At 37.2% G+C, this 64,136-nt stretch overlaps 2 protein-coding genes and 1 non-coding gene across 6 annotated transcripts; all 3 read left to right on the top strand.

Moving 5' to 3' along the window:
- Positions 1 to 16,589: 16,589 nt before the first annotated feature.
- Positions 16,590 to 42,211, top strand: LOC5572093 (glucose-6-phosphate 1-dehydrogenase). Of its 3 annotated transcripts, none has more exons than XM_021849018.1 (4): positions 16,590 to 16,701; positions 35,184 to 35,362; positions 40,422 to 40,568; positions 40,630 to 42,211. In XM_021849018.1, the coding sequence occupies exons 2-4, from the start codon at positions 35,297 to 35,299 to the stop codon at positions 41,905 to 41,907; spliced, it is 1,491 nt and encodes a 496-aa protein (XP_021704710.1). In that variant the 5' UTR covers positions 16,590 to 16,701; positions 35,184 to 35,296; the 3' UTR covers positions 41,908 to 42,211. The 3 variants fall into 3 exon arrangements, with proteins under 3 accessions (XP_021704710.1, XP_021704708.1, XP_021704709.1); XM_021849016.1 differs by lacking the exon at positions 16,590 to 16,701 and adding an exon at positions 17,154 to 17,463; XM_021849017.1 differs by lacking the exon at positions 16,590 to 16,701 and adding an exon at positions 34,963 to 35,113.
- Positions 42,212 to 42,298: 87 nt separating this feature from the next.
- Positions 42,299 to 56,270, top strand: LOC5572094 (kin of IRRE-like protein 1). Of its 2 annotated transcripts, none has more exons than XM_021849019.1 (4): positions 42,299 to 42,423; positions 45,500 to 45,571; positions 55,694 to 56,053; positions 56,145 to 56,270. In XM_021849019.1, the coding sequence occupies exons 2-4, from the start codon at positions 45,532 to 45,534 to the stop codon at positions 56,183 to 56,185; spliced, it is 441 nt and encodes a 146-aa protein (XP_021704711.1). In that variant the 5' UTR covers positions 42,299 to 42,423; positions 45,500 to 45,531; the 3' UTR covers positions 56,186 to 56,270. The 2 variants fall into 2 exon arrangements, with proteins under 2 accessions (XP_021704711.1, XP_001660173.2); XM_001660123.2 differs by having other exon boundaries at positions 42,299 to 42,545.
- A 3,980-nt stretch (positions 56,271 to 60,250) lies between these two features.
- Positions 60,251 to 60,332, top strand: Trnas-cga. Its single transcript has one exon. It is a non-coding gene; the product is annotated as a tRNA-Ser (tRNA).
- Positions 60,333 to 64,136: the final 3,804 nt, after the last annotated feature.

Here is a 64,136-nt window from a genome sequence, read left to right as displayed (position 1 = left end):
GGTGTCGACGCTATCATAATAGTCGTCGACATAATGCTTCTGAACGATAGCGGCCGCTGCCTCTGGATAAGTTGCTGAATACTCCGATGCATTGCGGTTTTTCACGTATTGCGCTGAACACGGTGAGCTGGCGGATCCAAATGTGGCTACGTCCATTACATACACGCTCGGTTCAACGTCTCCGGGGTTCTGTCTGAATAAGAACCGTTGTGCGTGCTTATCCGCCTCTCTAATGCGTAGTTGGTGATACATCTCGCGTATGTCCCCTCCAAAGGCGACACGGCGCTCACGAAATAGACTAAGCACGGATGTCAACGGTGTGAGCATGTCAGGGCCTTTGAGCAATTGGCTGTTGAGTGACACACCTCTTACCGTAGCTGCAGCGTCCCAAACCAGATGAAGTTTAGAGGGCTTCTTCGGGTTCTGAACGTAATTTAGCGGAAGATACCATGTTTTATGCGGAACGGTTTCCGCTAGCTCTTTTTCCGTTGCCAAATGAGCATAGCCTTTAAATTGATAATCTTTGATTTGGTGTCTAATCTTCTCGTACAGTTCGGGATACCTTTCCAGTCTCTGTTCTAACTGCTTCAACCTTCGACGGGCCATCGGAAGGCTGTCTGGAAAAATCCAATCATCCGTTTTCCACAACAAACCGGTTTCGAAGTGGCTGCCGACACGGATGGTAGTTCGTTCTAAGATTTCTCTCGCCCTTTTTTCATCCTTCGTTTCTTGAACTACTTTTACAACGGACTCTTCTAAGGCGTAATGCTCTTTCAGCAAATTGTACAGGTCGTTATTGCTAATGGCGTCGTGATGACCAACAATGACAGTGTCATTGGTTTTTCGTGAGGTAGGACCGTAAACTGACCAACCTAGTTTCGACCGTACAGCTATCGGTTCTCCAATTTTCCGGACCTTGGCTTCAATTGGTGCGATGGTGTGCAGATTATTCAAACCAATAAGCAGGCCAGGATGTTGGTCCGAATACGAAGTTAAAGGCAGATCTCGTAGATGGCTATACTCAGCAGCAAGTGTACCGGCGTTGAGCGATTGTTTCGGGAGAAGCAGCTTTTCCACCGTTTGCGCTGCCTGTAGCGGCAACCTCTCTTCATTACCCAGAGCGGAGATCCATAAATTCATCATTTTGGAATTAGGTTCTTCTCTGGTAATATCAGCAGTCCATTTGATAGTTAGTGGCCATTTAACCCCTTCGACGCTTAATCGATCCGTGAGCGAGCGTTCGACCAAGGTGATCGACGAACCCTCATCAAGGAATGCTAGCGTCGTGACTTGCTTCTCTCCGTAGTGCAATGTTACGGGAATCATGCGGAACATAATAGAACTAGATGTGCGGATATGCGTGTTGATTACAACCAAATTATCAACTGGATGGAGCAACGAATGATGCCTATCCCGATCTCGACAATCTTCAACATTGCATCGAATTTTAAACTTACATGGAGCATTACCATGGTCGTTCAGGCAAATTTTGCAGAGTTTGCCTTTCTCTACAATTTTCATGCGGTCTACGAAATTCATTGCTTTAAAATCCTGGCAAAAACGAAGACGATGGTCTGTTCTCTTACAGGCTCTGCATGGTTTTAATTTCTGCTCTTCGCCGGCCGCGAAAGCTTCATTTGCACCGTGCATGTAAACTGCACCTTTATCCATACCTCTTCCTTTTCCAGCGGGCGCAGGTTTAGTTTTGAATTCTTGTTGGTTTTCGAGATTTACATTTGCTGCACATGCCTCCGCAACGATTTTGGAGAGAAATTTAGAAAAGGTTCTCAAAGTGACTGTTTTCTTCTTGCTGCGAAATCGAACCCACTCTCGCTTATCACTGGCCGGAAGTTTGTCTACCAGATCCTGTATGAGGATCGGATTGATTAAATGTTCTTTCAATCCGGCAGCCTCCAAGTGGTCACACATTTGTTCCACAACGTTTCCAAAAGGTACATAAGACTCTAGTTTGTCTGCCTTTGGGGGATCTAGGCGCTTTACCCTTTCTAGATGGCAGTATAATAACTGCTCCGGACGACCGTAAAGTTGACGTAATTTGTTTATGACTTTCGGCACGGACTTGGGTAATAATAATTGTCCCCGAACACTCTCTAGAGCATTACCTTTTAAACTTTCTTGCAAACGAACCAGGTTTTCTACATCGTTGAACCCACAGGCTGTATTAGAAGCTTCGTAGCTGCCAATAAAAAGCGGCCATTCCTCGGGCTTTCCAGTGAAAATAGGGAGTTTCTTGGAAAGTCCATTACGCGCGGCTAACTGCTCATTTGATGGTCCTGCCAGTTGCCGCCCCAGCCCGTGTGATACTGGCTTCTTCTTTTTATTTTGGTATCCGAGTGACTTTGGGACCTCTATCTCGCACTCCGATGCCTCTTCCCGTTCTTCTGATGATATCTCCGAGTTGCTGCAGTCTTCCTCAGATTCTTCGTCACTGGTTTTGTTAACCGAATCGTTATCGTCCTCTGAACTGTTCTCGAACTCTGTTTTCTGTGCGTATTTATCAACAGACTTCCGTTGCTTTTCCGGAATCGTTCGTTGTGAAACATTTGGATTACGCAACGGCGTATCCAATATTTTCTTGTGGTGCCATGAAGAACCTTCGCCTTCGCGTGGGATGGTTTCTTCCACAATTCCCTTCTCAAACTTGGTGTCAGGGTCGACGGAGTTGCGTGACTTCATCGCCATATTTTTCACGCCCATGATCGCATTTTGGTATGACTCTCGCATCCGTTGCATACGATCGGCGTGAGCTTTCTCATCACGGAGCGCTTTCTCCAGCATCTCCTTTTCAACCTGCATTTCCTTCTCTCTTAGCTCGTTCTCAATTTTCAGTTGCTTCTCTTTCAGGACTCGATCCATTTCGATCCGCTTTTCCCTTAAGATTCGCTCAATCTCCATCTCTTGTTCCTTGGCCTTTTGCTCTCTCTCTAACGCTTGGAGTCTTTTCTCCAATGACGAGCCTGACTGGTTATCGGATTTTACGCTAGACTTATCCGATTCTTCGGTAGCCAGCGTCTTTGCTCCTTTCGACTTGCCTTTTTTCTTACGGTCATCTGGTTTTCTGAGCTGGGCAGAACCATTTCTCCAGGCCGTCAAGAGATTCTTCCGATACTTCCACGCATCGAAAGTGGAACCAAAGATCACATGCGTCACATCCAACCATGCCCTCATTGGTTTCCGACGTCTCCGAGCAAACACCACAGGGAATTAATGTGAAGTTTCCTGCCTTCACCATCGTGTTTGAGGTTAGCTCCGATTATCTGTTTTTTAGATTGTTCGGATTTACCTTAGAAATACACCACTTTCTTTGAGCAGCCTATTGAAGCAGCTAAAACTGTAATTAAATATTTTGTTCGTATTAGTGTTTCACAATAAGTTTAATGAGTTTCACTTACAATAGATAGTTTGACTCTAGGACCTCGTGCTACGAAGTGGTCAGCAGGGCTTGCTAGATACCTGTTCAGTCTGTATATAATTCGTATTTAGGATTTTACAAATGTTGTTTAGATGTATAATTTATGTTTACTTACGTAGTTTTAATCTTCTAGGTGAATTCACTGGATTTTAACCAAAACCTAGTCCCTATGATAAGTAGATAGATAACATGTTATTTCCAATTTAGATATATAATTCAATAGCCAGTTTACCACAATTTCACTTTAGGACTTAAGAAAACTTTAAATTTCAATTTTAGATAATAATTTTCAATTAGTTAGCGTGCTTTGGGAATTTCCGAATACTTTAGCGATCGTATGCATGAAATACTCTATCCTTGTTTTTGTTTTTATCTCTCCTATTCCTTATCCACTGTCACCTTAATCAACGATCTGTAATACAGACTAGACCGTTAAATGATTGCCCTGTGGTTTTCTGTACACACTCGTATTTGCCTAGTGTAGAGTAAATTTTGAGGTCCCAAGAAAGTTTCCGTATCACAATGAACCAATTTGACGAATACTTAACGATTGGGAACTTTTTGTGTTGTGACATGGTATATAATCCGGGGTGGCGAATACTGATACCGTTTTGCTTCGAAGTGCCGGACGCTTCGAAAGCCGGACACTATGATAATTTTTACATTTTTTCATAACATAAAATTAAATTTTCTTGTAACTTTTATGCACTAAACTTTTGTGATTACGTGTAGTGAACTGTTCAAAATCCTGAAATTTATAAATGATGAGTTGATTTTTAGACAAAATATGCAAAAATTTCGTCAATAAAAGTGTCCGGAATTTGAAGCAAAAGTGTCCGGATTTCGAGTCAACCTTATATGAGTGTCCGGATTTCGAAGCAAGACACATCTCTTGTTTTCGCATATTTAAACGTTTTTTGAATAAATAATCGCTATTTTTATTACACTATACCAAATAATAAACATTTAACAACGTAAAAACACACAGTACATTTTGGAAATAATTATCATTAATTTTTGAAATTATGTTTGAAGTTTATGCGGTGCTTAAGTGTCCGGATTTCGAGTCATAACGGTATGCCTTCCCTAGTATCAAATTAGGTTTTCATTTACTTATCATACTCTAGGTGCTTGTACAGCCAATATTGAAAAGCATCCTGGAAATACCGGAGCTTCTTCCTGTATTTTCTTGTCAGCAATAATATTTGAAGCATAACAGTAATATAAAATAAATATTTAAATGGCAATGCTCAGTGTGCTGCCGTCAGATACGAATGCCACCCAGATATGTGGTGAAGTGTCTTTATTAAAGCATATTAAGAATAATAAAGCATTTCGATAGTCAATTTCAATAGTTAAATGAAAACATACATTTTTAAAATTGATAAAACCAAAGAGAACTCTAATAAAAAAAAACTGGTCATCCTAACTCTACTTCTTTCACACATCACAGGGCAAAGTGTGAGCACCGCATGTAACTATAGGGGAAACTGCTTCAATATGCACCGATTAGACGAATGTATGAAAATTGACCCATTATCACTCCATCGAGGGGATGACATTGGGTCGAAGAAACTGGAATTGCTCTGCATTAGGAACAAAGCAGAATAATCGTCCTATATTCAAGTTTGATATTACTTACCTATATCATGGGCATTATAAAAAAAGTAGTGTTAGTTCTTCTAGAAGATCGATGTCCTATGACAAATAAACAACTCGAAAAGACGGTATTTTTTTAATTAACTTATAGTCCCAAAGATCTAATTTGTTGTTGGAAAAGAACGCAATCAAAACTTTACATCAACATTTCAAACATTTTCTGAGCTATTTCAAATTATGTTTCGACCCATTCTTATCCCTCTGAACCATTGTCACCCCTATCGACAATACGCTACAAAATTTGAATGACACAGAAAAACGTTAAATGAATGATGATTTTCCATAGTTTTACTAGTCTTTTCTGCTTAACATTGACATTGAGTATCGTACAGAATGACCAATTTCACAAAACTGCTAATAAATATAAGTCTAACTGACATTAATGTTATGGAATTGTTTGATTATGTCCTTAGGTCTGAAATTTATGCGCAACTATTTTTACCGTTAATCCGTATCTGCACAACAAATGGCAAACAATTCAAATTGCTACCACTTCGGCAATTCTTGATGGATTGACTTCGTATTATTTTGAATTGAATCATCTAGAATCCAGATTCTGGATGTGTAGTTTTGAATCATCATTGGAATTTTTGGAAATGTTCGCTGGCTCGAAGTTATTTTGGTGGGTTTTTGGTACAAAAAGGATAAAAATAATCCCAACTTCATTCTCGCTCAACTTTTACTTAACTTATTAGTATAAATCTGACTTCAACTCAACTTGTTCTTATAGTTTCAACTACGGACCTCATGTAAGAACTAAAATAGTCTCTGTGACCTGTTTTGGCCTTGGGTATTTTTTGTAGAACAATCTCCAATATATTTCTTACCAAGCTTACGATAAAATAGTGTTCTATGAAGTTTTTAGCTTTTCCGGTGGCCCAAAGACAATATTGGTCTATATGGAAATTACTTTGAATAAATTTTTAGAAAATGTTCCAAACAGGTTAGTAGGTACTGTAATGTATGTACAAGCTTTTCATTCCATAGTTAAAACTCATTCAAACAAAACCTTCTGGAACTAACATTATTTGGGGTTTTTGAACAAGTTGGCCGGACTATTATTTCATATGTACAATCAGTGACAAAAGTAAGTAACAATTCGGAATACCATACAAATTGCCCATGTTTTGTAGCTTAGCTTCGTGTAGTCCGAATCAGCTGAAATTTGAATGACGAACAACAAAAATATTAATGAGTTTTGACTATGGAATGATAAGTTTATAAATTTTAGTGCTAACCTGTTTGGAACACTTTTCACAATTTGTCCATAGCAATTGTCATGCCTAATCTTACTTCGTCTTTAGGCTACCTTTAATGCAGCACCCAAAAAGCTGAAAATTTTACAGAACGCTAATCGTAAAAATGATAAGAAAGATTGGATTTACAAACTTTTTTGAATTTGGAACATCCCTAATGTTTAGCATGCTTGTCCTATTTTTGCGGGGACTTCTAATTTTAACTAGCGAAACATGCATTTTATATCCTGCAAATGAATAATAAAACAATCTGTCCACAGTCCTAGTAGTCTGTCTTCTGCGCCTTCGTCTTCCTGTATTTATAGTGCAGTAATGTCGTGAGTATAAACGAGTAATACAGTTAACTCTCCTCGATATTCCATATCTCGATATCGAGTTAGAGAACCATAGTTAAAGTTGGTTCCCTTGGCTAACTCGATGGTCAATTAAATTGCCGTTGCACTGGTTTTGTGTTCTGTAACTCGATGGTTCCTTCAATATCGAGTTAGGGAGAGTTGACTGTATGCACCTATATAATGAGGTAGTATAGCTAATACCACTTTAGCTAGGTAGACGCCACAAAGCAAACATTGTTTTCTTTAAAAATATATTAGATCAATCAATTATATTTTTTTCGTTGAAATAGTTTCAGGAGAATGCTTATGATAATCCAACACAGAGATGGAAATTGGTTTTAGGGTGCTCTTGACCGCAATACAACCTGTTGTAAATCAAATATGATAATGCCTTCATGGAAGTTTTATTGCGGTGGAATAAAATGTTATAAACATTAAATAAAAATGTTACTTGCGTAATGCTCGAATGTCCGAAAAAATACAGTCGAGTTACACAAAATTGTTAAGTTTAACGAGAACTCAATGTAGAGAAAATTTGCTAACTACTCACTGTTAATTACCACATGAGAGATTGATACCTAGAAAAAAAAAATATGCGTACAATTCATCCGAAGGAATTTTTCATTTATGTCGTTGATTCATTTTGGAGCATTCCCTCCTACCCCATTCACAACGTGGCAGTCAGCCAGCCAGCCAACAGTGGAGTGTACACAAGAGCCTTGTGGGAAAATGCAATTTTCTGCAATGGATGCGGAAAATCGCAGCAAGGAAGCACAAAAGTTGACGAGCTTGATGCAGCAGAGGGGGTTTTGTGTGAAAACAGCAGCACATATAGGAAAAACTTATTCGCATAATAATGCATATATCTTTTTCCTATAATGCAGATTCCGGGTCCTGGTCCCCCAACCCGGTTGCCCTCCTCCACGAGGATATTCACTTTTGCGCCACCAAACATTGCATGCGGGGATCTAACGATGAATGCATCCCGCGAAAAGCGTGCATCAGTGCCGGGTGTAGTTCCTGATCCCCCCTTATGGCAGGGCTGGTAGTAGATCTCTTTTTTAGAGATTTGGTCACTGTTTCAATGGAAGTCTCTAGAAAGCCTCTATTGTTAATGGATGGTAACTGAAGTCTCTATTTTAAAAAACGTCTCTTGCAGTGAATCCAGGTGTGAATTCTAGAGGCTTTATCTAAGGTTCTTCAAGAATTCCATCTTAGATTCCTTGATGAAACGACTCTGGAATTATTACAGTGATATCTTCATAGATTTTTTCTAGAATACTGTCAGAGGATCTCTTCAAAAATTTCTTTAGTGATTTCTTCACCGATATTCCTAGGAATTTTTATTTCTCCATGTTCATAGGAATTTCTTCATGAATTTATTCGCGGTATCTCTCAGGATTTGTTGCAAATATTCCATTAGGAATCATTCCAGAGAAGAAGCTCATCTGTTAATTTACAATGTGATACCAAACATTTCTCGAGCAATTTCTCACGTAAATGTTCATGGTTCCTTCACAAGTTCATTTGATGTTTCACATCAGCAAATACTACAACAATTAAACCAGTAACTGCTCCGATTTTTCCAACGCAAATTTCTTCAACGGTTTCGAGGAATTCCTTAAGAAAATATCGCAGAATTATGTCCACAGATTCGATTGATTCAACTTTTTATCTATAAAACCCTCCAAGACTCCCCGAGTAGAAGACAATTGTTGCTGAATACCAAATTAAGGTTTTCTATACCCGATACTTTGATACATAAGTGATAAAATACCTCAAATAATGTCTCATACATATTCAACCAACAACAAACTGATAATTGGATCAGGTATTGCAATGTCTCCATAATACAAGATGAATATTTATATAGAAGTGACATTTTTCAATACAGTCAACTTTCGTTCGATTCACTAAACCTGTAGCCCACTTAGTGAAAGCTGAGTTTCGAGCTGTCAAATAACATAGACAAAAGAAAAACAGAGCTACAAACATGGATAAATTGCATCTTATGTCAGAAAATGACGTTTGGCTTCGTTTTAAGTGGGCTATAGCCCAACTAACAGGAGTCCAATTAAAACGTAGCCCACTTAAAGATAGTGCAACGAAGGAAATTCGATTGAAGTAAAATAATACCTCTTTCCAATACCTCAATTACGGGGATGAACCAGCCTCGGGCTGAATTTCCCCTTAATAAAGAGTCAATCAATCAATCAATAGCTCAATGCGGTATTTTGGATAGTTTCAAACAATATTTCGATTCTCACTGAGAAGACGTGTAACTTTTTCGCAAATCTTCACATCAATTTGTCCATCTAATCCAATTGCAAATTATATGTAATGTTTAGCTTTTCGGTTGTTGTTAAACTTCCACTCGGCTGGTTGGCCGTAAACCACGATTCATAATTAAAAAAACAAGTATTTATCGAGCAACGGACTCATGTTCCGTAACCGGTCGTTTGAGAACGTCGCGACCCATTGGAAGCCCACACAATAGAAACCTCAGCCAGCGCAGTTGCTAGCTAGTGTAGTGTGCTATCCCTATACCTAAAAACAATGCACTCTCGGGCTAGGCATTGGATATATATATAGAAAGCTTTGTGTTTGGATGGGCATCTAATTCTTCCGAAAGAGGTGCACTTTGCGAAAAAGGACCACGTGATTATTGAGCTGAAATCGAATTCAGGTTAACTTCTGCGTTCATGAGTCCTCTCATGGCGTAGTGGTAACGCGCCCCAACTAGAGATCGGGGAGTCGTGAGTTCGATTCTCACTGAGAAGACGTGTAACTTTTTCGCAAATCTTCACATCAATTTGTCCATCTAATCCAATTGCAAATTATATGTAATGTTTAGCTTTTCGGTAGTTGTTAATATTTTCAAGTCCATAACAATACCAAATTGGGATGTGGACATTATCTGAACTACTGAACAAGATTCGTTCTTGCTCAGGTACCTTAAGAGTCCATAAATTATATCTGGGATTCATAGTGGAATCAGGAATTTATATAGAAGTTCTATTAAAGATTACTTCAAATAGAATTCATTTTAGGAGTATGTCTAGAATTGTTTGAAAATGTCTTAAAAATTCTCAGGAGATATACCCTGATGAATTGCTGGATAAATTTTTTTGAAATTTCCTTGGGAAATTTTTCAACGAATTGCCAGAGAAATTCACGAAGAAATAATTTTAATAAGAATCTCTGGAGCAATTCCTGAAGACACATTCTTGGTTGAAATTATAGAGAAATCCTGAATGAAGGTTTTGGACGAAATCCCAAGTAATTCATGGAGTGATTTCTGGAGAAATTACTGTCCTAAATTTATTTGAAATATTTAAAGATATCCTTGAGAAATCGAAGGAAGAAATCACAAGGAGAATTGAGACGTTATTAAGAAATTCTTGAATCTTTGAATCTTGAATCTTCTTTGGAGAAATTTCTGAATAAATTCCTGAAGATGGAGTCGCTACCAGCCCTGCGTAAGTATAGCTGTTGGCTGGAGTTGCAGTTGGTCGTCCAATTTGAATTGAGTTTTCCGCCGGAGGGTGGCAGGGCTCGAGTTGTCGAGGGCGTGTATGTACATACGATATGACAAACATTGTTCGGCGGTTGCTGTCAGCCGCTTTCATAAAATCGCGAAGCTGTAGTTTGCTTTCTTTCGGTGAGAAAATATTCTTTCAAAAGTTAGCAAAACTAGGAATGGATGGCGGCATTGAAAGTTGAGTGCCGAAAGCCGTGTAGTTGCAGCAGAACAGTCATATGAGGCACTTAAATGAATATATGGTAGTGGGGAGTTTATAACTGACAATTACTTGATTTGACATCTCCATACTTTTCTTTAGTAATTTGCTGCATCGACATAGGTTTTAAGAGTCAAAATAGGATTTTATTATTTAAAAAAAAAAAATCATGCAATTGGTATAAGTAAATCGTACACATGAATAAAAAAAAATCAAAGAAAGATCAGTACATAACAATCCTTATCTAATTAGCCCTAAAATTCCAAATCCAAAACCCGATCAAGAACTCCCCATCTATTCCTAGATGAAAGCTATGAAATTCTTGATTGGAATGAATGAAAAGCATTGTAAGTTAAATGTTTCAATTTATTCGTTTTGTTCGAACATTTAGTTTAAATTCGATTAAAAAGTTTAAAATAGATTTTACTTTTCGTCATGCAGTATGTTATCAATCTGCACTTTATGGCTGATTTCCGGCTGCACTAAAGGGTCCGAGTCCGATAGCTTTTCCAGCTCTTGATCGTCAGATGATTCAAAGTTCTCCAATTCCGATTGATTCGGCGGACTTCCCTCTTGTTCATCGACCCACTGGATAAGCCTTTCCTGGGTTCCCGACTCTGTCGTTTCGTCCTCGTTTCTGTCCGGTTGAATATCGAGCTCGTTGATTTTCAGCAGCCAAGATGACATGAACCCTTCTCTCGAAATCCCCTCGGATCTTTTCAGCAAGACCAACAGAGAAACAACAATGCATACTTCCACTACCAGCACAACGGCCACTAGAATGTTGATGATGCTGGCTTGGAACGCGTCGAAACTTTCGGTGGATTCTTCCACGGTGGTGTCGTTTAATAATGGCAAGACAGTTGTGGTGGTTGTTGGCAAATCGCTTGGAACTGGCCAACAACCCCAAATGCCGCAGGATACTTTGTCCATTTTGTTGTTTTTGTTAATGAGTTTACTGGAGTTTTCTACAACACTGATATGTTCGTTAAAAACAGGGCCAAATTTATACTGCAATTACCACTATACCTAATCAAATCTTCATACCATGTTGGTACCTCTTGCCGAACGTGCTCCTCTTTCATTAGTTCAACCGGTAAACACGAAAGATGAGTAGAGTAACTGATCCTATCTTGAGCTTGAGACAAAGAATAATGAGAAAAATTTATAAAAACAATGTTTCGCGAAAAGTGCAAACGACAACCAAGGATGGTTTTACTTAAATGGTTAAGTTTTGTTAACCGATTAAAATTTATCACAAAACATAGAACATAAGTTTTTATAAGTGAGTTTTTCATTCGAAATAACTCAACTTTTAGTCTGGGATGGTCTATGAGTTATTTTTCTGAAACCTTATATGGATTTTTGCTTTGACGGTAATAGTTAATCCCAGAGAAACTAAAATGGATCATTGAAGATAGTTTTTGCAAGTGCTCACCGCATCAAAACAAAGGCGCCACTGTATATGGGATTTAACATTGTGACAGCATTGCTGTTTCCTGCAAACACACAAGGCTACGGTGGCGCTATCTATGCTTTCCATAGCGGCCGTTTTGGTTATTTTAATGATCCATTCTCTCGCGTATCATAACGGCGTATCTGCAGTGATCGATTTCTCTTCATCGGGTTTCTCTTCGGACTGTTGGGTGAATTGTTGTTGATATTTACATGCAGAAAAACACCTGGGTAGGACAGTCAAAGGATTGTCCTACCCACGATTCAACAAAAAACAAGATCAGCAGAAAGCTTTATCACTTGTTAAGTATATTCAATAAATGAACAATGGAAGACATTATATGACTATCCATTGTTTGCTTATAAGCTAAATGCTAAGTGAAGCGTGACATGGTTTGTGTGCCTAGGGCTGAAAATCTCCTTAATAAAGCTATAATAATAATGGTTTGTGTATGACCCCTTTTGTATGAGGCAAAATTTCACAGGCTCCAGAGATTTTTATGGGTTCAACAGCTTCTTCAACAATTTCGTCTCAGATCTCCCGAGGAAAAGCTACAGGAATTATCAAATGATATTATCTAGAGGGACCTTTCCAGAAATTTTCCTAGAGATTTCTCTACAAATTCTCCAAGAAATACTTCTAGTTATTTTTCATAGGATGCTTAGAGGATTTTCTCCAGAATTTGCATCCTTCAACCGAATTCTCCTTGTTACTTTAGGAGATCTTCCAAAGATTTCTAAGGAATTTCTCCCCAGGAAATCCACAGAGGTTTATTACAGAATTTTTGAAAAAAAAGAGCTTAAGGGTTTTTGCAAGAACTCCTCTGCCTGTTCATATGGATTTCTTCAAGAATTCTTGAGGGGTTCTTCGAATGAGCAGTTTTTCCAAACATTTCTTCAAAAGTTTCTCAAAAAACTCCCATGCAATCTTCAAAAGTTTATTTAAGTTCTTACACTAGTAGATACAGAAATTTTTACAATAATTCTTCCAATCACAATTTTTTTCTGTCCAATGTTTTTCGAGAAATTCCCTTAGAAAATCCTGCGATACTATCCATAGACTTGATTGATTTTATCTATGAAAGATTGACGGATTGTATCTGTGAAATCTTCTAAAACTTCTTCAAAAGTTCAGAGATTCTAGTTAATTATGGATGAATTTAAAACTAACAAAGGTTTTATCAGAGGTTACAAATCGAAAAGGTTACCTAGCGAGCTGATTTGAACGAGTATGATCTACTAAGTCAGACGATTTTTGTTCTAACCCTTTATCTAGATTCCTGTAGTAGTTTTTACAGACCGTAGAGCACAAGCTGCTTCAAAAGCTTCAATAATGCAGGACGTTGTATTATCAGCGACATCATCGAAATCACTTGAAGTTTCAACAATATCCATGAAATTTGACCACACCAATTCAATGAAGAGATCCCAGTTTGTTGACGGGGATTCCTGAAACGCAAAGTCTAGTTAGTGGTGATAAGATAAGTATTCCTCATCTTAGATGAGTTATCTAACACATGCATATTCATAAACTGGAGACTAGAGTGTCCATTTTCTGGCCATTTTGATAGTCCGGAATGGGGACAAAAATTAAGCATGGAAATCCATGGATCCCGGGATATCTCAGATTTTCAATAAAACTACTTTTTCCGTTGAAATGGAAACAAAATTCAACCGTACAATGTTTCAACAATTGAATTTAGGGAGGAAATATGTTTCCAAGTCAAACAGTTATAATAAATTAGTGATTATAACATAATCTGTAACATAGGTTCTTATGAAGTAACTAAACAAAAGCCAAAGCTTGCCTTGACCAATTAGAAATTTTACAACTTATCTTCAATATAAGTATGGTCAATATTCAAGTCATAATATTAAAACAATTTGTTTTAATCTGAAAATTCGAAGAATCACCAAATCTTTGAAAAACAAGAGAAACGTTTTTAGGTCATTTAGTCGGTGTTAAGACAGATGGCGTTCTAAAAATACGTTAAGGACTCCTTAAATCCTTAAAACAGACGTATCAGAAAAAAAAATGTATAAATACTATTATTACAGCAAATAATGCCATAATGTCTGAGCACCGACAACTAAAGGTACTGGAATGGATCATACTGAAGAGTAATTATTGATAATTATGAACTGAAATTTAGGTGGAGGTCAGTGAATCAAATTGTCACCTAAACAGACAAAAAACAATCAACAAAGCCAGCTCGTTCACAACCACTTGTCTCAAGTTTTGCGGATTGGGATACAATCAAAAGAAAAATGGTCATGACGTTCACAGGAGGCAATGTTGTTGCAACTTTCTCAACTCGTGATTAATCACTTACTTGGAACACATAAACGAATATTTTTTATAGATGCTGTTCGATAATGTGTCAATGTTTATCAACACGGAGAAAGTTCTAGAACATTTCAATGCAAAGCCTAGAAAGTTGCTGGTCATGCGGTGAGCGATCATTGTCATATCCTGTTCAAATGGTGATAAACTGTTGTTGCGGAATAGAATTGGCTTGTTTAGGGGTATCCAGTTGCTCACATATTCTGAATCTGCGTTAAAAATTGAACTAGAATCCAAAGTTTCACAATTTGTCGTGACCTGGAACTATCTTTAAAACACGTTTTAAATTAGTATGGAATCACTTTTGAATCACCCTTCGGCAAATTTTACTTCGGGACGAGCTGTCCTTATGTAAATTGAAATGTCATTGAGTCGGCGGATTTAATTCTAGATAAAATTATACAATTTAGATATTGAAGCGAAATAATATCGTGTTATACTTAGAAAAATGTGCTCTTTCGAGAAAGCTACCAAAAACTGTAAATATTTCATCACTAAACAACCCAATTGTTGCAGAGAGAATAGGAGAGGACAATGTCTTTTTTGCTGTTAGTTGACGATTGATTACCTGATGTAGATACTTTCAGATTAGTTATCTCAGTTTAGTTTTATTGAAACGGCTAATGTTGAAAAGAAACGCAATAAATATTCTTTGCGACTACACCAACAAAAAATTACTTACTTGTTTTAATTATGAATCGTGGTTTACGGCCAACCAGCCGAGTGGAGGTTTAACAACTACCGAAAAGCTAAACATTACATATAATTTGCAATTGGATTAGATGGACAAATTGATGTGAAGATTTGCGAAAAAGTTACACGTCTTCTCAGTGAGAATCGAACTCACGACTCCCCGATCTCTAGTTGGGGCGCGTTAACCACTACGCCATGAGAGGACTCATGAACGCAGAAGTTAACCTGAATTCGATTTCAGCTCAATAATCACGTGGTCCTCTTTCGCAAAGTGCATCTCTTTCGGAAGAATTAGATGCCCATCCAAACACAACGCTTTCTATATATATCCAATGCCTAGCCCGAGAGCGCATTGTTTTTTAGGTATAGGAATAGCACACTACACTAGCCAGCAACTGCGCTGGCTGAGGTTTCTATTGTGTGGGCTTCCAATGGGTCGCGACGTTCTCAAACGACCGGTTACGGAACATGAGTCCGTTGCTCGATAAATACTTGTTTTAATTATGAATCGTGGTTTACGGCTGGTTGGCCTTGATGTACTTGACTATGCATATAAAAATTAACACACTTTGTTTGAAAATTTTGTGGAAAAATATGAAGTTGGTGCAGTCCCATATCGTAAAATAAAGGCATAACAGTCTCTATATGAACTTTGAACCCAAATAGCAACTGCAAAACGTGAATTGTGTTCAAGTTTATATATTTTGCTAATCAATAGAAGCAGAATAAGTAATATGGGTGGTTGTGTGAAATTAATACGGCATGTAAAAATGCTCTAGAAAATTATGAACATTTGTATGAGAAGACAAACTTCAAACTTTGAGCGCTATTTTCTCAATGCCTACTTTTTCCTTATGCTTTTATGGGCAGTAAAGTTGCAAACAGCAAAAAGCACAGTTTAAGATTCATAATGAAAAACCATAAGGATGATAATTTGTGTTAATCATCAACATATCCATAAACCTGCGCTTTAAATATGAAACGCTTGAAACGTGAAACGTGAAGGGTGCAATGGTACTTCACAGGCTTTTTTTGGGGTAAGGTTTTTATTCGACTTTCTTAACCATTTAATTCTGGGCACGGGAAGCAATCAATGTAGGTCCCAAGCAATCTTGAAGCAATTCACGGTCAAAATAGTATATAGTATAAGGTACCTCAACCTTCAGATATTTTAGTTGACCAACCATTACAAGACTTTGTCACTAAAGACCAAGTAAACCTCTGTTTCTCCACAGTTGTCAAGGAAAGAAAATCTGTTAGGTATGAACAGTAAGGATCAGGAAGCCTGGAAGAAACTCTCTACAATAGCTTTGAAAATATCTAACTAAACTACCTTAATCTTATTCTAATCTCATTGCCATCATCGATCGTTTTGTGTTAACTTAGCAAATAGTATTGAAATGTTAACATAATTGTCAAAAATTTAGAGCGCTTACTATCACACCACACAACGATCGCCATAATATCGAGAATGCCCTGTTACTTCGAGCACGTGTTCGAACAATTATATTCGCGCGCGCGACGTTCGTTCGCAAAAAAGACGCCGGTGAGAGATTTACACACTCACACACACACCTCGACCGCGAGATCGCCGAAGATCTCTGTTTGTTTTGTTTACATCTCTACTGCCTCCCAATCGAGTGTAGTTTAGCTACCATTATTACAAGTTTTCGGAACAACAACGCAACACGTGCAAGGAGGCGCGTTGCTCCTACGGTAAAACCAACGTGCTGCGCATCGACTGCAATTCAGTCTCAGGTGGATCTTCGAGCAAGTACCAACACGTGTAAGTAGGCTTTGGTTTCGAATGGGATGGATTGGAATTCAAATTCTGTGGGAGTTGGGCGATTTTGTGAAGATATTCGCGCGGATCCGGAATTCTAATTCGATTCGGATAAGTTACGTTGCTGTAGTTGTTGTTGAAGCGATGTAACGCCGCATGGCACTATGGGCCTATCTAAACAGTACTTACGCCGTGTATTGGTGATGCATTCCGCAGTGTAATCGTCTTAGTTCGACGCTTACATTTGCAACGTATACACTTGCGCAAAACTTCTTTAGGGGTGTACTTACTTAAGGCGACGCGCAACGACATCGTGAAAGTTGTTTTTTTTTTCGTCACACTGGTTCCTCCAAGCCATGTCGATTTGTGTACACAATACCTACTTCGATCGGGTTTGGTGTTTGTGATTGGCGACTACTGCGGCGACCGACGACGATACAAACGGCCATGGGATAGAGTAGGCACGGCTTCGGCTCGACAGTCTGCTCGTAGAGCTCGATCAAATAGCTTGCGGATTTTTAACTGCGCGAAGTTTGTGCATTTAGTTCGTTGACAAATTCAGTACAATATATTTACATTGTGGTGCTTCACTCGATTATTTAACTGTTACATTCCACATTTAGAAGCATTCCTATAGATTTCAACAGTGTTCATTGAGTGTGCTTTGTTTGGTGATTAGCTCATACTTTCCTGTGTGCGTGGATAGCGAGATTAGGTTATCTGTTCGGTAGATAGCAAAACTAATTGACAACATGGCAGGCACAGGTAAACAACAGGAAAATGTGTAACTTTCACTTTACGTATTCCCAAAAACTACATGTTCTGAACTGTGTGGTGATCCTAAACCATCTAAACTCAAGTCACGTGACCCAGCTTCCGATCGAGATTGAATTGCGCGGAGGTCATAGCGGTAATCTGAGCAAGAGAGCCCATTCGCCGCCGTCATTGTCGACGTAGTCACTACAAGTGGAAGCCGTAGCCGTTCTCAATGTCTGGAGATAAAGATCACGATCCGCTCAGAGGGTGACTGTGACTTTGTCCCAAGGGTATAGGTCCTAGTTGAAGCAACGAAGCCTGACGTGATCATTATGCGCCTTGTAAGCTAGTGACTCAGACGCAATGCGAAGTGGAAAGAAGGAACGGGACAGAACAAACTCGGGCGATAATGGAACAAAGTAGGATTTTTTTTGGATCCCCTGCTTGGGGTCAAATGCATGGCTACTGAGATACGAATGCCAGCACAGGTTGATGTTGTTGCTGCGCGATCGTTCGCCGCTTGTTGTGTTGGTCAAGGACGTGCTTGCTTGGATTGTGCGGAGTTTCTCGCGTGATTTCAAGCGGTTTCTTAAATGGAGCATACTGCGTGGCCAAAGTGAAGCAGATTCCGAAGTAGATTTTGTCAATTTTAGAAACCGGTTGTGAATGACTCAGCATGGTCAGAATTCATTATGCAGCGTTTCATTAAAAATAGATTAGGTAGCTCAATTTTTTCGTTTTAATTATTAGTAACCAAGTAGATCAAATCGTATATCGACAATCAAAATTTGACGTTAAAAGAATAAATTCTTCAAATATATGTTTTCACGACTCAAGTACAGAAACAATAGATTTGGGAAAATCAATGTTCAGTACACTTCAAAAGATCTATATTCTAGGAAATTATTGGATAAAAGAACTTCCCTTAAATTCAAAAAATCATAATTTCAATTGATGTATACGTAATTTTAAAATATCAAACAATATTTTTTACGCTAATAGATCTTAGTACCTGTGTTTCCAGAATTCCTTGGATGAGAAGTTCATTTTCTTCTTCTTCTCATTTTTATTCATTATAGAGACTTTCAGTCCTGATCTGGTTCTTCTTCTAGGAATGAACTTATATTCATAGATCTATATTCCGAGAAGTTTTTTTTAACGAATAACATATTTAAAATAACGATTGATCTAATTTCAATTACACGAGGATGTATACTGCTTTTTAAATAGACCTATTTTTTGGATGGTTCTTGGGTAACTTAGAACATCTGTTGTTTGAAGCTTGACATGCATGGCTCGGAATATCTTATTAAATATGCAAAGGCTTTCAAAGGCCTGTAGATCATGCTTGTAGATCTGTTGAATATACTCCAGACTGAGTATTCTAAAGTATAGGACAGGTATGATAAAAAATTTGTGATTCAAATGTTCGGAATAAATTACAAATTAAGGTAAAGATGAATTGAAGCCAAAACTCGAATTTTCAAGAGCACAAATCTGGAGAACTGAAGACCCGTTTGAGCTGAAAACTCAATCGATTAGTCACCACCCGCTAGTGACCAATCGATTAAGTTTCCAGCTTAAACGGATGTTCGATTCTCCAGATCCGTGCTCTTGAAAATTTGAGGTTTGGCTTCGATTCATCTTCACCTTAAATGATAAAAATAAACACAATTTTTCTGCGAAAATTATCATTTTATTACATATTTTTTCATTGTACTATATATCATGATTTACGAACTTCGTAAAAATGTTCTTTAAAATGAATTTACGTAAAAAAAGAATTAGTAAAACGATATTATATTCGATAATTCACCACCATTTGGAATTATCTGCCTAGACAATCCATGTAAATCATCATAATCTGTGATCTCGTCCAAAATGTCTTGTCAAAGCACATCCAAAATAATCTTATCTCGCTGCACTATTTCAGTAAGTGTCTGTTATGTCGTTCCTCAACGGTGCCATTCACCGTCTGTTACACACATAATAATGACGTGCTTCTGGATTATCAGGGTGTCTGTTTGGTAGGGTCAACAATCAAACCAACACAATGGTTGCCTAATTTGAACAACAAACTGGTTCCGGAGGGTGGAATGATCCATATCTGTATAGGAAGCTCCGCCATACGATGAGCGAAGAAATGCGTTCCTCTACCAAAACTGGCTTCTTTGCCTGACATATAAATTCCTATTGGAAGTCGACACGTAACATTGAAATGCTTCCGATGTTTGTTGTTTTGGTTTCGGCTTGATGTTTGAATCGTTGCTGAGATGCCTAACAATGCGTGAAATTCAGTAGTCATTACCCTTACCCAATAATAGATAAGAATCGAGATATGAGCTTTCCAATCGTCTTAATTAATCGTTTTACCTGCTTTCATGCTGAATGTCATACTTCCAATAATGTATGTACCTATTTGACCTCATCTGGTGCACCCTGCGGCATTGGATCAGGTGATAAGTCATAACAAGGAGGGAGCGCTCTTTCACTCTCGCAATCACATTGAATGGTGGAATGCACGTGAAAGATTACGAGGTGCTCTGCTGGTGAGCCGGCTCCACCGAATCAACGATAGAAGCGGATTGGCGTGACCTGTTCCAACTTCTTATCACTAAATTGCCACCAGGGCGGCGTTTATGAGTAAGCCGTATGATGCGTGATCATATAGAGTTCTTGCTTGAGCCACTGGTGGTGATTAGCTTTTCTCTTCATTGAAGGGACGCGTCAAGTCTGATTATCGGGTTTGTATTGGAAGATTTACCTTTGGGTATTCATACAATAATAGATACAGTGCCGGATTTGGATTTCGGGTGGCCCGGGCCAGATCTTCAGGCAGGGGCCCTTCGTACAAGATAAGCTTGAAACGATAAGTAAATGAAAGCTAAGTATTACGAACATAAAATATCTGGATAACAGAAAATTGTAATACTTTTTGAATTCGACTCTACACATAAAGTAAATGTTGAGTAACATAAATCATAATAACATATAAAATACTTAAAAAGTCGTACAAAACAGATGATGAGATAGAATTATGACTGAATCGTTATCAATAAAGTCCAGAACGAAGAATCTATTAGTTGAAATCAAGACTAGATGATTCAGCAAGACTTGGATAACAATAGCAAAGATTATATAAATGTATTGTTTTTCAATTTTGCTTCATATGTTTCTCTTTAAATGAACTTGAATGACAGTCGTTATTGAAGCAATAAGCGAATTGATTGACTATTTTATTTTATTATGTAATTTTTTTCTTGTTTACACATTCTCAATTGGCTTGTTAGGGGTATCCAGTTTCTTACATATCCAGAATCTACGCTAAAAAATGAACAAGAATGCAAAGTTTTATAATGTTGCGTAACATAAATCATAATAACATAAGTAACATAAATCATAATAACATATAAAATACTTAAAAAGTCGTACAAAACAGATGATGAGATAGAATTATGACTGAATCGTTTTCAATAAAGTCCAGAACGAAGAATCTATTAGTTGAAATCAAGACTAGATGATTCAGCAAGACTTGGATAACAATAGCAAAGATTATATAAATGTATTGTTTTTCAATTTTGCTTCATATGTTTCTCTTTAAATGAACTTGAATGATAATTGTTATTGAAGCAATAAGCGAATTGATTAACTATTTTATTTTATTATGTAAAATTTTTCTTGTTTACACATTCTCAATTGGCTTGTTAGGGGTATCCAGTTTCTTACATATCCAGAATCTACGCTAAAAAATGAACAAGAATGCAAAGTTTTATAATGTTGCGTGACCTAGAACTATTTTTAAAACACTTATGAAATAAGTATGGAAATCACTTTTGAATCACCCCTCGGTAAATTATACTTCGGGACGAGCTGTCATTATGTAAACTAAAATGTCATTGAATCGACGGAAGAGAGAGAAACCCACAAAATATTCATTTGTGTCTCAAACTTGCAATACCCGTGATATAACATCGTTGAAATCCTTCTCCTTTGGTCACATAAGATTAATATTGTTGTGGAGAAACGAGACCAATCTAAATAATTATTTCTCCCCATCATCAAATAAGCGATGGTGGCAGTAAGAACTTTTATGTTTTGCTCCTTCCTTCCACTACAGTCCAACACTGACCACGTGGTAATCCTGTCAAAACGCTGCATAGCATTGAATGATGCCCTATATGCGAATAAAGTACCAATATAGTGCTTGTTTAAGGCCTATACGCATCAGGCTTAGAAGCATCATTGGTGTAGTGATAAGGTTTCTAAGGGGATGTCCATTAATTACAATTTTTGAAATTCCCCTCCCTCCAGGTTTTTTGTATGAAAACCAAAAATTATTTATATGGCGCGTAGGCCGTATCAAGTTCAATCTTCAAACGGCAACTGGGTAGCGGATAGAATGGGAACGGCTGTGATACATGTTATGGGCAGATTCCCTATCCAGGAAGTGGTGGACAATTTAGATGAAGGCTTCGTCATCTCCAGAATCAACGGTGTTGATGTATACAGTTGTTATGCACCTCTGACGTGGACAGTGAAGCAGTTCAGCCAGATGGTGGATCTGATAACTGACAAGTTGATCGGAAGGAAGCCGATACTCAATGCAGGAGACTTCAATGCCTAGGCTGTGGTGTAGGGCAGCAGAGTGCTCAACGTAAGCGGATATATCCTGCAGGAAGCCTTAGCGAAGCTAGATGTACGACTGTACAATAAAGGCTCCGTTAACATATTTCGGTGAAACGGAAGGGTATCCATCATTGACGTTATGTTTTACAGTCCTAAGTTGTCAGGGGTACACCCATAGCGACCATCAAACGATTCGCTACCGCATCGGTCAGTGAAACCCTGTGGTAATAACGTGAAGAATAACTAGCGAGCAAATGAGGAAGACGACAGCCTTTAACAAAAAAAAAATTCGTTGAGCCTCTTCGTCGAAGCGGCGATAACGAGGATATCAACGCTACCGAGCTAAAACAAAGGATGGTGACGGCTTGTGACGCAACTACACTGCGAAAACTGGGGCCGAGAAACAAACGGCGACCAGCTTTTTGGTGGAATGACATGCTCAGGCGGACTCAGAGAGCAGGAACGGAAAAAAAGAGAAGGGAGCGAAGGACAGCTTTCCGAGAAGCTAGAATTGCACTCAAACGGCTTGATCTCCCGCTAGTTAGTTAGTTAGTAAATCTAATTGCTACAGGGAGCTGTGCCGAGATAAAGAACACCAATCCGTGGGGTAATGCATATGGAATGGTTATGGCAAAGATCAAGGGTCCTTCGATGCCAGCTGAGATGTGCCCAAATAAGCTTAAGTTGATCGTGGAGGGTATTTTCCCGAAGCACGATCTAATGTTTTGGCCACCAACAACGCCGTACGGCGAAGACGAAGATGCAATCGCTGAGTACCGGCAAGTGTCTAACAATGAGCTTGTAGAAGCGGCGAAACTACTAAAATCAAAGGAAGCCCCTGGTACCCGTAACGTGGGTAGATCACCTTTACGAGGTGCGTTACGGGGTAAGATCAACCATATTGTACTTTTGTTGTATCTGTTCTTGTGAATACTTATAAGTTACGGTAGGAAGAGTATAAGAGAGTAACAAGCCACTAAGACCCACCTATTTGTCCTAGATGATGAGGAGGTCGAAGTGGAACAATGGCTCAATTAGCAACTGAGGTTGGTTTCAACTCATGAGACAATTTCTCTCCGAGTTCAAAAGTTTATCACTCGATATCTAGGAGGCAAACGATTCCGAATCAGTGGAGTAGCAGAACTCTTAAATTCTAAAATAAGCTTTCTGTTTCAAGGAACCTAAATGTCTCATGCGATGAAACCTGTTCACAGTTTCAAAAAACGACTTTTAATCTTATAGTAGAAGCAATAATGGATCATTAAAATAATCAAAACGGCCGCTATGAAAAGCATAGATAGCGCCACCGTAGCCTTGTGTGCTTGACAGAACAGCAATGCTGTCACAATGCTAAATCCCATATACAGTGGCGCCTTTGTTTTAATGCGGTGAGCACTAACAAAAACTACCTTCAATGATCCATTTGATACGCTAGAGTACCGATGCATGGTCAAAATCAGTATCATTCAACCAGCTTAGTGGCCGAACCCGATTAAGGGGCGCGCTTTTGAGAGTTTAATGGTGACAAACTGTTTTCTCCAAAAGGTATAAATAGCGGTATCTTTTTCTAAAGAGGCTCTATGCAAAATGGTAAAGAATGATATTTGTATAAAAAACGACTACTTCATTATTTCTCAATAGTAATGGAGTAGAACGACATGCACTAAACAAAGGACACGGGTATACCACAAAAGATCAAAGAAAACTGGTCGAGGTGGTTCATCCCGAACGAAAAAAAATAATAATCATTTTTTGTGTGGCAGGAATTTTCCTTACAATCGCGTGAAATTCCTGCCAATAAAAATTTACTGGTGGAATGACATTTCGATTTACAACAATGCTCCACAATTACGACATCATAATAGGCTATCCAATATTTTACTCCATTGCATTTTCAGAATTGAATGATTTCATGCTCATCTCAATCATGAATTGAAATTTCTCACGCATATTGTAATTATCAATCCGAAACGCATTTGAAAAATATGCTATATACAGTAGTCTGACAATTTTACGAGAGGAATATTTGCCATTTATATTTTCGTGTTCTGATTATAATTCACTACCGGGTACCCCCGTTGGTTTGACCACATTTATTCTGAACACTTTTTAATTTGTACCCCGCTAATTTGCACATCGTTCAGATTAAAAATAGTTCAAACGTCATTTAGCTTCTGGAACGGAGTAGAGGGAAATGGAACGCTGTGGAACGGAACGCAGAATCAAAACAAAACAGTGAAAGAGGTAACCAGAAACACGATTCTAGGGTGACTAGATGTTCAAATTAAAAGTGAACCCTGATGGTTTGCATGAGGTACCGTTCAAATTAACGGGGGTGATTATCATTATCAACATAATGATATTGATAACCACGCGAAGACTGCATTCTAATAACATGCATCAGACAGTTGGGATTTAAGAAGGCTTTAACATGACTTAGTACAGTCTTAGAAGTTTTACCTATGTTTTACCTATTTATTATATGACAAGTAAGTTGAGGTTTTAAATATAGGTTTTAATAGGCACTACACAGCTCCTTCAAAATACAATTTATTATCAACAAATTTAGTCAGCAAATAAGTTTTAACGGGAGCTCTTATAGATAACTACAAATAATTTTAAAGTGGGTTTTACCGAAAAGAACGTTTAGCACTTTGCAATGCTTTATTAAATCTCTTAGGATTGAATGTATCTCTAATAAAACCTCCATAAATAACGTCTGAGATCAAAAAGCACTGAAATTGTTACTTGGGTCTCTAAAGGCTAAATGTCCGATTTTCCAGTCCAAACTTTCTCTTATGGCGGGAAATTTAATCAGGTTATGAACATATTGTATCAGTGCTATATAATATACAAAATCAATGAATGCAATAACTGGCAAAAGTTTTTTAAAATGCGAAAAATGTGGAAATATTCATGAGAGCACTAAGTTAACGAGATAGGTTAATTTCCAATAAGAACGTCAGAAAGAAGAAGTTAAATTGGATGCAGATATCGGGCATCGCACCAAAAAATTTCACATATTAATTCAATCAACCTTATGCTCTTACAAACCATTTTACGCTCTTTCCATCGCTTTACACTTGTATTGCGCCGAATGCTCCACATTCAACTTTACCTCCGAGCGGCGATCATTTTTGCAATTGCCATCAGTGCCGTTTGCTTCAGGTCTTCAGAAACAAAACCATATCGAACGAGCGCGACTTGTGAATGTCGCAACTCTGAAAGTATAGCTATGGTCCGAAAATTATCGCCGTTTGTACCGGTTTATACAGCCGGTACAGTGAGCTCCAATCTGTTGTAAGTCTACTTATGACGGTTTTTGGTGGTTTATGGTGTGTATCAGACGAGGCTAGCCAAAAAATCCGGCACCAGTTTTCCGACGGATCAGTTCATTGCACGAAGTGATCATAAGTGGTCGTCACTATTGTGTCGTGTGAGGTTTAGGAAACTGTGATCTGTGGAAAATCCCAAGTGAAAATGCATGCTGCTACCATGGTGGAACTGCTGAAAGGCGTTGGTTCCGGATTGATTTACTATGGTAATTCATGTTCTGCTCTTGCTCATTAGTTACTGAATAATAAGTGTGTATGAGTTTACTATTAGTAAGTGTGACTGTGACCAGCTTATGAGAAAGTGAATTGTACTGCAGATAAAAGAATAATTAGAATTTGCAAAATTATAGCATCATTGTGACTGGACGGAAGCTTCGTTTCAAAGCCTTATCAGTGTAATGAGTTTGTAGATTGCGCAAGTGCAAGGTGACGTTTGAATCGGTTCGATCTGCAAAAATCATAGTGAGACGGGTACTTGTGAAAGTAAACTATCTACGTCATAACCAACCGGTGAACTGACAGGTCACGCGCCACTGGCTTGAACGAGAGTTGGAAGTAATAATCACTATAAATCCAAATAAAGTGGCGATCGTCGCGATAAGAGTCACTTTCCCAGGCGTTCACGTTTGTACCAACGATGTGTAGCTCGCACTAGCTACTGATTTACTATAACAAGATTGAGAGCGGTTTTGACTATCGTTATCTAACACTAATGCCTAGTCAAGCGATTCGTAGAAATGCAGTAACTCCAATGTTCTTGTTGCAAATTTATGAGCCGTTCGCATTAGCGTTGGGCAAATTTGACCAGAACATCGATGTTACTTAATCGATTCGAATTCAATATGGTGAATCGATTCATCGATTTAATCGATTCATCGATTTAATCGATTCATTTTAATCGATGTTTTTGAATCGATTCTATTCTCAGGCTCATATAAAAATTTACAAAAAAAACAAGCTCTCAAAATTAGACCAAATGCAATTGTATTTGTATATATAATACCTTCAATTAAATAACGATTGAAACTAAAAATTATACATTCTACGCTTTGAAACTAGGCTTGTGATTCATCAACTCATTAAAAAATTCTAATCAATTTCATACTTGTGAATCGAAACAAAAATCGAATGAAGAAAATCGATTCACTCGATTTTGAGTGATCCTAACATCGATTCAAAAAATCGATTAATCGGAACGAAAAAATCGATGTTCGGAACATCGATTCAAAATCGCCCATCGCTAGTTCGCATACAGAGTGGTACTTGGGGGATTGATTCTGAACAACTCAATGCTAGGAAAACTAAGCCAAGTCGTTGTTAAATGATTGTTTGATTAATCGATAAATATCTTCCCATATTGTAAATTGTATGTAATTTTTATATGATTTTATATGGGTTTTTGTTTGTATAAGTGTGGCGAGATTGTTCTAGATAGGTCCGAGCCATATCCCAAACAAACAACAAGGGTGGAATATGAAGTTTCATAGCTGATTTGAACAATTGACGGAAATAAGAGTGATATTTAACTAGTGTAGCTCTGTGCTGTTGGTTTGATGAAAAATTATTAATTCCTGATCTTGTCGAAGACCATTCTGAGTTGAAAGTCGTCATTTGAGTTGAAATTTTCCATTCTTATGCTTTCAACGCAATAAACAAAAGCAATTATTGTCAATTGGCAGGGAAAGTTTTCAATTAATTACAAAATATGGGTGTTCTGAGAACACTGAGCTGAAATGCAGGCTCTGTCTCGGGTGGGACGCGAAGCCTAAGAAAAATCAGAGGAACACGGTTATTTGCATGTCAACAATTCCATTTAACATTCAAAAACAAGACTATAGGGTGGTAAGCTGTTGGAAACCATATCCCTAAAATTCATATGAACAGAAACTTATTCTTGTTTATTGACAGAAATTTCTTCGAAATTGCATTAGATTTTCTCTCAAAATATAAATTGCAATTTCGTTTAAAACTCTATGAAACTTGCGACCACATAGAACTCATATATTTTTCTAAGGAAATGCAAAAGTCTATACTCTCTCTCTCAAAGTTCCCCTTTATACTCTCTCAGGAGGCCGTCAGGGTTTTTTTCTGAGTTTCTGCTTACGTCCAATATCCAATATATTCTAAATTAATTAACTCATTACGCGTGGTAAAGATTGACAAAGTATGGGTGAAATTATAAAAAAAAATCCACGTGCTCGGCTGGGATTTGAACCCAGGACTCTTGTATGCTAGACGAGCGCTTTACCAACTAAGCTACCGGGCCACTTGGTGACCCAATAACTGAGTTGGTTACAAGTTTAGAATTCAAATCCCCACAGACCACGCAGACCCTTTTCAATTTCACCCATAATTTTTCATAATGTGTTCCTTCAAGATTTTTTCAGGAATGTGTCTAAGAACTTTAGGAAATTCGTCAAAAAATCCTCTAAGAATTATTTCAGGATTTGTTTGTCAAATCCTTCTACAGATGATTCCTAATGTTTATGGATTCCTCCAGGAAATTTATCGAGATTTTTTCAAGAATTATTCTCGGAACCCCTCTCAGATTCTGCAGAGTTTCCTTTGAACATTTTTAAAATTTCTTCAAGAATTCCAAACCGAATATATTTGAAAATTCTAGCAAAGATTTATCATATCATTTTTCCTCAATTTTCTTGATATTTCAATTATATTTTGCACGATTTGACTCAAAAAATCTCCAGGTAAAGTTGTTCATGAAGTACTCTGGATTTCTTCTAGCAATTTCTTAAGAAAATTAATACTAGTTTTTGACAAATATTTTCACTACATCCAGCATTTCAGCATCAAGAAACCCCTGTGATATTTTTTCACATATCCTAAAAAAAACTATTCATCCATAGTAACTTCAAGGATTGATTTAAAATTCTCCAGAAAACTTTAAAGGTGTTTTTTTTTTAATTAAAATAACAAACATTCCTGCATGAAAATACTCCCAGAATTCTATTGATGCATTAAAAAATATTTTGATAAGTCTTCCAGGAATTTTTAGTAACTTCCCAGACTTTATTCGAGAAATATTTGTCATTTTTTTTTGCATGTGTATATCGTGTAGCAGGTACGAAGATACTCTATGCCCTGGGAATCGAGAAAATTTCCTTTACGAAAAGATCCTCGACCAGCGGGATTGGAACCCACGACCCTCAGCATGGTCATGCCGAATAGCTGCGCGTTTACCGCTACGGCTATCTGGGCCCCTAAAATATTTTTCTGATTTCTGAAATAATTCTAATAGATTCTTTATAGGTTTCTTTTCTCTTCCAAAAAAATCGCCAAAGAATTTTTCTGATGGTTCCTGTTAAAATACTTTAGGAGATTGCTTAAACAATTCTTCCAGAGATTACACATTAAAATCATATTAGGGATCCCTCTATATTTTTGAACTTTTCAAATTTTTACTTTTATTCTAAGAATTCTTCAAACAATTCTTTTAACAAACCCTCAAGTGTTTTGAGTTTAATTTTTATTCATCATGAATTACCTCATGATTTTATTCGGGTTTTTTGTTTTAAAGATGGCAATCATTTCTGTTATTTCTCCTGGATATTTGTATTTGCATTCTTTGATATATACCCCTACCGGCCTTGATTTTATTTGAGGAAATTTTTAATAGCTACTTCTATTTATTATGAATTACTTCCAAAGGTTTTTATCGAATTTCTTTTAAAGGTTGTCACGAAAATATATCGTTATTATTTCTCTTGGAATTTATACAGAAAATTTTATAAGTGGTCAAAAATTAACGATCATTCATATATTTCTCCAGAATTATCCTCGAGTAATCCTTACAGCATAATTCCTCACAAGAAATCCTTGAGTAACTCCTAGATCATCCAAAAAGGGACGTCTGGAAAATAATGAAGACGTACTCAAAAAAGTTAACTAATATTTGAGGAATCCTTGCAAACCTTCTAGGAACTTTCCAAAAACATTTGAAGTAATACATAAAGAAACTTTACGTGAACTCTTCGTAGAATCTTTGGATAAATATACTGAGTAATGTCTTGAGTTATTTAAAACAAAATTCTTAGAAGATAAATACATGCAGGTGTTCCTAAAAAAAATTCTTGACGAACCCTAGGAACATTTTTGAAAATGGTTGTGGAAGAAATTCTTATTTTTTCCAATTTCTGATAGAATTAAAAAATCTTGGTATTTTCTGGGTGGTTTTATAAATATCTTGTACATCTAAGATATATCATTTCTAAGAGCTAAAACTAAGCAAAACCTCTGAATAGTTCGAACGATTTTCTTTTAAGCAAATAAAGATTATTTCCTCATATTTGGTCAAAGCTTTATTTTTATAGAAATCGTTCTCAACAAGATCTGATGAAGATTCTCGATAAATTCTCCAGAAGAGGTTTGATGATGCAATTATTTAAATAAAATGCCGAAAAAAATCTAGGCTTTTGATTCTGTGGGTGTTTAAATCAGCAATAAAGTTTGATGGAAATAAATTTGAAGTTCTTTTAATTTCATTGTTTGAGTAATACCAATATTTACTCTAGAATTCTCAGCAAGAATTTCTCGCAAGACTACCTATAGATTCTTTTGGACACTTTTCTGAAATCTATGGTAAGATTTTTCAAGAATACTTTTATGCGCTTTTTGTGAAGAATTTTTCTATGAATTTTTATAAGGATTAATTTATTTACAAATTCTTCCAAAAACTTTTCTCAACATTTGTCCAGCTATTATTTTAAGAATTTGCAGTAGAATTTCTGCGATAATTGCGCATGGATTGCTTCAATCAGATTAATTCTGAAGTATCTAAAATATTAAAAGATTTTTTCTGGGAATTCTGTTAAACTATTCTTGAATGAATTTGAAAGAATTCCGTAGAATTCATTGAAGTATATTCCTGCAAATAATCTTTGAGTGTTTTAAGGAATTCATGAGGAGTTCCAGGAAAAATCAATGAAAAATAAAACCCAAAGAAATCCCATGGAAAGTTGTTTAAGACATTCCTCAAAGAATCAGCCCTTAAAGGAATTCCATGAAGAACTAGAATAACTTCCCCTCAAATTCTAATAAACTTTTAAAGAGTGCTTGTAAGAATTTTCACTGAATATCTGAAAGGAAATAAGGGAGTTTTTTTTATGAAATAAGGGAATGGATTACCAAGAATCTTCTAAAAGAGTTTCTGCGATTTGCAACTAACACAGCGTAACAAAAATGCCACTTTTGCGTGTCTCAAGGATCAAATTATGTGTCTCAAGTAGATTAAGGCTTGCTGAATCTGATTCCATTTTCAGAAATGTTCCAGCACGTCACAATTTTTAGCTACAGGTCGCCAAAGTTGTATAAAACACTGGTTTTATCGATGTTTATATGAGACTTAAAGTATAATTTATCAAACTTTATTGTGATCTTATCCGCCAACCATGCCATTTTGCACTTAAACTTTCATTTTAGACATAATTTGGTTGAAATCGCACGATTAAATTTAGATTAAACCGATTTTTTCAACATACTTGCTGTCTCCATACAAAATTCTTCGTTTCTCTTATATGGGAAAATACAAAACTTTTTTGAAACATGAAAAAATAACATTTCCGCATCGAAAGTATTATAAACTTTGTTGATAAGTATTGCTATACGCATAAAGTTTGAATTCTGTGGCAATTTAAGCAAATAAATTGCCTTACAAGCTGCCAAACTTGCAATGCATGCATGCATGGCTAAAATAGTCATTCTTTGCATTTTCAACAGCCAATATCCTAAAAACTAGGGTAGATGTACCAGTTATGGCCATAGTGGTTCCCTATTTCGCCATACGTGATATCTTGTATGCTTTTACATTTCCAAAAATCTTTTGTGTTTTAGCAGTAAAATTAAGGATAAATCTTGATGTTAAAACATTCAAAAAGATTAAAAATGTAAAAGTTATCCAAATTTTGCATATGGCCAAATAGGGAGCCACTATGGCCATAACTGGTACACTTTCCCTAGACGTGCTATGATATTTATGAAAACGACAATGGATTCAGCAACCATTAATTGAGTGAATAGCGGTATTTTGGTGCTTGAGACAAAAACGTGTTTCGCAGTGTAATTTGTTTTTTTTTTAATCTATGAAATGTAAATTTGTCTTCCAAATGTCTTTACAAATTCTGAAATGACTACCAAATATCTTCCGTCTCCCAATACAACTGAAATGTCTTCCAATGGAAGACATGTCTTCCAACCTGGTATCCATGCCGATACATGTGTACTTCGGTTCAAATAATGGCACAAAGCAGACAGACAGGGAATGGTTGAAATCCACGCGGATTAATTTCTACGATTATATATGGAACTTCTTGGTTCAAATCGCAAGACCCTTGAGGCTTGAATAAATGTTTTATTTAACCCTTATAGGCCTGAGTGAAAGCAAAAATATTGAAAGCCTCACTGTTCAGAGAATTCTTAACGGATTCAAATGATTTTTTGTCAGTTCACTGGCTCACATATCTAGTTTCTAGAAGTGGCCAGAGGAACTCGTAAATATTCCTGTGGTCGAAGTTATTCCGGTGGGTCACTGGGTCAAGTCGGGCAAAAAAGGGCTATTTTTTGGGACATGCCAAGTTACCTTTATTTATTTGCAATGATAATCATTTTAATTTGCATAAATCATTAAGATCTGATATTAAACACCATGAATGAAGAGTTTTGCACCGCTTAAAATATACCGGATGTGGCCATTCGGACGTAATGCCCGGAAGAACCGGCTATAGATTTGTTGGATACTAAACCGTTTTAATGCTCTAAAACTAGAAATCAAACGTAATTGTGCACTAAAATGCGTTCCCATAAGCTTGACACAGATGTTCAGATATAAATTGGCCACTTTATCGTAAGTTTGAGGCGCCCCGAAACCCAAAAATGATCATTTGTAGAATTAATAAAATGAGTTTTTCATAGTTATCCAATTCAATCGTTTCTCAAAAGATTTACACTGATGCAATTTTCTTCAAATTCCGTCATGTAGGGTAGATGTACCAGTTATGGCCATAGTGGTTCCCTATTTCGCCATACGTGATATCTTGTATGCTTTTACATTTTCAAAAATCTTTTGTGTTTTAGCAGTAAAATTAAGGATAAATCTTGATGTTAAAACATTCAAAAAGATTAAAAATGTAAAAGTTATCCAAATTTTGCATATGGCCAAATAGGGAGCCACTATGGCCATAACTGGTACACTTTCCCTAGTTGCTACATTATAACCCATTCCGGAAATTATCTATGACTTGAAATTTGCCTACCTCCAGGGGCACAAACGCACAGTACCCTTCTCATTTGACCTGACCCAGTGAAATAACTCCGACCATAGGAATATTTCCGCGTTCCTCTGTCCACTTTTAGAAACTAAATATGTGTGTCAGTGTACTGACAAAAAATCATTTAAATCCATTAAGAATTCGCTGAGCGATGAGGGTTTTAGAATTTTTGCTTTCACTCAGGCCTATACGGGTTAAGCAGATTAACTAAGATCAATATTTTAAATAATATTTAGCGGCAACTTTATGAACAAACAAGGATTTTTCTATATCATACAACAAGACACGATAAGTAGAAATTGATAAGCGTGGATATTAACTGTTTTCTTTCTGTCCGTTTGTGTCATCGTTCTGAACTTCGGATGCAACCGAAGATTTGCACCAAAATTTAAACCGCTGTTTCAATTGAGGTACAAATGGACCGGTTTTCGAACCGGCGTTTGAACCGATGTTCACTTTACACATGTTTGGGTTTACGTTCAGTTTCGAGCGTTTCGGTTTGCACACGAGAACAGAGTACAAGGAGAGTACGAAACCGCCTGAACCAACGTGTTCGGTGTTCGTTTGGGAAGACGACACCACATCTTTTTTTTTAACTAAGATGAATTTCACGATAAATATCTGCACTAAAATATTGAAAATGATTGCAGTAGCTTCTGGTAGAGTTCCGAAAGAGTTTTAAGTAGAATTCTTCGATCAAATGATTGAGCAAAACCTACCTTGACCAATTCATTACCGATTCTCTGCCGGAATACATGAGAAATTGTTAAAATATTTGTTTGTTGATTAGGTGACAATTTGATTCTTCATGGAAATTCTGACCGCATTGCTGAAAGTAATTCCTAATAAAACTACTGGAGGGACTTTTGAAATGTAGGTGAACTGGAGGTAATTTCTTACAAAGAGCACTTATAATGTATTGAGGTGAAGGTTTCAAGCACCTCAAAAAGCAGACGATAATATCTTAATTATGATTAATAGCATAAGTTAGCATTCCTACAACACAGGGTACCAGTAGTTAGACCTAACGCCTCTCACGCCAAGGACATGGGATCGAATCCAATCCCCGAGTTAGTCATTTATTTTTAGGTTATAGTGACGATTTCCTTCAGAAGGGAAGTAAAGCCGTTGGTTCCGAGATGAACTAGCCTAGGGCTAAAAATCTCGTTAATAGAGTTAATAAATTGGATTTCGGCGTGCTAGGTACTCTTTTATTTATCCAAATCAAAATTTTACTGTTATTTAGTGCTGATCTGATGTAATATTATACAAATCCACCTTAATCACTGTTTATACATATTTCATATGGAATAGCGACAAAAATGAAAATTTCAGTTATTTTGACGGTAAGCCTAATACAGTCAGCTCTTCATAACTCGATATTGATGAGACCATCGAGCTAAAGAGGTATCGAATTATAGATCACAGAATCATTAAATAAATGCAAATCCTTATTTAGTACTATACCATTTAATTCCGCTACAGTTTATATCTTTTGACACAGACGCGCATTTTGACCTCAACTGTAAGGCCGTCATCAGTGTCGTGTAGTAGACTCGACTTGAAGTCGGCCTTAAAGATGGCCTTATAGTTGAGGTTGAAATACGCGTATCTGTATACAAACTCTATCGGAATTAAATGGTATATCTGTTTGAATATTTTTTGTGGTAAAACAAATGAAGCTACCGGTAGAGGGGTTTATGACTGTGGGGTGACCGTATTTCGGAATTTCTGATTGTTAAATGTCAGTTTTTTTTAATTAATTTTGGTATTTTATGGTCTACTTCGAATCTATCTTTGTTTGAAAAAAAAAAAAAAATCACAGTTTCGTTTCTAACATTCGAGTCCCATAATTGTTTGTTTGTTACAACTTGCTTTATTTTTGAAACCTTATCTAACTTTCGGTTTCAGTTGTATAGAATAGAATCAATCTACCATCAATAATGTTTTTCTCAACGTAAGCGCCGATACGATCTACAACAAGAGATTTCTTTGTCAAGCAAGGATCCATTTCCCACAGCTTTGTGGTTTTTATGCCGTTCTGACTGCTGATAGCTCACGTTGTTGGTAGACGCCTAGCAGCGCGCGCACCGCCGATATCTTACTGTTTTGTTTATCGCCGTATCAAACGATACGATGGATGCGGCGCTTTCGTGCGGTTGCTGTAATATTCGGATGCCGGGCTCGTATACGATGCAACGCGACGCGCAAAAACCGCGGCTCCAGCCGATTGAGTGGCTTGTATGTAACCTAGAAGTATCCATAGGCAAGCGCACCCGTGCGTCGATTACTCGATAGAGCGTGCAGTTTTGGATCAGAACTTGATCGAATCGGACCTTCCTCTTCCGCGAAGTCGCAGTTAGTGGCCAGGCAGTTCAGAACGCTATCCTTACAACATTATTTGGTTGGGAAAGAAAAGTACCCTTTCTCTGAAATGTAATCTCACCGATAGATCTTAAACCTAGTATCTGTTTTCGTTCACTTTCAGTTTCTAACAGCGGCTACCGCACCAGCGAATCGGACAGCTCGGACAATACCTTGGGTACGCTGGAGGGAGAGGAAGCGTTGGCGATCATTAGACGAAATCTGAAATCGAGTGCCATGGATTGCGAGGGAACGCACTTCGATTGCAACTGCCCGCATGTTTTCGTAGTGTTTGGCGCTTCCGTAAGTAGTACCTCAAAATTACGAGTTAGGGTAGGTGTACCAGTTATGGACATAGTGGTTCCCTATTTCGCCATACGTGATTACTTTAATGTCTTCAAATTTTGAAAACTTTTGTGTGTTGTAGTAGTTAGGTTTAAGATATATCTTGATGATAAAACATTCAAAAATATTTCAAATGTAAAATTTATCAAAATTTCACATATGGCCAAATAGGGAACCACTATGGCCATAACTGGTACACTTTCCCTAGTTAGTAGAAGCTTTCGCCGATGTTACTTTCCAGTTCTATGAACTGTGTGCTTCGCCGTAACTTAGGTCGGCGCGGAATCGAAATCGATTTGCCGAGTGTACCTCGACCGACATGTTAATTAGCGGAACAATTGTTACAACTTGGCTGAAGCTATGTGCGCCTGTACATAGAGGAAGGTGAACTTTTGACTCGTGGAGTGAATGAATTTGACGTCAAAATTACACGGAGAAAAAATTACGGGGAGAACGATCCTCTAATGACGCGTATCGTCTTCGACGTCATCTTCGACAGTTGATCGTAGTACAGCAAATACATTGAGTACTTTTTTTGCACTCTCTAATGCTGGATTCCGCGTGCGCGCGCCAATGACGATGACTTGGGTAAAATTTAATATTGGCTCTTCAAACGTTGACCAGGTGCTTGAGTTGAGAGCGGTAAAAAGTTGTACATTGAGCCAATACACCTCGTTTGCGCATACGTGCGATAATTGCCCATTTGACATGGATTGGAAGGGCCCGAAATGATTTGCAATTAAGAACGATCATTTTGAAAGGTTTGGATTGTTTCAAGTTCTTCCGATCAAGAGGCAAGAGACTTTCGTTCAAAGTGGTTTTGGTTTATTGAATAAACAAGTAAAATGAGAAGGTGAATATTTCTCACATTTTGTCATAATTTTTCTTGCTGCTCATGTCATTGTCATTTTTAATCATTTCTACAAGGGAGCTTCAATGGCGTGCAATATTGCATTGGATTTCTCAACCGAAACCTAACATTGCGGAACATTTTTTTTGTATCAAATACTCGTTTTCAAGCCATTTCGTGACATAAGAGCACCATTCTATTTTTATTTAGGTGTATAGATAGATAGAAGTCAAACTTTATGTGTTAAGGAATACTTATTAGCAAAGCTCATAATATTTTCGATGTCCAAAAGTAATTATTTGATTGTATAGAAAAGTATTGTATTTTGCCATATAGAAGAAACGCAGTTATTTTATAGAGACTGCAGACATGTTGTGAAATCGATTTAATCGGAATTTAACGTGCAATTCAAGCCAAACTTTAACTTACAATAATGTTTTGTCTGGCTCAGTAAGACTGAGTAACTTCTTCTACTTACTTTGTACCTCGATTGCTGAAACTTAACGTCACACCATTGCCGGGCGTATTTTAGACCCTATTTTCGTCGGTCTTGGGCGATACTTCTCCAGTTGCCACGAACGTTTAGGGTTGCGTATTCGTGGTCTTCCACATCTACCTGGTTCCCTGCTGAATATTATTTTCACAATTCGTTCTTCTGACATTCGCACCAATTGATCAGCCCACTGAAGTCTGTCGTGTGTAACACGCCTAATTATATTCGCAACTTTATACACTTGATACAACTCGTGATTCATGCGCCACACACCATTTTATAGTTTCGTATCGAGTATTGTCCGAGCACTCCATGCTCGGAGGCATCAAATGCATTCCGGTCTATCAACTTCAAACACTTCCTCAGCACCTACACCACCAAGCCTGTCTCTATCTCTATCTGCAATCATGTACTTCGTTTTGGTAGAATCAATGGTCAAGCCTAGTTGTCTCCCTCTTCAGAGGCACGAAGGCCTCCTCTACTTACCTGTGATCGATTCCAATTAGGTCTATATCGTCCAAGGAGCATGTGCGACCTTGTGATAATAGTGCCATTTCTCTGCACACCAGATCTCCTAATAGCACCCTGGAGTGTTGAACAGTAAATTCGAAAGTGCGTCTCCCTGCTTCAATCCGTCTAACGTCACGAACGAGGTTTACACCTCGTCTGCGATCCGAACACTTCCGCCGGAAAACCATTTTCAGACATTATCTGCCAAAGCTCACTTCTTTTCACTGAGTCGTACGCCGCATTGAATCAAAAAACAGATGGTGAGTCTGCAAGTTATACTCCCGGAATTTGTCTAGGATCATTTGCAAGCTAAACATCTGGTCCGTTGTCGAACGGCACTCACGAAAATCAGCTTGGTATTCGTCGACGAACGACTCCTCGAGCGGTCTCAGTCTGTTACAGGATGCGCGACAGAATTTTGTACGCCGAATTCAGGGTAATTCTTCTCTAATTGGCACACTCCAGTCTGTGCGCTTTCTTGTAGATAGGGCGGATGAGGCCATCCAACTAGGGACGTTCCAATATTGCTAAGTATCGATATTTGATTCGATACGATTATTGAATCGAAGTATCGATACCACCGATATATTGAATCAAAATATCGATATATCGCAATATCATTTGATATATTTGAAGGCCGCAAAATTTTTGTATTGCATAGTTACCTGATGTTGAATTTCCAACAATTCGCAAACAATTCTTTAAACCCTTAATATTATCGGAATTTTAATCGATATGGACATGAATATCTTTTTTTATAATATATCATATAACAATTGGTATGTGAACTGCTCTTAAATATTAAAAAAAACAATTGTTTCACAAGAAAAACCCTACAATTGTTATCCAAATATTGGTTTACGATATATCGGAAAAAATGTCGATACTATCGATATATTGAATAGGAAATATCGATACCAAAATATCGAAAATCGAATGCAAAATATCGATATTCCGATATATCGGAAGTATCGGAACGTCTCTACATCCAACCAGCTGGTGGGCAATTCTTCGTTCTCCCACACCTTCAGAAGTATTCGGTAGATCGACTGGTAAAGCTGCTCGCTTCCGTGCTTGAGAAGCTCGACCGGGATCTCGTCCTTCCCAGCAGCTTTACAGTTCTTCAGCTCGCTGATTTAAAATCTCCTATGGTCGGTGGGTCCACATCTTGATCATTATCATCAATGTTCATTCTGTTTCTCGCTACATTTCTCTTTTCACCGTTCAACAAATGCTGGAAGTATTCCTTCCACCTGACACAGCCACCGCCGTTTTATCGGTCAGAAAATTTCTTTCTCGATTATTGCATATGGCTGGCACTGGTACGGTATTGTGCCACGCGTTATTCACCAATGCAGCGGTCTCCGCATATCGTTCCGGTTCATGCTATCTTGAGCTGCTCGCTTTTTTTCCAGCTACCTTTTCTTTTTTACGGTGGATTCGCTTTTCTTCGGTTCTCGCTGCCCTGTACCGCTGACGGGTACCAGCCACAAGCATACGGGTTCTGGCGACATTCTTCACGTCTGTCACTCTCTGACACTCTTTATCAAACCGGTCGTTTCGTCTTCGTCGTTAACCAGTGATGTTGACATCTCCAAAAATGTTGATTCTCCCCAACTGCTCGCCTTGGTGCTGGCGGTACTGTGCAGCTACCCCATCAGTTGACAAGCGTTGGACATTGAAGCGCAGCATTCCGTTAGTCCTGGAACGCGTGACGCTGGATAACAGCGCCTGAATTTTAGCTGGTCTATTTGGGAGCTGGCATCGGGCACTCGGGTGTCACCAGATGTGTTTACGGATATTCTTGCGTGCGAAGTAGGTACTGCTGATAGCCATCCCTCTAGTTGCAGCGAAGGTCATAAGCCGCAGCCATTATCATTGGTAACGGAATGGACGTGTCGGAAGAAATCTTCTTTCCTGATCTGCGCGTCTGACGTCTAGTTTTAAACAGCGAACACGAAAATATTGCGACACCGAAAATGTCATGCCAATTTTCTTATAATGTTTAGAATCAAACCAATATACTATTCTAGGGTAGTTCTATACATATGTTTACTTCAAAAATCCAAAGAAAAGTTAATCGATGGAGACTTGAGTATAAAATTGAAGGCATTTTCGCTTGATGTCCTCCATCAAAGTCTTTTCAGTGTGCTCCGGTACCAAATTTTCTCAGTTGTTTTTTTCATTTTCTTAACATGTCCTTTGTCACGAAAGGCTCACTCCTCAGCTCGCAAGAGCAGATGGCCAGCCAAATGAGATATTTGGAGGCGAACTTCGACATTTTCTTCTTCTTAAATTTGTCGTCCACATTGAACTTAATCTTGCCGGTGAAAAACTCCAACCCCGGAATTTGCTTAAAATCGGCTTTTATATACGTTACGTCGTCCATCACACAGCAGCCATATTTTGTCAGCATCTTCTCGTAGAGCTTCCGTGCCCGAGTTTTAGCCGTCGATTGTTGCCGCTCATCGCGGTTTGGGAAGTTCTGTACCTTGTATGTATGTAGTCCAGCATTCTTCTTTACATTCTGGACGAAGCTCTGCGACATGCCGATATTTTTAGCCAAGTCACGGCTTTGACATTGACATTGGGATTTGCTTTAATCATCCGCTTCACTTTTCCCTCCATCTTTTTGTTCTCCGGTCCCAGTTTTCTTACAGCTCCTTTGCCTTGGTCCAACGTCAACCGCTCCTGGAACCGCTTCAACACTCTGGAGACGGTTGAATGGTGAATGTTCAACATTTTTCCCAACTGCCGGTGCGACAGGTCAGAAAATTCCAGGTGTTCGGAAATAATTTGTTCTCTCGACTCGCGTTGGTTTACCTCCATTTTCGTTGAATCGAAAAACACGACTTCGAGTTTGACAGCATGTAACCAATACAAATCAATGAGAAAGTGTGCAAAATTTGGTTGATTTTTACCCAATGGTGTTGGCCCTTTATGAGGCTTTTGGATGAGGATGAGCCAATGTTTCTCTTCGCGAGAAAGAGTAGTTTACCCCTGTTTTTCCAAGGGTACATGGGAAGAATTTTGGCTAAGGGGCATGAAGCATATGATAAGCGATTCTTTAAGTTTTTTTTTCAGGTTGTATTTCAAATTTTCAATGTTTAACCAACCAGTATAATTAACTTTCTCTTATTATTTCTTCCATTCCTTCTCCACAGGGTGATTTGGCCAGGAAGAAGATCTATCCCACACTTTGGTGGCTGTTTCGTGACAATCTGTTGCCCTGCGTTACCAGGTTTGTCGGCTACGCCCGTAGTAAGCTGACTGTGAACGAACTCCGAGAGAAATGCCACCAGTACATGAAGGTTAGTTTCCATCACTTTAATCGCTACAAGTTTTACATATTCCATTTTTCCCCTACCTCAGGTCGAACCGGACCAGCAGGAAAAGTACGAGCAGTTCTGGGCGTTGAACTTCTATCATCCCGGAAGCTACGACAGCCGGCGGGATTTTGAGCTGCTGAACCAGGATATCAGCAAATTCGAAACCGGTAAAATGGCCAATCGGCTGTTCTATCTGGCGCTGCCACCGTCGGTGTTCGAAACGGTTACCGTGCACATCCGTAACACCTGCATGGGACTGAAAGGGTGGAACCGGATCATTGTGGAGAAACCTTTCGGTCGGGATGCCGACAGCTCGAACGCTCTGAGTGCCCACTTGGCGAAGCTGTTCAGCGAAGAGCAGCTGTATCGTATCGATCACTATCTAGGAAAGGAGATGGTACAGAATTTGATGACGATTCGGTTCAGTAATCAGATCTTCAGTCCAACTTGGAACCGCAACAATGTTGCCTCGGTGTTGATTACTTTCAAGGAACCGTTCGGAACACAAGGCCGTGGAGGATATTTCGATGATTTCGGAATTATCCGTGACGTCATGCAAAACCATTTACTCCAGATTCTTTCTTTGGTTGCCATGGAAAAGCCGGCCACGTGTCATCCGGATGATATTCGTAACGAAAAGGTCAAAGTACTCAAAAGCATCAAACAGCTGACAATAGATGATGTAGTTTTGGGACAATACACATCTAATCCTGATGGATTAGATGAAGATTCTCGAATGGGATACTTGGACGACCCGACGGTTCCGAAAGGATCGGTAACTCCTACATTTGCTCTGGCGGTACTTAAGATCAATAACGAGCGATGGGAAGGCGTTCCATTCATTCTGAGATGTGGCAAAGCACTTAACGAACGTAAGGCTGAAGTACGAGTTCAGTATCGGGATGTACCAGGGGATATCTTCGATGGAAAACCGAAGCGTAATGAACTGGTCATTCGGGTGCAACCCGGTGAAGCATTGTACGTTAAAATGATGACCAAATCGCCGGGAATCACTTTCGACATGGAAGAAACGGAGCTGGATCTAACCTACGGACATCGGTACAAGGATGTCAAACTGCCGGACGCCTACGAACGGTTGATCCTCGATGTGTTCTGTGGATCACAGATGCACTTTGTCCGAGCGGATGAGCTGAGCGAGGCCTGGCGAATCTTCACGCCCTTGTTGCACTACATCGAGAGAGAGCGGCCGGAACCGATCAAATATGTGCACGGTTCTCGTGGACCGAAGGAGGCGGACAAGAAGTGCGACGAAAACAACTTCAAATACTACGGATCGTACAAGTGGCACAAGAAGCAGTGAAGCAAGTTATGGTTATGGAAGAATATCATATACTGTTAGATATTTTGTTGAATGTTTTAATCATCTATTACTTTTTCCCCTTATTTTGGATATTTCATGTATTTATTTAATTCATTCGATTTCATACTAGTTAGGAGGTACGACCAAATGGAGGAGATTAGGAGGTTCATCGTTACTATTTAGTACGTTTAGCCTGATTACTTATTGTACTGAATGAAGCAGCGGAAGGCATTTTTGAATATATATTTTTATACAAAATTGACCAAAATCCCCAAATAAAAACATTCCCGGACCAATGTTTTAACACACGTGTTTGCTTTTTCTCCATTGACACCCTGCTCACGGTTGGAAGCTGACTGATAAAATCCCGCCTAATTTATGTGCCCACTACAACGCATGCGTTGCAAAGAGTCTGTAAGAGAGCAATAATTTCAGGTTGTTTGCTGTCGCATATCAGAAACATTCCAAAAGGATTGTTTAATAGTTCTACGAGTCTGTGATTTTTCAAAGATTTTTGTAAGCTGGAGTTTTGTTAAAAGTGTGGTGCATTAACAAATTGTCAATTGTGTTAAGTGGTCTTAGAACATTTTGATTTTCGGTATTTATCGTCATTATTGCCGAAATGGAGTGATCATAAGGTGGAGCTATGTTTTTGATGTGCTTATTTCTGTTCTTTTAATCTTCATTATTGTTAAGTGATCTAATAGTGAATGAAAGATAAAAATCTGTATAAATCTGTATATTTTGGAAGAAACTGTGGATAATAAATTTACAAGCTTAGTGCTGCAGTCTGAACTATTAATGATTGTGCATTGCACTGCATGTTACTAACAAATTTAAGAGAAAATATTTTCTCTCAATTGAACCACGTGCTTTATCTCTGCTTGGCATATAAGCTCCACCAAACACTCCAAATTGCTTGTAATACCTATGTATATCTTCTAGCGATATTGTCTTCATTGTCGTAGGGTGACAAAAAGATGATATTTTTCAACTTTAGACGGTAAATAATATACCTCTTACAGGGTGTTCGCAAATTATCCGTAAAAACTTTGAAGGCATGCCTTGGTGTAACCAGGCTGAACATTCATACATGGTTTAATATCTTGACCTATTACATACTGAAGCATACTTGACACTTTTATCACTTTTAAGTCAAATGTATTATGCGTATAAAATTCTTTTCCAACTACATCTTGAAACCAACAACCTGAAAATACTCGTAAATGTTAAATGAACATTTGGATTCGTTTCTTAAGAAATAAATGAGAAAATATCTCTAGAACAGCTAGAGGGCAAAACGTTCTCGGTAAATTCAATTGATAAGCTCAATATTTTTTAAATATTTTTTTGTTATAACATCTATATGAGATATTTGCGATTATGGCTTAAATGAAAAAAACAATAACAATCAGAAAATAACCAACTTAAACCTCAAACTTAAATATTTTGAGTTTAATTCTCATTTCATAAACCTACACACTAAACACACTACAGTGAATTTCACCGTAATCTCAACAGCTGAACAGTTCGGTGAAATAAAACACCGTATTTCGTCGGAATTTAACGGATTACGGTGATTTTTTTACCGAATACTGTAAAAATTTACCGTACTCCGTTAAGTTATTTCACCGAACTTTTCAGCTGTTGAGATTTCACAGGAATCCGTAAAATAATTTAAGTGTGTATTTTTGAAAGCCGCACATATCTCCTTCAGTTCCCTTCTTCGCTATATCGTTTTAAAAAAAATGCTTACTAAGTTTCGTCTATGTTTTCGATTAAGACCACCATGCTTGTTTATATTTTGTTTGCAGTGTCGCCGTTTACTATCACCATGTTTTGATTTTAGATTCGTCAATGATTTTGATAAACAAAAACACAGGCGTAATCAATGAAGTGTGTTTTTTTGCATGAAGTGAAGTTTTGTCTCAAACTTAGGTTTTTCAAATAGATAAAGAACTATCGATAGGGGGAAAGTTGGTGAGTAGCGAAAAAACAATTCAGCATTGTTTTTTCATATGAGCTAATCTGCATTCACCGATTTCTCTTCATTGCTGCTCTCTTTGCGTTATAGCAAAAAAAAAAAAAACTGATTATCTTTTCGTAACATATTTGTGTGCTGTAGGATGAAGATTGAAGAATTGAAGAATCACTATATCTTGCTTCATTGACAAGAAATATTAGATATTTCAAGCGTGTGCTAGAATAAGGGCGTAAGTCGCATGATCGATTTCTCTTCATCGATCCTCTCTTCTGTGAATAAAGGCGACAAGACGCAAGTTTATCAGTATTTTTTCACCTCAGGATGCAAGTTTGCATCGCTGCCTAGCGTCCTCAAGTGAAAAATTGCTGACACACCCGCATCTTGTCACCTTTATTCACGGAAGAGAGGATCGATGAAGAGAAATCGATCATGCGACTTACGCCCTTATTCTAGCACACGCTTGATTTATCTAATTTATTGAAGTTATTAGCGAAAGAGAGGATCGATGAAGAGAAATCGCTCATGTTGTTCGGATATATACGGACACTCTGTATGATGCTCAGAGGTGCCATGTAGTAGGTATAAGCTATCTATGCGAATACCTACCATGAAATAAGATAATTTAAAAAAAATACTGTTCCATGGACTGGAATTGGTATCCGTGACACTGAAGACAGTCTTACAGTTGAGATCGAAATACGCATATCTGTTAAAGGATACCAGATCTAGTAGCAATTGAATCACGAAACGGAGATTTTATATTGAAACTTTCGTATGTTTTGCTCAATAATGATCTATTTTTGAACTGATGTTGAATCGGAAAATGCCGGATTAAAAAGATGGGTTAGGAATTTTTGAAATAAATTCTTACTGCTTCAGTGGCAAGACTTTAGCCATAATTTTTTGTTTAGCTTCCTTTGACGATTGGTAAGTTGTTTTATCTCCGAATCGACACAAAAATTAGGGTTTTCATATTGAACTCAAAGTAATATTTTTTTTTTTTAATACAAGCAAAGGTTCGTTCCAGCCATTAAAACATTAAAAACGGATAAGTTCCAATAATGGGCTCTCGGGCTAGGCATTGAATATATATAGAAAGCGTTGTGTTTGGATGGGCATCTAATTCTTCCGAAAGAAACGTGCACTTTGCGAAAAAGGACCACGTGATTATAGAGCTGAAGACGAATTCAGGTTAACTTCTGCGTCCATGAGGATGAGTCCTCTCATGGCGTAGGGGTAACACGCCCTAACTAGTCGTGAGTTCGATTCTCACTGAGAACTTTTTCGAAAATCTTCACATCAATTTATCCATTTAATCCAATTGCAAATTATATGTGATGTTTAGGTTTTCGGTAGTTGTTAAACTTCCAGTCGGCTGGTTAGCCGTAAACCACGATTCATTATTAAAAACAAGTATTCCACTAAGCTTTAACATTTGGCCCACTTTGAATGTCGAACCATCATGTCTAATGCGAATAATCTCCAAGGAAACATTAACCCAACATTGCATCGTTAACTCAATTTGTGGAGTCGCATTTTCGATGCAATATTGACAAAGGATTCGAAGCTCTTTCACCTGACATATTGTTATAAATTGTTCATTCGCAGATTACTCATAACTGTCAACATATGGTTTAGCGATGAGACCCAGCGATTCCATCTGGTTAACATCAATCGTAGGTAAACGAAAAAGTTATTATAATATATTCATAAATTTTTTTCTCATCCAAGAGGAAAAGCAGTTGATTATCTTGGTTTAAAAAGTCACTATTATGATAGCTCTTCTGTTGTGAGTGCAATTACTGTGCGCCACACTATGATGTTACCCTTTATTATTATGTTCTTTAATATTGGCAACAGTGTGCAGAGCGGAAGCATTTCGCGCCTTCGGTGCCCATTTTTCATAAGTTGTTGAGACGTTGAAGTGAATACATCAATTTGTTAATAAATAACTTTTTTTTTATCGTTTTGTGAACTAAACTAGAGGGCCTTGTCTCGGGAACCCCGGGACAAAAATCCTGAATCCCGGGATATTTTCGAAAATCCCGGGATTTCCCGGAATTGCATGTTTTACAAGAAAATACAGTATTATTGTTTTCCAATAATGGCACAAAACAAGCTGCATGTTATTCTGGTGATTGTTGATGCAAGAATGAATTTTAGTTATTGCATTCAGCTTACTCAATTGCGTTTTTATTGAGGTTTGAGGCCACTTATGCTTATACTTTTTTGTGGTGTGTTGTAACGTAATTTTCAATAAACTTTAGCAGGTTTCCCTACGGTTTGTTCCATTTGTCAACAAATGGTTTGGTGGTTGAATTTTTCATCAGATTCAAATTTTATCAATGCCATTTTATTTTCTTGTAACCGTTTCAGTTTGCCCGGTGTACCTTACATTTTTCCAGCACTAACATGCCTATGGCTGTCATGCCAATAATTTAAAAGCATGAATATTCCATATTCACAAGAATATAAATAAGTTCATGAGTGTAAATTTTAAAAGATTTGGTAAAATTTGAGAGTGACCGGTATCACCTATACCTCATGCATTACGTTTGATTTCCGTTTCAAACTAACTTTAATAAATGCCCATTGACTTCAACTGCAGATAGGTGAAGTATTGATGGATGAAATCGAAGACAGCATTGTTTTTGTCTATTATAATTCAACATAACCTTCAAAAACAGGTTCGGTTATTATGAAATTGTCCTATAAAACTAAACATTGTTTCAATACCCGCTTCGGCCATTCAATAGTCGTTTTGAAAGCATTTGATTTTTGTCCCGGGATCCCGGGAAATCCCGGGATTTTGAAAATAAAATCCCGAATCCCGGGATTTTTTCGAGTCTGGGAAACAAGACCCTCTAAACTAAACTTGACTAAACTCAATCAGTGTTGCGATGGATCTTCTTCGCGAACGAAGATCGACGCATCTTCGCGATCCAATATTCGCCAAAATTCATTTTTGCGTCACGAAGAGCATCGCAAAAGCGAACGGATGCAACGCCGAAGAAGCTAAATGAACAAGTGGCTCGCGAAGCCTTCCCACTCGTAGGATTCATTTATCCACGCGCTGTTCATTTCCGTGATTCATTGGAAGGTTGCTTCTTCTCGCAAAGTCAAGCAAACACTCTGCTGGTTTCATGGTGTACTGAGTACATGCAGCCCAACAAAAACACGCTTGAAGTGCACAGCACGAGCGTGGCTGGGTGCTGCTGGCTAAGGCTTGGAGCGCGACCGCAACAATTTTCTGGTAATGTTTAGGTACAATTGCAACATAAAATCGATGGCATGTATACGAATCGCAAAATGTACTGATTTTGACATTTATTATTAGTGAGATGTAAGAGTATAGTAGTATAAAAAATGCTTATGTTATTTTGTTAATGAGTTAAATTAAATTTACTTAAATGTTGTTGAAGAACATGAGAGGTCTGGAAGATTTCGATTGCAGGATTTCTACCATTTAAATAAACCAAAGTAGGTACCGTTTTGATTCATATTACGGACACTTAAGGCCTCAGTGAAGTAAGACCCAGCTTGAACCATATAAAATGAATCATTCTGTATGATTTTTTAGCATTATCGAACGTCGGAAGCCCTTAACTTTCGGATGGTGGGTAAAGAATACGCGTCCGCAACTTGAATAATTTTAAATAAATCAAAAAGTGTGGCCTTTTTATGATTCTTATTCCGGACGCTCCCTCACTTTTGCCTCATATTCCAGACGCTTTGATTCGAATTACGGACAGCTCATGATAATCATTAATGGAACAAACAAATCATCAATTGAAATCGTTCAACCACTTAAGAGACAACTAAGGTAGTTGGGCATTATAAATTTGCAATGATATTTATGGAAAAAACCTAATAAAACGAGCCTCGAAAATGAGAACTTTTGGACGGCGAAAATTGAAACATTTCGTGTGAAATGTTTCCCATACAAACGAGAGTGTCCGGAATTTGAAGCTGTCCGTAATATGAATCAAAACGGTACATGCAAATCAATTTTATTTTTCAAATTAATAAATCAATAAACGAGGCGCATGACAAACACGTCTTTCGTGGCACACCAGCTTGTTGCGAGCCTGCATGAAGATGATTGAAGTGAATATTTTCCTGCTCTTCGCGAAGAACAGGCAGCGTGGATCGTACCGTTCACATTACGGAGCGATGGAAAATCACCCGATGATAGCGTCGGGAGAAACAGCGATCCGAAAATGAAACACAAACGAATTAAGCGCCCGAACGGTTGTTCGTGTTTATTCGCAGTTTCTGTTTTGATGCCTACGGAAATTCATCGTGCCTCGCGTTTCCGATCGCTGTTCAGCAACAAGCAATTCATTGCTTTCAATGAATACTCTGTCCAAAATCTTCAACTGAGAAAGTCGTCTGCTATCCTCGAGATAAATCCGTAATCGTAGTGTTATCGAGAATATTATAAAGTAGAGTTTATTATTTCGTCACTTACAAATTAAGGTTATTTAAGCCAATCATCGTGTCTTAATTGAATTGTACAACTACTATTCACACTTTAGTGTGTTCTTCTTAGCACTAATATTCCGAATAGGAAAACATGAGGACACCGCAAGATGCAAAATTGCATCGCTGCCAAGCGGTCTGTAGTGAAAAAATGCTAACACATCTGCATCTTCTCACCTTTATTAAGGCGCAAAAGAAAATGGCACAAAAGTCAGAACTGAAAAAGCAGTTTTCTCCTTTATAAACAACAAATTGATGAAAATAAAAACACACAGCCTTTTTATTTGGCAAATAAAAGAGCTGTGTGTTTTTATTTTCTTCGATTTGTCTATTTAAAAAGAGAAAACTGCTTTTACAGTTCTGACTTTTGCACAATTTTTACTTGGGTCTTAACAGAAGAGAGGATCGATGAAGAGAAATCGATCATGCGACTTACGCCTTTTTTTTGTTGGGGGATTGAAACCACTGCGTCCATTATTTAGAACTATTACTAACTTACGCCCTTATTCTAGCACACGCTAGATTTATGGAAATATATAACGCCTAGATGTATTGCAGCGAAATTTAAAAATTTGGGTAGGCTCGCGGAAATAACGCGCACCGGGCTATCACCGCACAGAACAAAATTCACAAAGTGTGCTTTGTGTGTTGATTGATAAAAACATCATCAAATTAGTCACCGGCTGGGGTTCCTTTCCTGTCTCACCGTAGATTTACAATATTGCTGATGAAAACTTGCCGTCGGAGCTATTCAGAGATTAACAATTTTGTCAATACAGATTTTTACTCGAAGTGGACGTTGATTGGTATCTCGTTATTTGCGTAGATGGCAACCTGTATCTGATTTCGAGTAATTTACTCCAGTATAATATCATGCCGTATGGCTATGTTGTTATAACAAAGTTACAAAAGAGTCTCATCATGATTCACAATTTAACTACGAGGGTTCTTCGGTTTCGGCTCAAATCCTGTAAGCCACGAGTTTCTACCCAAGGAACAATTGGTAGCTTTTAAGATACTTACGTGTTTGATACAAGCTGCATAGCAGCAACCATTGCTGAACAAATTTTAAGTTGAATCATTAATTGAATAAAATTAATTTCCGCTTATAAAAAAGCTGTTATTCCACTTGCAGTTTGTGTTTTGAATAAGAGCTGAATAAACCTCCGAAAATGCAAATATGTTCTACAACACATAAGAAGTTTAACAATTGACTGATTAAAAGCTTCTATAGGTTGAAGCCATCAATTTAGTAGCATATTGAACATTTGATTAACAACAAATCGTACAAAAGTTTCAGTGTCTAATACTTAAAATGTTGACCAGCATGATTAGTAAAACTTATAAACAATGTGAATAACAGTATATGAGTATGCTCTTATTCAAGCAAAACATGTTATGTCTTTTTATGTTATTTTCAAATGTTTCAAATGTTTTTCAAATCAAATTCAAGACGTGTATGCGATGTATGGATTAACGTAATGGACGTAATGGCGACGTAATGGATCAACGAGGGTAAAGTTCGAATCACATTGGATTAAAAATATCAAAATTTAAATTTTCCAAATGTAGTTATCATCATCTGCGACGTTATTGATATCGGGATAATCATAACATTTTTAATGATAATCGAAGTATAAATAATAATTTAACAATAGTTACATAAAAGTGGTTACCCAACTTACAGTCAAGTGTCACAAATAAACATACATAGTTAATTATTGTTGAATAATGGTGACAGCTGAAAAAATACCCTGAGAGCTGAGAAGATGGTATTTAGATCCAAATTTAAGTCAATGTTCAACATTTTTCATTGGAATGAATAATAGTAGAATCAACACTTATTAAACTTCTCCAAAGAATCTCTGCCGACGTTAAGATTGTTTTACTAATGAGTTGAACAAGTCATTTTTCCTTCTATTAAAGAGCCAATATTCCACCAAACAAATATAATTGTGTAAACAGATGTACAGGAGACGAACTAACGTTTTGGTTGCTTCGAACTTCAGCTGTTTCCATGTTTAACATGAAAATGATTAAAAGCTGAATAGGTATTTTATAAAATCCTAATACAACATAGATATATCATCCGAGCAGGTCATCCAAAGAAGTCCAAAATAACGATTACTAAACACATTGTTCAGCAACAAAGAAGCTTTACAAAAGAGGTCACACCATGGCCAAATTTTTGAAAGTGGACAAAATATCTAAAAATTGCGTTGTACTCCTAATGTATTGCAATGATCAACTTACTAATATTATTATTATTTATCTTTATTTGAGTGGCTTTTCGCCCTTGGCGAATTCGTCACTAACTTACTAATTTATAAAAACATATTGGATACAATAATAACTGATGCTTTCTCAATACAATATTCAATTATGTTTAGAAAATATTTTGAATCAGTCTTCTGACATAGGATTATTGATTGAAATATATTTTATATTTGTATAATGTTTATTAGATGGAAAAAGTACGACAAATAATTAAAATATTAACATAGTAGAAATATTATACATTTAATAAATGAATTTTAGTATAGTTAGATGAACAATGCAACTAAAGTTTTAACAAGTTAAAACTTATTATTAAATTCGATTAATCATTTCAGACTGTTTTTACTTTGTGAATAAACTTTATTTTTGACCAGCATTGAAATAAATTTTCTCACTGTGCGCTATAAATAGCCGACTGAGTTCAGCTCGCATCAGTACTGAACAGCAGCAGAAGTAATGCGCTTATTCAGTTGTTTATCAGCATAGCACGTGTTGATTAGTTATTGTTGAATAGAAGCTCAAGCATGATCAATAATCAGCTACAAGAGGTTTATATTGGGCACTGGAAGGCTGATATATGAATTCAAGGATGGCGCAGATGGCAAGGTATACCGCTGACGATGGGAAGGTCTCGAGTTTGAATCCAGTATTCAGGTAATTATTAAAAGTGTGGTTATTAATTCATGGTAAAGGTATAGCACTGCATTTGATGTATACAGTGTTAGCTATTTTTAATCATTTATTTGTTTTCAATCAATTTTGTGGCAGTTGAATAAAAGCTGAGATGAATGCTTATAAGGCGATTTTGAAGTTGTAGAATAAAGTCAATATACAACGACACGCTTTATAACTTCTCCAAATTTGTGTGAACAACGCCTGAACAAAGGCTTCACTTAGAAATAATTAAAATGTTGTTAAACGTGATGCTGAATTAAACTGCAATAATGTAGTTTGTTAAACTAGCGTTGTTAAATCATCAATCCTTATTAAGCTAAGTGAAACCTGAATAAACATCATTACAATACATGATTACAGTCACTAAATGATAAGAAGCTTAATATTTTCGCCAGATTTGCTTGAACAATGTGTGCGTAGCAGCTGCAAAGTAATATAATATAGCAACTATTCAGTATGTAGTTGTGAAAAATTGCTTAATAAATGATTATAAAATAGGCAAATGTTTCTTGGGTATGTTCGCGGATTAATGAACCAATGCACGTGTTCACTAATTTGACGTTTGAGCGGTGCCAAATTCACTGGTTGCCATAGTCACATAAATAACACGGCACTGCTTAAACCTAAAATAGTGAACCCGTGCATAGGTCCATAGTATATCTGAATGACTTTTCCATTCCTATTCCAAACCATGCCAAACAGAAGATGTGCGATCCACAACAACTGTTGCTGTAATTGGGTGAACATGACATATTTTATGTGAGATATTGTAATGTTTCAGTGCTTGTAGCCTGCAATACAAAGTCATAACGATCATCATCTAAATTTTTTGCTCCATTTCATCAATCAAAGTCAAAACAAACAACCAACAACCTAGTAACGAGCATAGCTGTCTTCGATTATTTGTCTGGGAAATTTCCTACTCGATGTAGATGAATTTTCCAGGAATCAAAATTTTTCTTGCAACGCGTAATAGACAATTTCCTAAAGAATTTCCCAATATCGAAAAGAAACATAATTATTTCAACATAATGAGCGTTTTTGTACAAATTTTGATGATAAAATATGTTTTGGGGATATATTTTAAGCATTCTCACAAACTTTCAGGATGACACTACGTCTTCAACCTTGTTTGGAACTAGAAGTTTATGGATGTCTGTCAATATCACAAAAAACATGATTTTAGAATGAATTTGCAAAAAACTTCCCAAGACACAATTCGACAATTAACAAAGGGCATTCACAACAGCTTACATTGATATTGATGTTCCATTGGTAAGCAATATAATCGTGTGACACGGTGATCAATTTCACCAAACTGATCAATTTCGACAGAATGTACGGTACTCTGTAGGGATGTAGAACAATAGTTCTCACTAGGCACGTTCATTCATCGATTGAAGTTGTTTCACTGGACGAAAACATCAATTTCGTAACGAGTGTCCTTCAGCAAACTGCTAAGAAGGTTTTAAGTGTATTGCAATAATGTTCTTCTTAAGGACTAGTTATCACCGAAAACAAATAGTTTTATCATTATTGTGAAAATTAGCCGTTATAATCTACAAGATCAATAAGAAAAATCTCTATTCCCACTATTGTCATAATTGGTCTTATGGCTATAATTGGTACTCAAACCCTAGTTAAAATTTGAAAGTTATGTGTTTTTTTAGTGAAATTATTTCACTACAATACTCAATAAAATTTGGGTGAATTTTAACTTTGAACTGTAGTAAACTTTAAAGGAAATTTAGAAGCGTTTTTGCTTCAAAGTGAATCATAACGTAAAACTGGAGTTTACAGCCTTTTTGATTCGCGGAGCACTTTTTGTAACAAAATTGTTGCGCGGAGCACAACACCTCTCCGTTTGAAATCCGGATTTGCATGTAACTCAAATTTGTTTCGACAATGATAAGCATCCTGACAAAACTTTCATATCCTGAAAGTTCGAAAATATTCTTCCGGAGGAATTTGGATTTCGTCAACTTTAAGGGCTGTTAAATCCAAGAAAATCCAATTTTGCAGTTCAAACTTCGCCAAAAAAAAGTTAAAATATGCAACTACCAAACTACAAATCTTAGCCCAAATGCTGAACGTTTTTGTAAGAATATCCGAGATACATAAAAACTGATAATGATAGAGATTTTCACATCGTGGAAGCTGGATCCTAATCTAGGCACTTTTGATTCACTTGGGCAGTAGGTTTTATTTTTAAAGCTACTGAGCATACAGCCATTCCATAAAAAACCGATCTAGTGGGTCACCGAATTCCGTGAAAATTTGCTATTTGTTTTTTATCTGAAATACGGACACGTGTTTTTTTTATTAGGGTGACCATTTCACAAATAGGGTGACCATTTCCAAAATAGGGTGACCAGGAAAATCGCGATTTTGCAAAAAAATTATTTTTTTATTTGAACTTTTGAATCGTTTAACCGATTTTCAATTTTCTTGGACAAAATTAAAGCTAAAGATTTTGACTTCAAAAGAAAAATATAAAATTTTACAAAAATTGTTTTTAAACAAGAAAAAAATTAAAAAAAAAACGTTTTTTGTGTTTTGAAGGCCTCGGGACAAAAGGGGCTATTGCTGTTCTCATTTTTTCTTAAAAGTTCAGAAAATTTTAAGTTTACTGTCAAATTTTCAGCGATGATGTTCTTTAGCTTTTGATATATATTTTTTTGAAAATAAAAAATCAGTTCATCGGCACACACTGTAGGTCTCAACGCATTAGATTGTTTATTTAAAAAAATCATAACTTTTGAACAACTTTTGGAACCATTTTCCATTCTTATTTCATGGAATGAAAGCTTAAAATTTCAACTTTTTCAACAAATTTACATGAAAAAATATAAAAAAAACTAAAAAACTGGAATTTTTTTTAAATATTTTCCATACTTTTTTTGAAAAATTGAAATCTTAAGCTTTTATTCCATTGAAAAAGATGGAAAATCGGTTGAGCTGTTCAAAAGTTTTTTTTAAAAAAACAATCTAATGCGTTGAGAGCTACAGTGTGTGCCGATGAAAAATGACTGATTTTTTATTTTCAAAAAAATATATATCAAAAACTAACAAACATACATCGCTGAAAATTTGCCAATAAACGTCAAATTTTCTGAACTTTAAAGAAAAAATGAGAACATCAAACGGTTGTTTGGTTCTCTAAATTTGTTCTCTTGATATGGTGTGGTTTGGTACAATTAAAAGCGTACCTATTTTAAAGCAAAAAGTTAAGATATTTCAAAGCTGTAAAATATTTTCAAAACTGTCGCGGAACACCTGCCAAGACTTCGCAGAGCATTAAGTGCTCCGCGGAGCACGATCTGAAAACCGCTGACGTATAACAACAAACGCTTTCATTATTTCTATCTGCAGAACAAGTATAATTCCCTAAAAAAAGATTAAAAATATTGGTGCTTAGACGCTCATGAAATTTTGACAAGATTTTCATTGGAAATTTTAGTGAGCTTTATTGCATTCATGAAAACAAACTGAAATATTCAATTTAGAACGGTTACTATTTTTTTCCAGTGAATTTACGTTTCAATTTTTTTGAATGTAATTAAATCATTAGAAAAAAAAGGTCTGCACGATAATGCTTTGAAATTTTGATCATAGAGTTTAAATTTACGAAGTACCTTGCTAGCGAAAACCCTGCATTACAAAAAACGAAATCATCTAAAAGGTTCAGCAAACACCCAGCAGGAGGATAGAATCCTTTTGGACATTGATGGTGGTGAGATATGCTTCCTTCCGGTTTAGTCGGGCGAGGTATACTTCACACCGCCTTTAGCTGGAAGTTCGCTCACATATATCATGATTGCACCGTGCATCAGGAAGAAGGATGAATTGTCGGATCACTGTGCTGCTTACTCATTTCAACGAAACGAAACGTGATACCTATGTAGGAGCAACGAAAGAAGCGAGCAAGAGGAAAACCGTTGAGCAAAGATCATTGCACTAAATTGATTTAAAATTAATTGAAGCAAAGATTTATCTACGAGCTAGTGGCAAGATTTATCGGTGTGGTTGCTCTGTACTTTACTGGTAGTTGTTGTTGTCGGGGGGTTATTCAGTTCGAATTTTAGAGTGTAGTAACTTCAACTGTATTCATTCGGGGATCTATTCTACTGGAAGTTTTGGGAACATTCTAGTGATTATCTTTAGGAACGTTTACGTTACGTATTATAAATTGGCTGAGGATATATTTTCATAATATTTGCGGTTAATCACCCTTAGGACCACCCTAATTGTAAATTTCCTTTTATGTGCTAAAAGATACTCACCGCATCGCTGATTGCAGATATTTCTCAAGTGTTTCACGCCAGTCAATCAATTACGTAATGTGTAACATTAGCTTCACCATTGCAGTGTTCAGCTGCATCGTCATCCCCCAATGCTCATCGCGGGTTCTGGGTGAACTGCAGCAGCAAGCATTCCGCATCACCCCCAACGATGTGGAAGCCCACCAAGGCGATGAAGTGGTCCTGCGATGCGAAATCGAACGCCTTGCCGGGCGAGTCCAGTGGACCAAGGATGGTTATGCGCTTGGTTTTAGCAACGAGATTCTCGGCTATCCACGCTTTTCGCTGAATCAGAACCACAGCACCGGAGTGTTCAACCTGCGGATCACCAACGCTTCGGTGGAGGATGCCGCCAGCTATCAGTGTCAGGTGGGACCCGCCAAGCACAATCAACCGATCCGGGCGGGAGCCAAACTGACGGTTTTAGGTGGGTCAATTTTTAATTAATGAAAATAACTCTTCTACAAAACATTCTCTGTTCAAAGAATATCAATATTTACCACTTTTTTTTCTTTCAGGATCATTGAAAGCTCATCGCAGTGGGCACCACTGGAATTAAATTGTCGAAGTTTTACTGGGAATCGAGCAAAAGAAAAGTGTATGAAAGTTTTAAATAAAACCAGTAGGAACAGTGATTCACTTGATCTGTTGTGCGATTCTTCATCCGATGACCTATTCTCAAAAACAAACATCGATCTAATTATTATTTTTCATTATATCCCTAATGAGTGTTGATTCGAATATTTTGTTTTTCCTCAATAATGCATGGCGACAAAACCTCAAAATTGCATATTAATACATACCGCCGTGCGGGGTGACATTGGTCCTAGGGGGTGACTTTGACCGCCCTTTTCGATGCATCTCTTGACTAGCACGGGAGGCAAAAAACTAATCCATGACCATCCAGTGGCTATTTATAACGTTTTCTTGAAGCTTGCCACATTGTTTTCATTATTCTGGTTTTTGTTTACTGTAAAAGCTTGGCCCAAAGTCACCCTTATGGACCAATATCACCCCGCACGACGGTGCTGTTTTTATAGATTTCTATACTAGTGAATGATGTTTCTCCAAAATCTTATAATCGATCGAGATTATAATTTAGAAAACCTAAAAGTGCGTGTCTGTAGAAGACATAAAAATGTATCTCTTATATTTTCGGAGTTATATGATGTTTCATGTAAAAAAATTGACTATTTCACCTTCCTCTAACATTTACAGGGGCAAACTGGGGCTACATTTTTAGCTTGCTTATAAAAGATAACTCAACAGCTATTTAATCCATGCTTTCCTTGGCTATAAAATATGTTCTGTAAAATATTTAAATATTAAAATTATACAGCTTTTAATACCGTGTATTTTTCGAATACGCCATTTTTCAGGGCTGAGTGACAATTGTCAGGTCTTCTAGGCAATGATATATTCGGTTTGGCAAATGCTGATATTGCCTATGATAGGATATCTTGATATTAAACGTCATACTTCTCATTTACAGTGAAAACTAGATGTATAAATTCTAAGAAAGAGCCTATAATACGTAACATCAGCTCTATTCTGATCGTAGTATACAGCACGTTGAAAAATGTTAGTAATATATTTGTCTAAAAACGGAAGTCATCCTATTTAAGCTCAAAATAATAATAAATATAATATTAAAGGAAGAAATGCTTTCTATAATTTTAGTATTTTACTTTTTAAGCCTGATTCGCTGCTGACAAGTAATTTCTCGGCCTATCTTGATGCATGGAAAATTTCTGCAAGGAATCGATCAAGAATGCGCTTTTTTTTCTGATCGCAGTACGCAGTTGAAAAGAAATGTCAGTTCAAATGGGAGTCACTGTAGAAAATTTCTGCAAGAAACCGACGAAAAATTTCTTTAGCGATTCCTTTTCAGTAGCAAATCAAGCTTTAAGGTTTACAAGAGAACATACTCTTTATAAATCTAACGATCTTTCTATATAAATAAAACTAAAGTGGTGTTCGTATGTCACGAAATGGTTTTCAAATGGACTAACATCTGTTGCCATGAACAAGCTATATATTTCGCTGTTGTGTGTATTTTTAAGATTTTAGATACTACTTTATATGAATGTGGAGAAGAAAATTTTAAATTAGACCCTTTTTATATATTTCTGTGCGACTATCTACATCTCAATATTTTTGCTTATGTAGATTATTTCTTTGGTACTCTCTCTCTACAATTTATTCCTTCATAAAAGACTATCTCTTTTATTATTTTAATTATTACACAAGTGATCATTACACAATTGATTACTTACATTACATCCACTGTGCTCAAAGTTAAACAGGAAGTGGCACTTCTCATTGGCCGACTTTTGCCATGTCACTGTCCGCATTCTAAAAACTGAACAAATATTGAATTAACAAGCTTAGTTTATGCATTCTACTAGTGCACAAAGCTAAAATAGAAATAACTGTGATTCGATACCTCCTTTACCAGATATGTGTCTTTAAAGTTTTAGTGTAATATTTTCTTTGGATTCCAAGCTATTTCACATTAACAATATCCAAAAATATGTTTACGTTGTTACAGCCATAACCGAATATATCATTTCCTAGAAGACCTTTATTTTTGTCCACTCAGCCATGAAAACTGGGAGCGGTTCATTTGGCATAAGGTCATTTGACATAAGATCGTTTGGCATAAGGTCTTTTGGCAAATGCCATCTGGCATAATAGCCATTTGGCATTACGTCCATTTGGCATAACTAGAATTAAATCCCTTCTTTCAAAATATGACTGTTCTTTATGAAAAAAATATGCTAAATGACCATAATGCCAAATGACCGTTATGCCAAATGTCTTTTATTTCAAACGGCGTGATGGCATACGATTCTATGCCAAATGGCTTTATGCCAAATTACCCAGACTCATGCAAAATGGCGTATTTAAAAAATACACGGTATTTAAAGCGGTATTTTTAAACATTTTACAAAACATATTTTGTAGTTAAGAAAATCAGTGCCACGTGTAAGTTACCATGGTATTGATAGCTGTTGAGTTACTCTTTTATATGCAAGCTACAAATGTTTCCCCAATTTGCCTCTGTAAATGTTAGAGGAAGGCGAAATAGTTGATTTTTCAACATAGAACATCCTATAACTCCAAAAATATAAGAGATACATTTTCTATGGCTTCTGAAGAAATGCGCATTTTATTAATTCAAACAACTTTGTAGAACATAAGAAAAAACTCAAAAATAGCCAGAAAAAGATAAAATTTTAAAAAAAAAGTTTAAAATTAATAGACAGAGCTAAAGTGTATTCAGCACATTTCATGTAGTGAAATTATCTACAACTTTGCCGAAGACACCATTGGTGTATCTCCACTTTTGCAAAAAAAAGTGAAAATCTCTCTCACTGCTAGGTGGATTCATAACAAAAATAATACTTTCCTAAGAAGGGCTTCAATATGCCGAACAACTTCTCTGAAGACACCATGCCTCTAAAATCAACTTTTCTGGTGCAAAACATTTTCGATCACGAATTTAGGCCCTTTGGAAGCACTGTGCATCGTCGTAACGATTAAATGTGCAGTCATACATATTTTATAGATTAGAAATAGTAGCATGGAACGAGCTCACCAATTGATCCGTCATCCTTGACTGAGCAGCCACAATCCACTTTCAACTTCACTCGTTCGCTCGGCTATATTAAAAGCACTCAGAAAAAATAGGTGTGCCCAGGAGCAAGCGTCAAGGTCGAAGGATAAAAAAAAAAACTCTTGAAAGTACAGTCTATGATCAAAAGAAGGAAAAATATCTTATGAAAATTAAAGTAAAAATAATGCATATAACATGCATATAGGTACTCGTTTTATCAGTACAAATAAAAAAAACTGCCGATGATTTAAAGAAGGTAAAATTCCCAATTAAAATATAAGCTAAACTATTGCACATAATAATGAAACCAGTATAGCTCGAAAGAATAGCCAATGTTTAACAGATGGAAAAATGTAACCCAGAGACGACTCGATCATTAGCTTAGAATCCAGGCGCGATGTGTGGAGTTCACAACTTCGTCCTGAATTTACGTCACATCATAAAAATAAACAAATTTATTAGCCGATCAGATATTGAGCCACAGTTATGAATCCTACACATCAGCGATGTAGCAATTTGATTTTTTTTGTTCATAATTCGACCAAACGACCCATTCAGCCAGAAGGCATTCGGTTAAATGCCGTTCGGCCAAACGGCCGGACAACCTTCAGGTTTATCTAAATAATATCAAAGAAAAAATAAATCAAGGTACCAATCATCGCTCAGTTTTATGTGCGATTATTAAAGATTTTCTACTTGCTGCTTCACGGGATACACGCGCTGCTGGCTAGCGTAAGCTGCAAAGAGCACAAAGAATCGTTTTCACACGCTCTATTATAGTTTAGGTTACGTTCGCACTGGTCACAAATTTGTTGACTGCTTTATGGGCTTATTTAATTGTTGTTGGTTTCATATGTATCCTATAGGGGTATAAGTTCAAGCAATAATTTGAAGAAAGGATTTTTTTTCTCATTGTCTATTATTGATCACAATTAAACCTTAATTACGGTTGAGCCGTAACTACATTTTGAATCGTATTTATTTAAAAGTCAATGGCGTATTGTAGCAGTCGTGGCCGAGTGGTTAAGGCGTCTGACTCGAAATCAGATTCCCTCTGGGAGCGTAGGTTCGAATCCTACCGGCTGCGAATCATTTTGCATGCAAAGCGTTTGAGAATGTAGAGATTTCTTTTTTTTGTCACAATATGCATAGTAAACAATCTTCTTTCAAGTAAATACTGATAAGCGCTGCGTGGCAATGATTATTGTGAAGGAATTTTTGATGATATACGTAGGGGCATTGATTGCAGAGTCAAAATTGATCATTTTGATTATTCCTTCTCTTCTGTCATTCATGTGGTAAGATTTTATAGTATGACTGATTGAATTTTCTAGGATAATTAGAATAAAATATGGATAGTTATTGCAGTTTCTTATTGAGCATTGAATGCACATAATACAAACCTATGTGATACTGTTTAGTTCCTTTTGTTTGTTCGGTCGCTGAAACTGATCGGAAGCACGATTCGCACCACGGCGAACATTAATAAGGATAATTCAATTTATTATTTATGATTGTTGATAATTCCTCGTAGGAGCCGCTCCTTCGTAGAACTGTGGGGATTGGTTCCACTGCCGGAAGACACGGAGCCCACTAGTCACAAATATTGGAATGCAGGTTGGCATATGATGTGGTGTGTGCATCCCATTAGTTGGCCTAGTCACGTTTCTCATCGCCCTGTTCCACCATCCGGTTCGGCTAAGCGACTGCAAAGAAGCCGCCTCATCATAGAGGGAGGCGCACGAGCATCCAGCTGGGGAATGAGGCCGGTGGGGACAAAGAGATTTGCTAGTGCCATCTTCCCCTCCGAGAAGGAAGAAGCGTGACTTACGTGACATCAAATTTACGCTCCTCCATAGATCGAGACAAGAGGACTACACAACAAAACCAATGTCGTTAGGATGAGTAGACTGGTGCGGTGCTCAATGAAAATCTATTTATTTCGTACTCCTTCTTGTTTTCACATATTCAAATCCACGCAGCTCAAGTAACAAGGTTGCAGAGACGTTAAGAAATTTTGACAGATGTTTACACAGAAATCGGCTGAGGAAATATAAAAGGGTACTCAAAGGAAAAGGCAAGGAAAAAAAGGAAACACAAAGAAAAGAGGAATGAAAAGAAAAAGAAGGTAAATGGAAAGTTCTGTGCACTGATTGTTACGATTGAACCAGTCTAAAAATTAGCGTCGTATGTTGATAGCGTGTACTACTGCTGCTCCCTGTGGTAGACGACCAAACTTGTCCTGCCGAAAAGTTATTCCTTCCTCGTGATGATTTATTGTGGGAATTAATTCGATATCACAGCCTTTAGAGTGGCGGGTCTCTACAGTGCGAGCGCGACGATATCAGTCCTTGCGAAATGCAGATTGGCTGCCACGACGTTCCCGTCTCCATGTCTTGGTATTTAAGTTGGTTGTGTCGTTTGGTGCGACCTTCCTGGTATGAAAGGACAATAACAGTTCAATTTATGTGTATGATGCCGGTTCGCTGGGTGAGGTTATTATAATGTCATTAGTGCTGGATTGTTGTAGTCGTTGGTGGAAATATGCGGGTGATGTTTCAAATCGTAGAGTGAATTAATCCTGACTGCCAGTTGAATGCTTCTGCCGTGTTGTGTCGATTCACCCACAAAATGAATAGCGGAGCTGTGTTGAATGCCATATAAAACGGGATGAAAGCGACCCAGGAAATGGTCGATTAAATTGGAAGAGTTGATATTCGGTTCAGTTGCTGTAAACCTGAGCACTCGAATTCAGATAGGAGCACCAAATATGCTTCAAGGAATTTAATGAGCTAGTTAAGGATTTTATGGAGAGTGTAAGGGTTCGAATATCACGATGATTTCCACTCGATTTAAGAAGCTGTGTCACGATAGAACTCAATTAGAGACGTGTATAGCTTAACTTGTTCAAAGGATGATGAGATGACACTTCACAGTTCAATAGAAATGCACCCTTCTGTGATACATTTCCTCTGTGTGGAAATTTCAATTCACCATTATTGGCAACTTCTAAACTCAGTGCTCGCTTTCAATCGGCGACACTATGCATCGATTCGCAGCAGGTTCGATCTCGGAAGACGACTCGGGGGGTTTTTCAGATTTTTCATCATGCTTGCCTGCAGAGTTTATCTGCATTATTCCGAACGACGGCAAGCTGCATTGTCAATTTGTAGTTTGTTATTATTTTCCCCATCCGACCCGTTTCGTTGCTGCCCATCGCAGCTCTGGGTGGAAAATTTGATCCCCCACCGACCGGGTTGTTGTTCCTTGGGGCTTCATTGTCATTGCTGGTTTACTGCATTGTGTCGATTTTGTTTCGATTTGTCATCAGCTATATTGCTGGTCCTGCAGCACTCTCTAATGGCTAGTCCCCCCTTCCCCTTTTGGGATGCACACGGTCAGCAATGAACAGCAGAGCAAAAAAAATGAAGTAAGGTCCTATCTATGCATTATACGTAACGTACATCTGGTCACATGCAAGGCAAGCACGGACGGAAAGGTGAAATATCCATTAGGATAACAATAACGATACGATCGAATGCATAAAGATTCTTGAAAAGAGCTTTGTTCACCATATCCAAGTAGTTTTATGTTTTATGTTTTATTTGTTTCATCCATCATTGCCGTTTCTTATGTTTTAGTTTTTTTTCATAAGGCGATTCAAATTTTAAAAATGTTTGAAAATCCATTCTCCCATATGCTCCTTACCATCCTTACTATAAAAATAGTGTTCTGTGATATTATCAGCTTTCTAGGTGGTGATTTAAAAGTGGCCAAAAGACAATGTAGGTTTATATGGAACTTACTATGGAGAAAGTTAGAGAAATGTTCCAAACATTCTAGTACTGTAATGTAAGTAAAAACCTATCATGTCTTGCCCCACAGTTTAGGACAACTTGAGTTGCTACAGGATATCATTGTTATTTCTGCACAAGCATTTCCAAATAGGACTGTCTTGGCAGTGGCGTTGCTAGAGTTTTCGGGCCCGGTGCGGATACAAATTTGGGGGCCCGCAAAATAGAGGGATGCACCACCGTGGTTCTATAAAAATTAGCTACATTAGCTTACACAATAAGATAAGATAGATTTACTCTACTAATGCGTAGTACCTGCGCTAAAAAACCTAAAGTTGATTAAAATAAATATACCTTTTCGTTTTAAATTAGCAGGTACCTTCAATATTTTTTGAAAACAATATTTTCTTGAAAATTTACATTCGGCTTGCAAGATCTCCCTCATACAAGGGCGTAGCCAGAATTTCTGTCGTAAACTAATTTCTGGAGAGATATTTTGTGGAATACAAGAACAACTATGTGAATAAACTTCTTCAGAAGTTTTCATACGACAATAATACATTTAATGTTATATAAGTATGCTAAAAATTCCTTGTTTTACTCTTGGAAAAGTAGTAAAATAATCTTGGAATAACTCAAAGGAAAATTTCAATTCGCTTGATTAATTCCTAAAATTAAAATTATCAGAAAAAAATGTTGTATTTTTATGAAATTCTACCTTGCAAAGAATAGTTGATTTTATTTTGCGAGCTATTCCGAGCGATACTCACAGAGGTATTATAATAGAAATAGTTGATCAAATTCTGAAAAAAATGAAATAAAACTTGCTGAGAAATTTTACTTTTCAGCGAGTTTTATTTCATTTTTTTTTTATTTTTGCAACTCTGTCGGAAGTTTCTTAGGAGATTTTTCTTGTGAAAGTCTTTGTTATGCTTTTAAAAGAACTCCTCCGTGAATACGAGGAGGAATTCTGGTAACAAATCTGGTGGAATCACTTAGAAGAATCTGAAGAAATTACTGTATACACCGCTTAAATAACTGCTCTGATGATTTGCCTGGAAAAATTAAAGGACGAATTCAAAAGGATTGTCAATGGT

Source organism: Aedes aegypti, chromosome 3, assembly GCF_002204515.2.
Source record: "Aedes aegypti strain LVP_AGWG chromosome 3, AaegL5.0 Primary Assembly, whole genome shotgun sequence".
Lineage (NCBI taxonomy): Eukaryota > Metazoa > Arthropoda > Insecta > Diptera > Culicidae > Aedes > Aedes aegypti.
The sequence above is the reverse complement of the archived record's forward strand: the minus strand, read 5'-3'. Positions and strand labels throughout refer to the sequence as shown.

Bases quoted from the DNA above. Each gene is read 5' to 3' on its own strand.
- LOC5572094 (XM_021849019.1), top strand. From the start codon at position 45,532: ATGAGACCCAGCGATTCCATCTGGTTAACATCAATCGTAG. The intron at 45,572-55,693 runs GTAAACGAAAAA...TCACCATTGCAG, and splicing joins CTGGTTAACATCAATCGTAG to TGTTCAGCTGCATCGTCATC. The intron at 56,054-56,144 runs GTGGGTCAATTT...TTTTTCTTTCAG, and splicing joins AGCCAAACTGACGGTTTTAG to GATCATTGAAAGCTCATCGC.
- LOC5572093 (XM_021849016.1), top strand. The intron at 35,363-40,421 runs GTAAGTAGTACC...CCTTCTCCACAG, and splicing joins TCGTAGTGTTTGGCGCTTCC to GGTGATTTGGCCAGGAAGAA. The intron at 40,569-40,629 runs GTTAGTTTCCAT...CCCCTACCTCAG, and splicing joins AATGCCACCAGTACATGAAG to GTCGAACCGGACCAGCAGGA.